Source organism: Muscardinus avellanarius (genome assembly GCF_963383645.1).
Source record: "Muscardinus avellanarius genome assembly, chromosome: 18".
Lineage (NCBI taxonomy): Eukaryota > Metazoa > Chordata > Mammalia > Rodentia > Gliridae > Muscardinus > Muscardinus avellanarius.
The window spans coordinates 6,243,593-6,314,465 of NC_137804.1; the positions used below are offsets into that span (position 1 = coordinate 6,243,593).

Genomic DNA, 70,873 nt, shown 5'->3' on the forward strand with positions numbered 1-70,873 from the left:
CAGCTCTGGAAGGATGGCTGCCACAGCATTCCATAGGATCGCGCGTGACCCAGGCCACCAGGAAGTTGCCGAGAGCGATGTAGTGGTTCTTACACGTGCCAGGCGTGTGCACACTCGGGGCTCCATGGGTCTGAGCCACACAGGAGCAGCAGGTGCCAGGTCTTGCTCATCTATCTGTATGTCTACTGTGGTGCTGCTGCAGTCCACACGCCCAGGGACAGGGAGCCGGGAGCCGGGAGCCGGGAGCAGAACCTTCTCTTCCATACTCCTGGAGGTCGCGTCAGCAGCTCAGCCTGCCCTCCGCGGTCTCTGGCACGACACGTCAGGAGGTTCTCTGGGGGTGGCCACACATGATTACTCTGACCTCTTTCTTTCTTTCTTTTTTCTTTTTTCTTTTTTTGCAGTACTGGGGATAGAACCCAGGAGCATTCTACCTCCGAGCTACACCCCCAGCCCTATTTTCTATTCTTTATTTTGGGCCTCACTGAGTTGCAAAGGGCCTCACTAAGTAGCGGAGGCTGTCTGTGAACCTCCGTCCTCTGGTCTCCGCCTCCCAAATGCTGGGATAGCAAGCGTGCCCCCACGCCCGGCTCGCTCTGAGCTCTTGCAGAAGCTTCTCTGCCAGGCATCGTCTCTGCCCTCAAGCTGACGCAGTGGTGCCCAGCGTCCCGCCTGGGTCTTCGTCTCAGGCTGAGGGACGGCCCCCTCTTGGCCCACTGTCTGGTCTCACTCAGCAGGACACCGTGCTTATCCCCTCTGCTGGCGGTTGTGTATGGAAGTGTGACAACATCGGGGCGTTCTAGGAAGGCTGTGACTACCGCAGTCCAAGAGAAGGCACGTTGTGCGAGGTGTGACTCATTGGTTATGTGATAACATTCCAAAACGGTAAATGCAACATAGCCAGAAAAAGAAGGCGCCGTTCACATTTCACTGCCTATTCTGGGTAAGACTTATACTTGTAGCTACTGTGACAGTCGTTGGGGAAGCCATGGGAAGCAAGGGCTCATGGGTGGCAAATGCTGCCGTCAGGAGTAAGGATGTAATCAGCACTAGATGAATGGAACCTGCGTTGCCTGAAGACAGCAGTGTGATTTCAAGACATACCGGGAGATGGCAGCATTGCACGGGTTTTCTGTGGCTGCACTTGCTTGAGGGAGAGCTCTGCAAGGCAGTAGCGCCTTGGGTGTCTTTTACATCCACAGGGCTTGGCTTATCTACCACAAGCAGATGTGAGGTGTACTTTCAGTTATGCACAGCAGCAGGCTTTAAATGGTGAAACATGTGGTTATTTAGGATACATGCATACATTGTGGTATTGAGGATGGAGCCCATTCTACCTCTGAGCTATGCCCCAGCCCTATTTTTATTTTATATATTTTTTGAAACAAGGTCTCACTAAGTTGCAGAGGGCATCACTAAGTGGCCGAGGCTGGCCTTAGGAGTGTTTGCAATGACGGAATGAGCGATGTCTAACAAGGCATCTGGAACTTAAAGTGTGGGATGCTCTGCCTCCCGGCCCCACGTGTACCCAGAGGCCTCCTCCCCTTCGGACTCCGTCTTCAGTGACAACTTCCACCCATCCTGGGCACGGCTGGGAAGGCGCCGATCTCGGTCATCCGCTGAAGATTCCTGTGGTTTCTTTCAGTCTTGGAGGGTAACTTTCAGCCTCGTCCCAGCATTCCCTCAGAGCACCCTCCTGCTGGCTCTGCCCTCCCTGCCCAGTGCCCACAGGCTCCCAAGTATCCTGAGGGATTCATGTTGGGCCGCCCAGCTTTGGACAGTCCCAGCTTAAGATTCCAGCTTAGTTCTCTCCCCAACAAGGGGCATGGAGACCCTCTGTCCTGCCCTGACTGTGGCCGAAGGTGGCCCAGGGCATGAAGGAATGTCCAAAGCAGAAAGGTCAGTACAGACCACTTCACTCCAGCAACTTTACAGGAGAAAATCTGTGCATTCTTTTTATTTTTATTTTCGGTTCTGGAGATCGAACTCAAGGGCATTCTACTTTTGAACCACAGTCCCAGCCTTTAAACTTTTTTTTTTTTTTTGAAACAGAATCTTGCTAAGCTGCTGAGGATTTTGCTAAGTGTATGTATATATGTATTTATTTTTGTGGTACTGGGAATGGAACCCAGGGGCATTCTACCCCTGAGGTACACCCCAGCCCCATTTTTTAATTCTTTATTTTGAAACAAGGTCTCACGAAGTTGCAAAGGAACTCATTAAGTAGCTGAGCCTGGCCTTGAACCTGTAATCCTCCTATCTCAGCCTCCCAAGTACTGCCCGCCTTGGGTTTTGCTAAGTTGTTGAGGCTGGCTTGGAACCTGCAATCCTCTTTCTCCACCTCTTAATATTAAGATTAGGGGCGTGCACTACCTCGAGGCTGGGCTGAAAATCTGAGCATTCTTAATGGCCTGATGTGGTTTAATGATTTTCCTTCCAAACTGGCCTTGAGAACTGAGTCCAACCCAGGTGAAGAGTTGCCAACTGGAGACTTGTCTTTGGATCTCTGCAGAGGAGGGAGATAGTGCTGAGGACCCTCAACCTGGCTGGGAGGTGCGCAGAGCTCACAGAGCATCCTCACGTCTTACAGGCAGGACTGCGGCAGAGCACCCAGGCGTCCTGGCGCCCCTGACCCCCAGTCTTGAGGCTTCACCCCACGGCAGCAGGACCGGCCCCTTTCTTTCCCACAACCTGGTTCCCCCACCCAGCTCCCGGCAGCTGCTGCCGGCCCAGCCGGGCAGGGCTCTTATTGTGAAAGGAGCTCCCCCTCCCGCACTTTGTGGGGACCAGGAGGCTGGGCCAGGACCTGGCCGGGACTTTGCAAACTCGGCAGAGGGCCCCCCCCCCCGGCAGATGGTGGAGGGACCCGCAAGGAGCGTGCCTCGCAGACCATGCACACCCTGCGTTTAGATAGCGTGGGCTACACCCGCGAGCGTCCCCAAGGGCACCGCCCACCCGGGAGCTGGTGCAGGACCACTTGGCCATGGGAACGGTGTGGCCCTCCAGCCCGGAACCTGAGCCCAGCGCTCGGGATGAGCTCGAGAGGCTGAGTGCACCCAGGAGCCGGCTGGCTGCACGGGACATGGTAGGCGGTGGGTACCGGGGCAGGTGGATTCAGCCGGGCCCTGGGCACGATAAGTATGTGGCCTTCTTTGCTTTTCTTTAAGACCCGTACGCCCAGGAGGAACCATAATCCATGCACAGTGTTGCTTGCTGGGACTGCGCCCAGGCAGGGCAGGGAGGTGGAGGGCTCCGTTGGGTATCTGAGGCGCTGCTGCTGGGTAAGCAGACTTTGAAGGGCCTGGGGCAGTTTTCTCTCGAAAAATGCGTGTGGATGCTACAGTACCTTTTGTACCTTAGCTGCGCCTAATAGGCAAAACAGCAGGGCTTACATTGATCGCTTCTGAGTTAACACTTCTGTTAGGTCTCCTGCGGCCCAGGGCCCCACCTCCCTCTGCCTGCTGGGCAGGACCGCAGGGCAGACCGGGCACTCTGGTAGCTGCAGACCTGTGGATCTGGCTCTGTGATGAACCTCAGAGGCTCCAACAGGCGGTTCAGCTAAAGCACTGTAAACCCAGTAAAGGGGCTTCCCCAAAGACTGGTGAGGGCTCCCCTAATCTGCAGCCCTGCCCGCCTCCCTTGCCCCTTCCCTTCCTCCAAGCTCAGCGAGAAGGCAGACTGGAGACCCCAGATTAGCTTCAGGGAGTCCAGCTGTGGGCTTAGAATTTGGGGGCACTCAGCAAGATCTGCTCCCACATGCAAGAGGGTCGTGGCAAACGCAGACACACCTGGGGGGACCGGGCATGGGGGTCACCAGGATTGAGGGCTCAGGATGAGGGTGTCACCGTCTGCCTCAGAGTGGCTCCAGCTCCATCTTCAACGGTTTCTTTCTCGAAGCTTCTAAAGAGAAGGGAAGCCGGGCGTGGTGGCGCATGCTTGTAATCCCTGCGCTTGGGAGGCAGACAGGAGGATCCCGCAGGTTCAAGGCCAGCCACGCTGGCTTAAGAGACCCTGTTTTGAAATAAAATATAAAATAGGTCTGGGAGTGTAGCTCGGAGGTAGAAGGGTTTCCAGGAACCCCTGTACCACCAAAAATAAATAAAATAAAAAATAAAATAAATAAAGAGAAGGGAAGAGCAGGGTCTGAAGCTTGCAGAAGAGCGGCTGGAGGTACGGCTGCGAGGCTGGAGGTTCTTCAGCACACATTTTCTGTTCCGGGGTAAGAGTGTTGCCGGAGTCCAGGCCACAGCTGTGTCCTCCGAGAGGTCTGGCCTCTGCAGCCCCTGTGGACTGCTGGCCGAGGGGGCACGCACTGCCTGCCTCCTCTCTCCTGGTGCTGTGAGCCGCGACAGCCTCCTGCTTCTTGGATCCAGCACTGTGTTAGGAAGAGGACTCATAGCTAGGAAGAGACATCCACAGGCCACTGCCGGCCGAGGGGAGGATGCCAGGTGCTTTATCCCAGCAGCTGGGGGATCCTGGAGCAGGAGGGAGGGAGGCGGATTGTGGAGGATGGGGAGACAGTGGAGGTCGCAGGCTGCTCCCAGAACTTGGTTCTTCCGAGGAAACCAAAGGGAGAGTGAACGGCATTCCCAGACTCCAGAGGCAGACGTGAGCTGTCGGTGTGGGTGGAAAGGTGCTGGGGAGACCACCGGGGCCTCCGGAGGTGGGCTGGGCGGCCTGGCTCTGGAGTGAGGGTGGTCTCCCCACTCAGCTAGGGGTCTGTATTATTGTCCTGGGGGTCAGGGGCAATGGGAGAGGTTAGAACTTAGAGAGACGGGGCTGTATTTGCATTCATTTGAGAGAGTTGTTTTGCGACCAGGAGGAAGGAGACCAGAGAGCAGGGTCCAGGGCGGCCAGGTGCAGCTGTCCAGAGGGAGCAGGCGACAGGGATGCTTGGGCAGGAGCAGCCCTTGAGCACCTGGGCAGCCCCGGCTTGGGGCCCGGTCGCCAAGGCGACTGCAGCTCCTCACCAGGCATCTGGTATGCGGTCCTCCTCTGTCATTGCGGTTATCAGCACTCACTGCTGGTGTCTCATAACTAGTCAGAAGCGACTGCAATATAGAGGAAAGTTTTTTAAAAAAAATTGACACTCATGATTTGAACACTATAAAAGTGATTATTGTGTTCTCAAAAGCAAGGGAAAGCTGGGCGTAATGACGCACACTTTAATGCCAGCATTCGGGAGGCTGAGACCGGAGGATCGCGGTTCACGGACAGCCTCAGCTACTTAGTGAGGCCCTCTGCAACTCAGTGAGACCGTTTCAAAATAGAGAATAAAAAAATAGGGCTGGGGGTGGAGCTCAGAGGCAGAATGTCCCTGGGTTCCATCCCCAGTACTGAAAAAAAGAAAGAAAGAAAAAAGAACAAGGTAAAGGTAACAATTCTCCTGTATCCCTCTGCGCCGGGTTCCTGCACGTCACCTTTACAGTCCTAATGCAGGGCAGAGACCATCCCAGTAGTAAGCAGGGACCATGTTACTTTTACCACCTGCTGCCTGACCTCTGGTCCTCATACTTCCAACGGCCAGCGCAGCTACCTGCTTCCCTTGCTCCGGCCTCCGGCCCTTGGTGCCCAGCAGGAGGACAGCGGGGACTGCGCTGCCCCGGCCAGCCTCCTGCCTGCCCTGCGCGGGCCTGGGTTTCTGCTAAGTGGCTGCGGGAAAGGGCGGTGTCACATGCTGTTTACTTGTGGGCAGCATTTGTTTGGCTTCGGAGGGCTTTTGCTTGCAATGAGCAAACAACCTCTTCCAGAACCATCCGGAGAATTCAAATCTTCCCATCTTGGCTGGGCCAGCAGGTTCGTGGTTCAGCGTTTAGGAGCCAAGTTGGGTAGGGATTTTTCCAGAAATGCCATTAGCCAAGGACTGGTCAGATACAGCAGAAAGGCTCGGCCTAGGAGACAGAAAGGGGGAAATAAAGAGAGATGGGTCCAAGATGGTGGGTGTTTGGTAAAGAGCAGGAGGCACAGAGACCCACAGGCCGGCTCTGTGCGGGCCTCTCCCCGGTGGGTACCACGCTGAGCGGGCAGGCGCCCTTGCAGCTTGAGTGTGCCATGTGTCGGGGGCGGGGTAGGGCTGTGCTGGGCACGCTGTTCAGAGCTGGGTCTCATCGGCCTTTGGCAAAGCCATTTCCCATCGGCCTGCGCTGCTGCTCCGTCCTGCAGAGAAGGTTGCATGAGGCTTAGCCCCTCTCCCCAGGGAAGCGCCATGGCCGATGGTCCGGCTGACTCCTCCCAATGCCGCCCCAGGCTCTGCCGCGCTGGTTTGGCACCAGCGCCATGGGGTGGTTCAGAATGTACTGGATATTAGGGAATTCACAGGATATTCTGGCAAGGAGTTCAAAAGTTGTTTATAAATACTTGGTGATATTTCCCATTTTTCCTCCCAGTACTAGGGAGCGAAGCCAGGGCTTCATCCCCAGCCCTTTTTATTTTGAAATAAGGTCCTACTAAGTTGCTAAGGGTCTTGCTAAGTTGCTGAGGCTGGCCTTGAATCTGGGATCCTCCTGTGTCAGCCTCTCAAATACTGGGATTACAGGTATGCACCACCACACTCAGCTGCTTGCCCTTTTTTTGTGTGTGTGTGTGGTACTGGGGATGGAACCCAGGGGCATTCTTCCTCTGAGCTATACCCCCAGCAAAACGTTTTATTCTTTATTTTGAAACAAGGTCTCACTGAGTTGCAAAGTAACTCAGTAGCTGAGGCTGCCCATGAACAGTGATCTCCTGTCTCAGTCTCCCAAATGCTGGGATTAAGAGTGTTCACCACCACACCCACCCCTCCCCCCTTTTATTTTAAACTACAAGAACAACCTCTGCCCGTTGCTACTGCGTCTCTCTGCAGGAGTGTCTGAGAGCATTCTCAGGACAGAGCCACACCACAGCCCGCCGTGCTGGCTGGGGTGTGCAGGTCAGAGCCGGTGCCTGCGCCCTGGAGGTGAATGCCCACCAACTTCTCAGAGTTCTGCTCTTCGCTGCTCCTGGCACAGCAGTGGAGGTGGTCTGTGGTGAAGAGCAGGGACAAAGAGAATCCACACTGACCACGTTTAGTGCTGCGATGGGCGTGTCTAGCATGTGCCCAGTCCTGCGCCCGTTGGCGAGGTCCCCCGGGAGCTCCCAGTGTGGGGAGGTGGCGCAGTGTCTATTCAGCGCCTTGCCTGGGTCCCAGGACTGTTGTTCCGTGTGTTGGGAAGGCCCGTCTGTGGGCCTGTGAATGGCCATTGGATGTGTGTCCCCAGGCCCAGAGGGGCATGAGCAGGACCCACGCCTCTTCTTGCTCCTCCTCCTCCGGGATGGACTGGCTCTGTCGTCTGCCCATTGAGCCTCAGTGTGTGGCTGGACCCTGCTTAGAGACTGGCCGCCAGAGCGCCTGCCTGCTGGATGGCAGGGTGCTCCCTCCGGTCCCCACGCTGGCTGCCGACTGCTGGGCTGGGCCCCAGCTGGACCCCAGCTTCAGGCACCCCGTTCAAACTCTGCCACCCCCGCTTCTCCTGGTGCCCGGGATCCCGTTACAGCCACAAGGCGCCATTGTGCCTCTTTCCTGCCGAGCACTCTGCCCTGAAACTCTAGCCGAGCCCCTCCTTGGGGAGGAGTGCCGAGTCGGGGTGCAGGCCGCCCTGTCTGGTCACCTCCCCGGGTCGGGAGGGGCTCGGGCCCTCCGTTGCTAGGTTAGACTGTGACTGGCATGGTACAGTCCCTGGTGGGGTTTTAAGGCACAGAGGGCTCAGACGGTGACTTATGATTGGAACTGAATCCAAACTCCGCTCACTGCCTGGGACAGGTCAGGGAGGCGTTGACCACTCAGCCTCAGTTTCCCCTGCAGGAGCAGTGCCCCATCCTTGTGGGGTTGCACGATTACTGTCACGTGAGCACGGAGCGCCCCGCACAATAGGCAGCGCACAGTAATTTCCCTGTTAACGGGAGCAGTGAAGACATCGACTACACAGCGCAGGGCTGGAGACCAGCAGGCCCGGCTCCGGGCTCCGGGACTGCCTGTGGGTCCTTCAGAGCCTCGGGGAAGAAGCGGGGAGGCCGGGACGCCTGCGAGTGCGTGCTGCAGGCTGACTGCCTCTACCGCAGCTCTGCAGGGCCTGGCCTACCGAGAGAACTGGAGGAGGGCAGATCAGAGCGCAGGGAGAGCTCCGGAACGAGGGCTCTGCACCTGGGCCCGGGTGGAATTCAGGGAGCCCTACGCTTGGATGAAGAAAGCTACGTCTTTATTCTCACTAATCTCTAACTGAAATCACATTTCTTCAATAATGGAGGCAGCGGTGACCGTGCCATGGAGCAAGCCGACCTTGAGCTGCCCTTACTCCACTACTTTGAGAGTACATTTGTATTAGATCAGCCTTGTTATTTACTGTGCAACTAGAGGAACACACGATGTTTATATCACAAATATATTTTTATAATACTTTAATTACTATATTTTTTTCTTTCTTTCTTTCTTTCTTTCTTTCTTTCTTTCTTTCTTTCTTTCTTTCTTTTTTTTGCGTGGTACTAGGGGTGGAACCCAGAGGCTTTCCACCTCCGAGCTATACTCCCAGACCTATTATACAGGGTCTCACTAAGTTGCCGAGAGCCTCACTCAGTAGCTGAGGCTGGCTTGGAACCTGTGCGATCCTCCTGTCTCAGCCTCCCAAGCGCTGGGATTACAGACCTGCACCACCACACCCAGCTTAATTACCATATTTCAGTGTCACCAATTACCTCTGTAATCCCATGTCTTTTATTTTATACACTTAAAATAGTATCCTGAGAAGGACCCAGGGTTTCACCATGTGGTCAGAAGCTTCTTGGTATTAGGAAGCTCGAAAGCCCCGGCCTCTGTGAGGAGCATCGGTGTGATCTGGTCGTGGTGAGTGCCGATAGCTCACTGGGCCTAAAAGTGTCTGCTTCAGGCAACGTTCTCAGCGCCGTGACCCCAAATACCTGACAGCCACAATTTAGAGGAAGCAAGATTTATTTGCTCACAGTTCTGGGGCTTTCAGTCCACGTTAGGCTGAGTTACTCCCGCAGAGCTCAGGGAAGAGCCAGGAGAGACCATATATATTGTCCTTAAGGCCACACCCCCCAATGGCCCACCTCCAGCCACCTTACCACCCCCAAAATCCACTAGTCCATCAATGGATTTATCCACCAGTGAAATCGGAACACTCATGGTTCTAATGGGCTACCGCAGGGCCCCTCCCGTGGCCTCCTGTCTGCGGCTGGGCGTTCTCCTGCGTTAGAGAATTGCTGGACTATGGCAGGCCTGGCGCATATCCCCCCTCTCCTCTCCACAGCATTCTGCACGGTGCGGGTGCCAGGGTGCATAACGGCTCGTTTGTTGATTACTTGGCAGCTTTCCACATCTTACATTAAAGTCTCTCCAGGGCTATGTGATGGAACTTTCTGGGATGATGGATTGTTCCATCCTCAATAACCAGTGGTCACAGGTGGCCACTGAGCTCCTGAAATGTGGCCAGTGTGTTCAGGAGCAGAAACGCTCAGGCATAATGGTAACTAATTCAGATGTAAATAGTGACACCTGGCTGCTGGCCTGAGCTGGACAAAGCAGAACACAAATCCATGTGTGTTCTGTTTTCTCAAGTTCAGCTGAACTTGACCATGAGACCCAGGGGCATCTTGGTGTTGGGAGACAACAGGGGTGGCGGCCTTGGTGAACTGCAGGGCAGTGCCCTTGAGAGGGAGCCGCACTGTGCCCAGTCTTCTGGGAACCTGGACTCAAAGTGTGGTGAAGACTTTCTCTTCCCCAAGGAAGCTGGAGACCTGAATTTTTATGTGAAATAGCCCAGATTTTAAACATCGGCTTGAATTTATTTAAAACACTTCAGGTCAAATAGAACACAGCTGCGGGCCTGTTGACAAACTCCGCTAGGTGTAATCCTGGAGCGGTCCATATAACCTGCTGGAGGCTGGGATGGCCTTAAGACAGGCAGAGGGACGGACTGTGTGCTGAGGTCTCCCGCACTGTCCCAGCCTCCTCTGCTCTCAGGAGTTTGGTCAGAAGAGGGGAAAAAAGGGTGGACGCAAGACACAGGCCCGCCCCACCCCCACCCCATGTCTTGGCCACCCAGGAGCCAGAGCAGACATCTCTGGAAGGTTGGAAAGGAGCCGCCCAGTGAGAAACTTGCTTTAGTTTTTCAACAGCAGCAGCAGCAGCAGCAGCAGCCCTCCTCCCCTCCCCAGCCTATTCCAGGCCCCAGAGCAAAATGTGTGCCTGTTAATATGAAGACAGCTAGAGAAAATTTCCAACAGATGACGGGGTTCGGGAATTCCATCTGGCCTGCGGGTTCCCACACTGGTGCTCTTGTGAGCTGAACAAAATGCTAATTCAGTGATGCAGTGGAAGCAGAGAGGCCTCCCGGGGCCGCGGGGCCACGGAGCCCCAGCCTACGATCGGCCCGGAGACGGAGCGCACAGGCAGGGGAGACGAGGACACGCCTCTGGTCCCGACTGGGAGCAGGCAGAGGGCCAACTCCTACCTGTGCGGGTTTCCGCTCAGTGCAGGTCTTGAGACCCCCACTGTGGACACTGCTGGAAAATCCCAGCCAGCCCGGCGTGGTGGCGCTCACTTGTCATCCCGGCATTCGGGAGGCTGAGACAGGAGGGTCGCGGTTCAAGGCCAGCCTCAGCTACATAACGAGGCCCTTTGCAACTCAGTGAGACCCTGTTTCAAAGTAAAGAATAAAAAATAGGGCTGGGGGGTGGAGCCCGGAGGGAGAATGACCCTGGGTTCCATCCCGAGCACTACAAAAAACAAAAAAAAAAAAAAAAGAAAAAGAAAGAAAGATCCCAGCCGTGAGCTGGACTGTGGCAGGCTCTGTCTTGAATGCTCTGCCTACAACGGGTCACAGAACTCCCGTGGTACTCCATCCAGTGACTCTTTCCTATTTATTTATTTATTATTTATTTATTTATTTATTTATTTATTTATTTATTTATTGTACTAGAGGTTGATCCCAAAGACAGTCTATTCTCCAAGCTACACTCCCAGCCCTTGAAACGGGATCTACCCAGTTGCTGAGGCTGGCCTCCAACCTGCAACCCTCCTAGCTCAGCTTCCTAAGTACTGCACTCACAGGCGCGCACCCCACTCCAGGCTAGTGACTTGATTTTTTTTTTTTTTTTTTTTTTTTTTGGTGGTACTGGGGTTCCTGGAAACCCTTCTACCTCCGGGCTACACTCCCAGACCTATTTTTTTTTTATACCTTTTTAAATTTGGAAACAGCGTCTCTTAAGCCAGCGCGGCTGGCTTCAAACCTGCACGATCCTCCTGTCTCTGCCTCCCAAGCACGGCGATTACAAGCGTGCACTACCACACCCGGCTAGTGACTTGATTTTTATGAGTGACAAGTCACTTCTTTCCCCACCAGAATTTCACTCCCTAAGGGGGGTGCCCCCCCGTTGATTTTGATCCATCTCTTCCATCTTGGGGACAGAATTTGTCTGGGGAAGTGAAAGGACCACGTCTGACGGTGGTGCTACTGTGACCCTTGTATACAGATGACGGCAGAGACCCAAAGCCGCACAGCAAGAATGCTGTGGAGTGTGGGCACCAGGCCGCCTGGCTCCCCCAGGCCGGTGATGTCAGGGGGCCACTGTGAGCTGCCCTCCATCCTCCTGGGCCCAGAGATGAGGAGACCTTCTGTCAAACTGCCTGGGGACTGGAGCAAGGTCACGGTGAGGCTGTGCACACACTCCGAGAGGCTGTTTGTCTTTCTGACAAGTAGGTCCCTCTGTCCCTGCAGCAGAGGGCTAGCGAGGGGCAGCACAGCCGCTCTCTCTTCACGGCTGAGCCAGAGCTGAGCTTGGGGCTGGGGCTGGAACAATTTCCCCTCTGTGTGGGGCCGAGGGTCCTGTGAGGGACACCCCACAGCTGGGAGTCCCCGGGTGGGAAGAAGATGCCGCCCGTCCCTGCAACCCACGCCTCGGGCGGCTTCTGCAAGTCCCCTCAGAAGGCCCAGGGCAGGAGTTCAGCGTGCCAGGCGTCTGGGGATTAGCCACGAGGCCTGGGGTCGGGTGTGGGAGTGACAAGATCTTCTGGTCCCTCCTCTGGCCCCGCTGCCCACTCTGTGGGCTCCCTTCCTGCCTGACTTTTCTGTTATATGATGAGAGCCATAGTGTGCACAAGCTTCTCTGGAAGGACAGAGATGAGAGACTGTTCAGACTAGAAAAGCACACCTGCTTTCCCCAGAGTGAACCTCCCCAGGGCTCGCAGCAGGAGCTGCTCTGCCTCGCTGGGTGCAGACTCCCCCACCCCCTTCTCCTGGCTGCCATTCACTGGGCATCTTCTAGGTGTCTGGAAGGACTGTGAGCACTGGCAGCTATCTTCCTTGCTTAGCAGAGCTGTCCTATGTGGCTGTGTCTCAGGTTGGGAGCCCTAGAGACAGGATTCCAGCCAAAACGAGACTGTGGGAGGCGGCAGGAGGGAGGAAGGAAGGCAGGAGGCAGTGAGGCCGGGTGCCGGAGCCAGCAGGAGGCCTCTGTGGACACCAGGGCCGGGTCCTACGGGCCACTCCCGGAAGGCTGTGTAGGGCAGCTCAGGTAGGAGTGGTCCTGCCCAGGGCCGAAGGGGACGGTCTCGTCACCTACCAATTCCTGCCAGAGTAGCGGGCCAGGGATTACCGTCTCCTCTCCGGCTGGCCCAGGTCTGAGATCTAAGCCAGGGGAGGGCTGTGTGCTTCTGGGGCTTGGGGAAGCCAAGTTCTAGTGAACTTTCTGTTGCTTCCTCACACCTACCCAAACCAGGTAGTTAGCAGAGATTTAACACACAGCTACTGTGCTCTACTGCTCCAGAGGAAGATTTTCAAGCATCGGTCAAGTTCCTCTTTGAGCCTGTGGAGACAGGCATCTTATGAGTGGAAGGAAGAGAACATAGAAGAAGGGAGTCTTAAACTGATGGCCCTGGGGCAAAACCCCTCAGACTCCCCTAGGATTGGCTCCGGATGACGGAGACAGAGCACCTGGGGAATCTCGGGCCGCAGCGCGCAGCAGAGCCAGGCATCCCCACGCGCTCCGTTTCGCACGTCAGGTGGCCGTGCCCTTACTTAGACTCTGTCCTTGCCACATTCCCCATAACACTCCTGGGCAGACGTGTATGGTTCCCAGGACGAAAGCCAGGAGAAGCACATTCACTCTCAAAACACCTTTCTTTTGGTGGGGATCTGGCATGCTGCCCCTGTGGAAATAACCGCATCAGCCTTCCACAAGGGGCCGAGGTGGTTTTAGCTCGTGTTCAGGGGTGCCACTGGTTTTAGCTGTGTTTGGGGGGCAGGATGGCATGAAAGCAGATGAGTATTTCCCACGTCTCAGCCTGCCTTTCAAAGCCTTATCCTGGCCCTCTTCCTCAGCTAAGCTGTGCGTTTTCTTGGAGGCAGCAAGAGTTGACTCTTGAGGGATACCCAGGGATTACGATGAGCCGGCGGAGGTGCCGGGCGCCTGTCTAGGAGGGAACAGGAGTTAAGTTCCCACTGTACTGTCCTCTCCTTGGCTTCCCCTCCCCTCTTCTACCTCTGGCTCGCTCCTGTCCATCAGAAACGCCACTCCAGACATCCCAGGATCCTGGCCGGGAACACCTAGGACACAGCTCTGCCTGGTGGGCTCTGCGACTGACCAGGGGTCTGGACTGTGAGGCCAGTCACAACCAGAAAGAGAGCCGTACGCAGCTCTGTTTCCTAACGTGGAGGAGGAGTGACACCCTGCCTGCTTTCCTTGGTGGAACGTGGTGATACACAGCCCAGGAAGGAGATCATTCCTTCTATCACTGGAGTCAACTTAATCCAAACATCATGTGCTCAGGACTGGGCCTGGCCAGGGTGGAGGAAGAGGAGCCAGATGCTAAGAAATGCCGGTCTGCATTCAGCGGGCTGCAAAGCCTTTAGCAAGTGCTACAGACATGGTGTTTTCTCGTTTGTGTTCGAATGCACGGCTGGAGTCAGAGAACTGAGGGCAGGCGGCCGCTGGTTTTCCCCCTTTCAAAAGAGGAGCACTGAAATTCAGGGTGAAGGGCAGTGGCTGCTGGCTCCCGGGAACACTCATTTTTCTGGGGGCCTTAGTGAGAAATTAGCAGAGAGGAAGGAGGAAAAGTGAAGGCGGGGGCCGGGGTCTGGGGCTGCAGTAGAGTGCTGGTGGGGCCTCTGGAGACGGCAGCGGCCTCTCCTGTTCTTAGAAGTGGGTCAACTCACTTAGAGAAGGAATTCTGAGGGCGGGACAGGGAGGCCTCCTGTCCCCTGGGCCCTGGCTCGCCTCTCCTTATCTTGCATGCTCCAGGGGCCTGGCCTGCATCTCTCTCTGCTCACACACCCTCTCCCACCAGCATCTGACTCCTCGCGGCTTTCTGAGCACAGGACGCATGCCCCAGGCTCCCTCTCCCCCAGGTTCCACGGCCACAGCCGCTCTCTTTTTGGGTGCTCTTTATTTTTTTTTAAATTTTTTTAAATTGGTGCATTGTAGTCATACATCTTAGTGGGGTACCAGATGGTGGAGCACACATGCACACATCACCCAGTCAGCCCTTCCCCAGCCCCGCCCCCTCCCCTCCCCGCCTCCGTCTGATGCTTGGCTCAGTGATTGACTTCGATGTGCTTGTGAATGGACACCATTGGATGTTCTTTAGTACTAAAAATGGCACAGCATGGGAAGCTTGCTGCTTGGAAATTTGGTTAAAAGTGAATGGAACTGGGTAGGTGTTCATTCAAATGTCCTTCCTAGAATCCCTCAGGTGGACATTGTTTCTCAGGAGTGAGGCCACTGCAAGCATTTCCCAGCTCTGGTTCATTGTGTTGAGACTCAGTGTCTGCTCTCAGGCTGGAGGGAAAATGGACGGGCACATCGATCTCTTTCTTAAGAGAGTTTTAAGGGTAATTTGAATCTGGACCTGAGTTTTGCTTAATTTGAGATTTTTGAGGTTTGACTTCTTAAAAGTTCCATCTTTCTCGAAAGTTAGGACTCAGCTGTACTGCAATTTGATGCCCGATTTGTATTTGGGTTTCTGGTTGCACAGCTCAGTGGCCTGGTGCCATTTTTTTTTTTTTGATACAGGACTCCCCCACATATATTCTGTAGGCTCCTGGGCTCCAAGAACCTCTGCCTCCACTTGGAGATGTGCCATTCAATATGGTAGCCACTGGCTCCATACTGATATGCAGCTGGTCTGAGCCGAGAGATATACTGTATGTATGAGACACACATTGGACTTCAGAGACTTACTACAGTGTAAAATATGTATTAACAGACCTTATGTCAGAATGGTAATATTCTGGATATATCAGATTCAATGAAACATATTGTTAGTTCACCTGTTTCTTTTTCCAATTTTACAACATGGCTACCAGAAAAATTTAAATTTCAGATAATGGTTTGCATTATTCAGATATGGTTTGCGCTATTTTACATTTCAGACATGGTTTTCATTCTGTTGAATGACTCTGAGGTAGAGAAATACTGGCTCACAGGAAAGTCCCATTTCCAGAGTCTTTTTTTCTCTTATTTTTTGAAAGTCAAGCTGAGTATTTTCCACATTTCTTGTTTCCTGACTCTTGTTCTCTGATTTTTCATCCTTGAATGTTCAAGGATGGCAGGTGTTCAGATTTTCTCATTCAAATGTACCTGTGCTCTATTTGATTAATTTCCTTCAAGGCTGTGGATCTCAATTTTTTTTTTTATGGTACTGGATATTGAAACCAGAGGCATTCTGCCTCTGAGCTATATCCCTAGTTCTCCTTTTTATTTTAATTTTTGTTTTGAAATAGATCTCACTAGGTTCTGATAATCTCAGTAAGTTGCTGAGTCTGTCCTTCAACCTGAGATCCTTCTGTCTCGGTCTCCCAAATACCAAGATTATAGATGCGAATACCGGGATTACAGGCACACCCAGCTCTACTGATCTCAACCTGGTGACTCTCCTGATTTACACAAGGAAACACCTACTTATTTGGTCTCAAAACCTCTTCAGATGATTTCTAGTGCTCCATGGGTATGTATGTACTTTTAACAAATAAGAGATAGAGAATGTCTTTTCCTGCCAGAGTCCTCCTGTGTGCAAAGGAGGCAGACCTTCTCTAAACCAGAGGTCTCCAAAGTGGGGCTCATTGTCTTCAGTGGGTACAGACGATCCACTGCAGAATCCCATTTTATATTTATCATTACAATTTTAAATTTCTTTCTCACATTATATAACAAACATATTCATGTGGCACTACATGTTTGTAGTATGTGAATTTCGGGAAACACAACTAGCAAATATCGGAAGGGTTGTGCTCAAGATTTTTACCAGTACGTGATAAAAAAAAAGTTCTGGGACTACTGGTCCAACGAAGTCAGTTTTATATTCTAGCATGAACTGAACTCCACTGCTGTATCAGATGCTCTTCAGGACGTGGGCACTTCATTCATTCATTCATTCATTCATTCATTCATTCCTCCCTGAGGATCTAGTGGGCAGTAGTTAGTTGCTCTGGGACCCTGGATTCTGAATCTATTGTTCGCCTGTCTGCCTCATGGCGGGTTCAAGTTTCAGCATGCTTCAAGTGTTTGGGAGTGGGAGAACGATCAAGGAGACCTCTTTTCTTGAGCTAGCCAACGTGGCGAAGGTGAGGTCCTAAGCATGGAGCCTGGCTCAGGTGTTACCCAGCCAGCGCCTTCTCCTGCCAGGAAATGCCCCGAGGAGAACCCTGATGTTGTCAGGGGCCACTTCCTGGGGCTTTCTCAAATCCCAAAGAGTGAGCAACCCCATCACACAAATACCATTAGAGCATGCAACAGAGTGGGCCGAGAGAATTAAATTTCAATTTCTGTTGCTGCACTTAAAAACAATTTTTTTTTTCTTTTGGCTACAGCCCTTTATGAAACAGTTTTTAAAATTCCTTTTCTTATTTCATAAGGGCATGGAGAATTCATTTGGACCACAGATTTCTACCATCTCTAAAATTGACATTCCTTTCTTTATTGCTTTTAAAGCTAGTATTTTCTGGGGTGTGTCTCCCTGTTTCTCCCATCCCCCTTGACAGGGTCTTCCTCTCCACCCCCCGGCACTAGCTACTGCCATGAATTCCCCAGAAAAGTTTTAGCACCTCGTTGTTTACTGTGTCTCTGACTTCACACAAGAAGCTAGGCAGCAGAACCTGGGCCACAGTTTGGGCTCATGACTGGCTCTTCCCACCATATTTGCTTGGAGAAAATGAGATTCAAATCTGAGCTTTAAGGGAATTTCAAATGATACCTTCCATGGGCCCTTCATCCCTATCCCACCCCCAATGAATCCCCTGGATTCGAATATTCACGGTGCCTTTACCTGTTCAAAATACTTCACTTCAAACGTGCCAAGGAGGGCGTTTGCTCGGTCAGAGTAAGGAACGGTGAAGAGATCTAAGCGATTTTCATTTTCAACAACCTTTTTTCTGTCCTTAAGCATCTCTACGATGTTGCATGCCATTTATGAAGCTAGGCTGGCTTCTTAGACTTGGCGTCCGGTGAATTACTCCAAGCCAAGGCCGTCTGATGGATCGGGAGAGGGGCAGCCTCAGGACTGGGCTGTGCAGACTCACCTGAAAAGGCCGCAAAGTCCCTGTGGACCAGGAAGTGGCTGTAGGAGTTCAAAGGAAGTGGCGCAGCCAGGCATGGTGGCGCCCGCCAGTAATCCCAGCTACTTGTGAGGCTGAGACAGGAGGGTCGCGGGTTCGCCGGCCAGCCTCAGCAACTTAGGCTCTCTGCAACTTAGCAAGACCCTGTTTCCAGACTAGAATACGGCTGGGGGTGTAGTCTAGAGGTAGAACGCCCCTGAGTTCTATCCTAGTACTGCACACACACACACACACACACACACACACACACACACACATACACACACACACCCCACACAAATACACACGCCACACACACACTGGCTCTGTGAAGTCTCTGGAAACAGCTGTGCAAGACACCGGAAGTGACTGCTGAGGTTAAAGGCAGTGGCTTATGAAGACACAGGAAGCAGCTATGCAAAGACTTCAGAAGGGGCTCTGTGACGACACCCGAAGTGGCTTGGGACGTCAGCAGAAGGGCCTTGTGGTGTCACCGGAAGAGGATGTGCAAAGCCACCAGAAGTGGCTTGTGATGTCTCTGGAAGAGGTGTGTGAAGTCACGTGGGGGAATGTATGACGCCACTAGAAGCGGTCATGGAAGGTCACCGGAAGTGGCCAGGGAGTCACCGGAAGTGGTTGTGAGAAGACGCAGCACTTTCCTTTCCTGTGTGGGTCCCTTCCCTAAACTCAGCCTGCATCCGGAGCTCCAGCGACTCCCAGGTCGTCCTCGGTGGGGTGAAAAGTACATGAGCTTCGGGGAAAACTCAAGTCCTGCCTGCCACTAATAGTTGTGTGACCCCGAACAAGGATATTTCTCTAAATAAATAGCTATATTAGAGCACGATTGTAGGGTCTTGAGCGAGCCGGAACATGGCATGTGTTCAGATGTGGTTATTGTTTTTTGGAGCTGCTATATTAACCTCAGAAGTCAGATGTTTTTGATTTCTAGCCTATAGTCTTGAGAATGCTTGGGCTGAAAGGAACTGGGCCGCCATCTGGTTCTGGAACAAGCAGCAGGCATAGAGCCCACCTCGTTCTGAGATCAAGCCTCAGCTCCAACTTGAGGATAACAGGCTATTAGGCCACTCTTAATGCCGCCTCTTAAATACACCCAGATTTGAGTGGGTCAGATGGTAGGTAGCATTTTCCCCTTGGTATTCTTCTACTTAGAGAAATAAGAAATAAAGTTGAGAGACGTCGTTATTTCAGCTCTGAATAAAAACATGTAACCTGCAAACATTTTTATTTCCCCTCACTTTGCCCTGATACAAAAGGGCTGACACCTGCCTTTGTTCTTTTTCAAGTCTCACTTTATAGACAAACTGATTACTCCCCGAGAAGCATCCTTTGAGAGAGGCCCCTATAACGGTTTGCGTTTAGAATGTCCTCGCAGAAACCAGGCAGCCATGTAGAGGGGGGGCCTGGCTGCCTAGGAGGGCTCTGGGGCCTGGCCTTCGGGCTTCTCTGTGGTCCCTCCTCTCACACTTTCTCCTTGCTTTTGCCTCCCTGGTGTGAGAGCAGAGCCCTTCTCTCTCCATTATCATCCCTTGAGCTCCGCAGACATCTACTGAACCTCTGAAATCTCCAGAACTGTGAACAAGCCTTCCTTCCTGTAAGTTGTGTGTGGTCAGGCTGGTTGAGTCACAGTGGTGAGAATCGGTCTGATTTCAGGTCCATTTCTAAAACCAGCACAGTTGTCTAGAGTTAGGGCTGGAGTCGTGGTTAAAACGGCAGCCCCTTCCCTGCCCCTGGACCGAAGCTGACGGGGCTCATACCTCGCTGCTGCCCTTGTTAGCTGTAAAGCATTGTTTTTCTTACTTGTAAAATGGGGATAATTACACTAGTTCCTGCCCCATAACTCCAGCATGAGGACCTAATGAGGCCAGTTCTTCAAATAGTTCCAGGCACATAGCAAACAATAAATAAATGCTAGTTGTAATTCCTTTGGTTATCTTTACTTTATCTTAAAATTGGTTGGGCTAGAAATTACAGGGACAAAAGTCCTTTCTTGTCTTGAAGTTGCTGATGTGGACGGAAAATCCTAAGCCACTAGTGGAGCTGAGCAAGGAGCCTGGCTGAGAGGTGGCTTTGGAGATAGACAGCCTGTCTGTGTGACTCTGTCCGCAGTGAAAGGGCCAATTCCAGCTCCCTGATACTCAGCCAATTTGACCAGGGGGCTTTCAGGGCCAGGCCTTTCCCCTGCCCCCAGAGGCCTGTGCCAGCCTAGCTTTCACGGCCTGAGGCCTGGGGCAGCGGAGCGGTGCCAGGTCTCGCCTGCAGGCCTACTCACAGGACTAGGACATGTGGTTTCAATCCAGCCTCTGAAATCTGCGCGTGTATTCCCTCTCACCCCTGCATACTTGTGTTATGACAGTTATTCAGCTAAACTTTAAAAAGATGGCACAGAAACTCTAGTTTCCAAAATCTCTGCCAGTCTCGGTCAGAGCCTGTGAAGCATGTGTGTGAGCGCCGTTTAGAAAACAGCAAAGCTTGGGGCGGGATGCATGGGGTTGCCACTCCTCTGGTGAGGACCTCAGAAACCACCAGACCCACTCTTATTAAACACACACACATGCACACACACAACATCCTCCTCCTCGTCGTCATTAACGTCATCATCGTGAGCCCATGGCCCCCTGTCTCACTCAGAAATCTCTTAAGGAATACTTCGCAAGTGTCGTCATGCTGTCTGTTGGGTGGGACGGGGCACGTGAGCTCTCCATCTGCCCTCCGTCTTCTCTGAACATCCTGTGACCGCCATCCTCCACAGCAGCTGGCTTGAGGACCAGATTTTCGGCATCTCTGTTGGATGTCTAGGAGTTGAGAATAAATGGCTTTGCTTCTCCTCTGCCAGCTGGCTGGAATCGTGCTTGTTAAGCACAGGGGCGTGCCTTAGTCAGCATTATCAAGGCTGCATACAAAACAACTGACCCTGCAACTTGGGGGAAGGGAGAGTTGCTCATGGTTTCCTTGGGGATTGGGGGTTCAGTCCACGTGAGGCCTGGGACTGTGGACCTCAGGGCGCGGGGGGGAGTGAGAGTGGAGAGAGGGAAAGCCCAAGGCTTCGGTCTCACAGCACAGAGGCCAGAAGCCAAAGACAGCGGGAGGAGGAGGAGTCACGTATAAGAGCCACGGCTGCAACACCAGGAGCCCGTCCTCTCCAGCTGCACCCTACCAGCCCAGGCCACCTCCCAGATAAACTTCTTCAGTGGATTTATCCACTGCTGAGAGTACAACCAAGCCCCACCTCCAACATTGCTATCCTGTTTCCATGAGGGCTGGGGGGACATTCAATTTCCTCCTCCTCCTCCTCCTCCTCCTCCTCCTCCTCCTCCTCCTCGCCCTCCTCCTCCTCCTCACCCTCCTCCTCCTAGCCTTCCTCCTCCTCGCCCTTCTCCTCCTCACCCTCCTCCTCCTCCTCCTCCTCCTCCTCCTCGCCCTCCTCCTCCTAGCCTTCCTCCTCCTCGCCCTTCTCCTCCTCACCCTCCTCCTCGCCCTCCTCCTCCTCCTCGCCCTCCTCCTCTTCCTCGCCCTCCTCCTCCTCTTCCTCCTTTTCCTCTGCAGCTGTGGGTAGATGTGAACACTGGACCAGTGACATCTTCTCTGAGGAGTCAAGGGAAGTCCTGGTGAATGGGTAGAAAGTAGGTTTAAGTGGGAAGGAGAAGCAGAGAAGCTATAGAACCAGACAGTAAAGAAGACGCCATTTCTCTCCCTCTCCGATAGACCATGGGAGTGCTTGGATGGTGAGAACTGGGGCCGGTGGTCATCTGGCCAGCGTGCAGCAGCGGGTCAGCGCGGGTCCCACCAGCAAGCTTTCTAGTGTCTTTGTATCACCCCCTCTGTTTTCTCGAATGCACTCTTTATTATTCAGCTGAGTATTTCTCTCCAGAGGATGTTTTTCCAGTTTGATCAAAGCTGCTTTTCTTTTCCCAAAGCTTTACTTGGGTGGCCCTACCGGGGACATCTGCTCATGGCCGTTCCAACCTCTCTCCACACGCTGCCAACTTTCCCAGGTCTGCAGAGGCCAAGTGGGGCCGGGAGTGGATCAAAACAGCCTGTCCCTGTGGAACATCTTCAGAAGATGATTTATTTCTCCAAGTTGTATCTGGTCCTTTAAGACTGCAGAGCTTGACTCCAACTTGAAAACTCATTTCTCATATTAGAAGAAGAAACCCAAACAAACATGTCTATGGCTGTTTCCCCTTGCAGTGTTGATTTCAAATGCTCACATTCCCTCCAGCTCTATGGCCCCTGGGCAGACATTAGGCCTTTGTGCCTTTCTGTTTTCTCAGCTGTGAATTAGGGATTATATAATTCCAATTTCCATAGGTTGCCATGAGGATTAAAGGAAATAGAAATGGAACCCAACAACTTCCTGCCTTGCTCTCTCGTCTGCAGAAATCCTTAGAATTTCTCCCAGAGATGTGTGTGCTGGATGTTCATTGTGGCACTCTTTGTTTTGAAAAATTAGAAACTGTCGATATCTTGATTTTGATGCATTGAAACTGATGTGAAATTTCCGGCCTCCAGAACTTTAAGAGTGTACACCTCTCCAGCCTGGAGCCATCACACCTGTGGTAATTTGTCATGGCAGCTACAGGAAACTAATACCCAGTGACATGTATTTAGGTCATAATGCAAAAAAGAAACTGGCCTGGGAGATAGGCACCCTGATGGTTCCTACGGCTCCCTCTGGAGAGGGGAAGGACACAGTCCTTGGGTTTCCGTAGTACGATTTGGAGCCAGCACTGTGTGGTCTATGCATGCTTTTTACTTGTGTACTTTAAGTGGCCGTAAAGATGAAATTAAACATGTATCTGATCAGGGCAAGAATATAGGATCTGATCCCAACAGGGTCATCAAATAAAGGCAGCCTAGAGTGACAAGTCATGTCCGCCCAGGCTGAGGACCCCAGTGCACCAGGTAGCAAGCCTCCCAGGGCCGCCCCTCTGGAGGTTGGGGCCGGGCACCCATCTACTGTCTTCATCTCCTCGTAGTTGAAGGTTGTCATCAAAGGTGTTAATTCTCCTGCAAGAGGGCAGAGGGATTCAGGTGCTTGGCGGGGGGCTAGTAAGGGGAAGGGTCCCCGCTGTGAGAGCAGCTGGCAGCAGAGGGACCTGGGACATGACACGGGTATATTACATTATTTCCCCATTTTCTGAGTTCTTGATGCTCTGGTCCGTGAGGCCTCGTGGCATCAGCCGACTCTTAGAGGTAGGAGCAGGTGGATTGCCCCTGAGCAGTGCTTCAGGCTCTCTCAGAAGCAAGTAAATTTCCTTGGGGAGAGTTTTGGGGGCATGGGCTGCCCTCTGCTTGCTGAGTCTTGCTGTGTTTCAGTGCGCTGTTGCCAGGTGTGTCTTTATTTTTTTAATATTTATTTATTTATTTTTGTGGTACTGGGGATGGAACCCAGGGACATTCTACCTCTGAGCTACACCTCCAACCCTAGCTTTTGTTCTTTATTTGGAGACAGGGTCTCACTGAGTTGTGGAGGGCCTCATTAGGTAGCTGAGGCTGGCTGTGAACCACCATCCTCCGGTCTCAGCTCCTGAGTGCTGGGATTCCAAGTGTGTGCCCCACGCCCGGCTCAGGTGTGTCTTCAGAAGAAAGGTTCCCAGGTGCAGAGCCTGCAGGGCTCCTGCTGCCTCACCAACCATGGCCTCGCGGGCACCCAGGCCCACTCTGCCGGCTCCAGGGTGTTTCCTGCAGTGGCCTCAGTTGCCTGGGGAACCCATGCACACCCAGGGTGCTGGCCTTCTTCTAGCTAGGTGCTTCTAGGATATGGGTTTCTGGCCAGTTTCCAGGAGATACTGAGGCGGCTGGTGTAGGGACCATGAGCTGAAAATCCTTGTCCCTGGAGGGGTGTCCTGGCTGAGCTGCCACTTTCAGGTGCCAAGTTCTAAAAGGCAGCACAGAAAGACCAAGTCCATAGCCTGGCGAGGGGCGCACGCTCGTCATCCAGCATTTGGGAGGCTGAGACAGGAGGATTGCGGTTCATGGACAGCCTCAGCTTCTTAGTGAGGTCCTTTGCAACTCAGTGAGAGCCTATTTCAAAATAAAGAATAAAAAATAGGGCTGGGGGTGTAGCCCTGGGTTCCATCCCCAGTACCCCCGCCACACACAGTCCTACTTCCCCGGAAGCAGGAGGGGCAGGCAGGGTGCTGGATCCTCAGGCTCAGGGTAGGGACTCTGTCCCATGGCCATGTCCAGGGGAAAGGAGGCGGGGCAGAAGTCGTGCCTAGCAGAGCAGCCGTGCGTCTTGGGAAAGGGGGTGAGTGCATTTGTGGCAATGACTGGAGGTTTCCAGAGGGGCCCTGGCACCTGCAGGGAGGTAGAAGCAGAGGGGCCAGTGCTCAGAGGTGGGGACAGATGAGGGAAGAGCCCCTGAGGGGCAGAGTTGTGTGGGGAGAAGCCCAGCCTGTGTACCCGCAGCAGCGTCCAGGCAAAGCAAGCCGGGGCTGGAGTACCGGGAGCCGGCCGGGCTGCTGCGTCCACTCTGAGCACGGTTGTCTCCACCTGGCCACACTGTTTCCCCTCCTGCACCCCTAGGAAGCCCCTTGGCACACCGACCCCATTGCTTTGTGGGCGGGGGCTGACGCCTTTCCGGATCTCATGGTCTCTCTCTTTCTGCCCTCCCCAGGCATCTTGGCTCTGGAGAAGGCTGCGAGGCAAGAGGCGGGCAGTGATGGCATTCTGCCTCCTGATAACCCTGTCTGCCATGGCCATCACTCACTTTCCCCTTGACTGTCCGGCTGCTGGCCCAGACCCTGGTCCCATGGAGCCCCAGGGGGAGCCTGGCACCCCTTCGCACCATATCCGGCAGGCTCTGAGTGCCAGCCGGAGACAGCGGCCAAGAAACATGGTGCTCCGGAGAGGCCGGCCTGGGCCCAGAAACTCCACCATGGTCTGTGATGAGAAGCAGGGCCATGGAGGGGAAGTGGACAGAAGCAGACCGTCCTCCAGAGGTGATCACAGGCGCCGAGGGCGGGACAGGAGGGACGTAACTTTAACAGGAGCTCTGAGACTCGGTACCCAGCATCCCGTGCTTTCAAGGAAGGGTGAGACCAAAGCCCTGGTCCATCGCTGGCCTGGGGGTGCCATCCAGGAGACAAACAGAGAGATGGGCATCCTGGCCAGCACGTTCACAGAGAGCGACCGGACAGCTGGACAGACGTGGAGAGCTACCGTTGGTGTGGCGCTCCAGCCCCAGCCAGCAGCAGGCAGGGATCTGCAGCTGGGAGCTGGAGACAGAGTACTGCCTGGCGGGGAGCACACGGGAGCTGACACTCCTGCCTCTGGGGCTCCTTGGTGGCCCGGCTCTGCTGGGGAGCTACAGGGGTCCCCATGGTGTAATGCTGAGATCCCCGGGCTTTGGACCAGCCCAAGGACTAGTGCGCAGGCTCCACCCTGGCTCTCAGAACATGATGTGCAGACCCTCCGGCTGCTGGCACAGGAAGAGGTGGTGGGCAAAGCCAGGGTCCCTGCCCATGGGCAGGTGCTGCAGGTTGGCTTCTCTGCCCAGGGCGACCTTCAGGACGTGTCTCCTCTTGGGCTCAGCCAGCTCTGTTCCCAGGGACTCTGCGGCCTGATCAAGAGGCCTGGGGACCTGCCCGAGGTCCTGGCCTTCCACCTGGACCGCGTGCTGGGCCTGCGCCGGAGCCTGCCCGCCTTGGCCCGGCGCTTCCACAGCCCCCTGCTGCCCTACCGCTACACGGACGGGAGAGTGCGGCCCGTCATCTGGTGGGCACCAGATGTGCAGCACCTGGCGGACCCAGACGAGGACCAGAACTCCCTGGCCTTGGGTTGGCTGCAGTACCAGGCCCTGCTGGCACACGGCTGCGGCCGGCCAGGCCGGGCCTCCTGCTCGGGCATCCACCGCGCCGAGTGGGCGCGCCTGGCCCTCTTCGACTTCCTCTTGCAGGTAGGTGGCGGAGGCAGTGGAGAGCTGCACAGGGTGCTGACTCTCCCGTCCTGGCCTTTGGACTCCACGCACCTGCTTTTGCAGTTTTCTGTCTCTATTTACGCACTGGTGTGGTGGAGCCAGGTCACCTCAATTCACAAGAGCCGACGGCCAAAATCTTGAGGAATTTTATTTATGGCTGGTTATGAGACATAAGCAATATTAAAAATTAAATTGACAGAGCCAGGTGTGGTGGTGCTTGTGTGTAATCCCAGGACTTGGGGTGCTGAGAAAGGGCTCCCACAGACCTCACAGCAATTTAGTGAAACCTCGTTTTAATAATAAAGGTGCCGGGCATGGTGGCGCACGCTTGTAATCCCAGTACTTGGGAGGCTGAGACAGGAGGATCTCAGGTTTGCAGCCAGCCTCAGCTACTTAGTGAGGCCCTGTTCCAAAAAAAACAAAAACAAAACTTCTGCTAATAAATTATTAGCAACCAAGTAATAAATACAAAGCAATACATCCCATTGCTTTGTGGTGGTGCCACAGTTTCCCCCGCTCTGTGCTCTCGCAGCGATGTCTACTGTGTCTGTATAGTGAGCACCGTGGGAGCTTGAGACACGCCCATCTCTTGCCAACTCCCCACTCAGTATTGGGAGTTGAAGTTTCTCAGGGCAAAAATATCTACACCACGGAAATTAGCAAACACTGCAAATCAACTCCCCTCTACTCCCGGAGAACCAGTTGTTAAGCATTTACCGGCATGCCACTGTATATGGCTATGTCTTCGAATCAAGATGGGTTTTTGTGTGTGTGTGTGTGTGTGTGTGTGTGTGTGTGTGTGTGTGTGGGTACTGGGGATGGAACCCATGGGCTTTCTACCTCTGGGGTACACTCCCAGACCTATTTTTTTAATATATATTTTATTTGGAAACAGGGTTTCACTAAGTTGCTGAGATCCTCACTACGTAAGTAGCTGAGCTGGCTTCGAACTTGCGCCATCCGCCTGTCTCAGCCTCCCGAGTACTGGGATTACAAGCGTGCACCTCCACACCTGGCTCAAGATGGTTTTATATAGTTTAAGATAGAAAGTGAGAGGGAGAATCAGAGAGAGTGTTAAAGGAAGGAGAGCGATAAAGGGCCAACACTGGCCCAGCTTGAGCGCGGGTTTCCTGAGCTCAGGTGATCCTGCCATGTTGGGAATGAACCTTGGAGATGCTGCATCGGGGGGATGAGCGAGGATACGAGGGAAGGGGGTGCCACCGGGGCCCGGGATCTGACTGGGCTGCCGGCATTGGCTGTTTATTAACTGGCTGGTCAATATTATGGCTGTGCTCCTCATGGTCAGCTGGATGTGGAAACACTGTTGGAAAGAAATAAGGATGTCCTTCAACGGCTCAGCGGATGAGTGGATTTCAAAACTATGGGATATGTACACAATGGAATTTTGCCCAGCCATAGGGAGAACAAAACACGGCATTTATAGTGAAATGTCACAAAAATAAATCAGATGCTTTTCTTAATGTGCAAATTATATTTGGGAGAAGCCAGGCGTGGTGGCGCATGCTTATAATCCCTGTGCTTGGGAGGTTGAGACAGGAGGATCGTGCGGGTTTGAAGCCAACTATGCTGGCTTAAGAGACCTGTTTCCAAATAAAATATAAAATAGGTCTGGGAGTGTAGCCCAGAGGTAGAAGGCCCCTGGGTTCCATCCCCAGTACCACAATATATATATATATATATATATATATATATATATATATATATATATATATTTGGTAGAAATGGGTAATGGGAGGAACTCTAGATGAAGAAGGGACCCTCTAGAGGAGCAATGAAGGTGACATATCTGAGGGGCTAAGAGGGAGGAGAAGGGAAACTCTTTAAAGCACATGATGAACTTAAACACATCAAAGTCAGTCAGGAAGCCAAGCATGGGTAGGAGGGAGGGGGAGGGAAGGGGTTAGAGATTGGGTAGGGGCTGATGGGGTGATGTGTGCATGTATATCTCCACAAGTTTTTATCCCATTGAGATGTATGACTACAACGCACCAATAAAAATTTATAAAAATAAAAAATTATAAAATATTTTCTAAATTTAATATAAAATAAATCCAATAGATTTAATATAAAATTTAATATAAAATAAAAATTATAAAATAATTTATAAATTTAATATAAAATAAATTCAATAGATTTAATGTAAAATAAGATATAAAATAATTTAATATAAAATTTAATATAAAATAAAAAATTATAAAATATAAAAAAAAGAAATAGGGAAACAAACTGAGCAAGCTCAGCAGAGGTGGATGTGCGCACTAGACGCTCGCCAGGCCAGGCCGTTTCTGGAGGGAAGCCCTAGGCCTCAGCTTCACCTGGGGTGAGTGGACAGGCTATGGGGCGAGATTCAGGCCATAACCAGGCAGCCAGCGCCCAATATGCGGTGTTTGCTTGACCCAGGGTGGGCCCCCAATGTAGTGCAGAATTCTTAGACAATACATAGTACTCTGGAGATGTTCCATAAAAACCCAGCTTCTTTTGAAAGCTCTGATTTCTTGGTAGCAGTGGGCCTCCATTCCCACAGGGCAGGACCCCCCTGAGCTAGGTGGCTCTGTCCCCTCTTTATATCCTTTGGACCACAAGCCCCACACCCACCCACCGCCCTCCTCTGTGGCTGCCCGTGTCCCTGTCTGCCTGCTGATATGATGAGGCCTGTACCTTTGCTCCCGGCCACAGGACGAGCTGGTCTCCTGCAGTCCCTCCAGCCCCACCAGTCTCTGGCCCATGGCTGCAGGGTGGAGGGGCAGTCAGAGGCTTGAGCCTCCATCAGACAGACCTGGGTTCGGCCTCCCATCCCCAGGAACTCCCCACCGAGCAGGCTGCCTCTCCTCTCTCCACCTATCTCCACCTCCCCAGGGATGGGTGTCCCCAGGGCATTCCTGCAGCCCTGATCTAGTGCTTGGCTCCTACTTACCAGCAGGGGCGTCCTGGGGCTTGCCCAGGGCCTCAGCCTGCTCTGCCTGGTGTGGGACACCCTGGAGGTGCTGGGAATTCACACCCTGCAGGCTGGAGAGGAGGAGGCTCCAGATCTTAGGATCTCCAGAGCTGGAATTGGGACAGTCCTGGGTGGACAGGAAAGGCTATGCTAGCTCAGGATCAGCCCTCCACTGTGGCTGATGGAGGTCGGTGTGCAAATGTCCCTGCTCAGGTCTGCGTCTCGTCTCCCAGAGCCCCCGCCAGGACTGCAGCCCAGTTATCCACTAGCAATCCTGGTTTCCCTCCCACCTCCTGGCTCCCTCCGTATGTGTCTTGAAATTAGCTCCCAAATACACTGCATCCTTGTCTCTGGGGGAGCCCTGCCTATGTCAGACGCTGCCACACACCCTAGATGGTTTCTGCACATGACATTGGTCAGGTAATCTGCCTTGTGCGGTACCTGGTGGTGGCACATGTTCCACTGTAAGCAGGCACTGTCCCCGCCCAACGAACTCATCCCATCCTCATGGCAACCCAACGGCGAGATGCTGCATTTATCTCTGTTTTCAAGTTGAGGCCCAGAGCAGTTATCACCCGCCAGAGCTCAGCACTGGCTCCAGCCTCACTCTCGCCATCCGAGTCACTGTTCAGTAGCTGTGAATCAGGGCGGGAAGGGGCGCCTGTGGGATGCCCGGGTTTTGAGGTCTGAGGTCCAGCTCCTCCCAGAGGCTGGCGCACTCCAGGCCACCTTCTCTCTGCACAGAGCTCCTCTGTTCATCTCTGGGGCTGCAGTGTGGGGCTTGTCCTTGGCTGCCGAGCGCTGCTGCTGTGGGGACAGAGGTCTCTGCAGCCAAGGCACACACAGGTTGGTTGTGTGGTCAGGCGCAACTCGGATGGGCCCGTGCCACCTCTTCCTAGTTTGCTGGACACTAGTCAAGTCAAACAGTCCCGTCTGGCTGATACCTCCTTCCTAGAAACCACTGGCCGGCTGCAGGCTGTGGGTTTCTCTGCCGGGAACCTGCTGACTAGGCTGGGTACAAAGCCCACAGCCAGCGCGCTCTGACATTAGTATGTGCGCTCCGTGCTTGGGTTTATCCTCTAAAAGCCCTTGTGTATCACAGCACAGCACAGGCCCAGACACAGAACATGCAGGCGTCACCCACACATCTCCACCCACCCCACCATCCACATCACACTTCAAAGCCCGCGTGGCAGTCTATCAGCTAGCGATTACCGAAACAATGGTGTCACAAGGCTCCCCAAAGTCAGTGGCTCAAACGCCAGCTCTTTATTTCCTGCTCGGTTGCCTATGGGTAATGGGGCTCAACCGAGCTTGGCTCCAAAGCTTGTGGGTTGGATTTGGGGCTGCTTTTCATTTTTTTATCCTATGGCCTAGGTAGAAGGTGTGGTACTACCCAGGCAAATTCTATTCCTGGGGATAGGAGCAGTCCAAGAGCCCCATCAAACTGCAGAAGCACCCCGAGTCCTCTTCCAATGGCACACCTGCTGACATAACATTGGCTAATGCAAGCCAGTGACCATGTCCAATGCCAGGGAAGGAAGGACTTTCTGCCAGGGTGGATAGGTACCCAACAGTCATCCAGTCAGTCAGACACACGCCTCTGCAGACACACACTGTACAATGATGCACACGCCTTATTTGCAGGACCCTGACATCCCAGAGCAGCTCAGTTGTACAATTGCGAGGACTGGGTCCCCTGCCAACCACAGTGTGCCTAGGAGAGGACCCTGAGCTGGTGAGCTGTGGTCCTGGCTGACGTCACGGTTTCAGCCTGGGAGACCTGAGCAGAAAACCAGCCCAAATGAGAGAGACACCGGGCGTGGTGGCTCACGCTTGTCATCCCCGCGCTCGGGAGGCGGAGACAGGAGGATCGCGCAGGTTCGAAGCCAGCCTCAGCTACTTAGTGAGGCTCTCAGCAACTCAGTGAGACCCTGTTTCCAAATAAAATATGAAATAGGTCTGGGAGTATAGCCTGGAGGTAGAAAGCCTCTGGGTTCCACCCCCAGTACCACCAAAAAATAAAATAAAATAAAATAAAGAGAGAGAGAGAGAGAGAGAGAGAGAGAGAGAGAGAGAGAGAGAGAGAGAGTCTCCTGAAACCAAGGAATGGCGTTTCATCCTCTTAAGCTACTGTGCTTGTGGTAGTTTGCTCCTGGATACAATAGGAAATAAGTCCATGAGGCAAGGGAGGTGCCTGTGGGGAAGACTTTAAAGCGACCCCTCTCCACTGCCTTCGCTCAACCTCCGAGGTTGGTGTCTCCTGTATTTTCTTAATCCTCATTCTAGTACTGCCTCTACTTAAAAGCCTGTTCCAACAAGCAATCCATTTGTTACAGTTAGATATAAAAGTCCCCTAAAGAGCCCCCTTATTAATGTGTGGAGCTGATGTAACTGAGTCCTGAGGGCTGTAATCCCAGCAGTGGGTAAATCCATTGCAGTGACTGATCTGGGGTGTGGGGGGAGGGCGTGGGTCCCTGGGGGTGCAGCCTTGGGGATTACATGAGGTTCCTCCTATCCCTGCTGCCCTGCTCTTGCCTCCGGCCTCCATGATGTGAGGAGCGCAGCCCTTCGCTCTCCCTCCCTTCCCCTCCCGCCGCCATGTTCTGAGATCCGCGTCTGCTGGACTGAGCTGGAAACTAAAAGAAAACCTTCTTTCCTCTAAGTTATGTGGTTGGGTCTTCAGACTATGGTTGTGAGAATGTGGACCAGAACACTGTTCATATTTTTTGCCCCATTTTCTGTGGGATTGTTGGTCTTTTTCTTAATTATTGCAAAGCTTCTTATAGGTTATTTTATAGATTGTTTTGTTCTCACTGAAGTGTAATAGTTTACTTAGGTTCAATTGTCACCAAGCTTCGTGTATAGTCCTGTGGATGTGCAGAAAGTTTAAAAGTATTTTTAATTTTTGAAACAAGGTCTTGCTAAGTTGCTGAGGCTGTCCTAGAACCTGCAATCCTCCTGTCTTAGCCTCCCAAGTGCTGGAATTACAGGCGTGCGCCACTGTGCCCAATGAAAGTTTAAATTTTTTACATTAAAAGATTGACCAAGCCAGGCGTGGTGGCACTCGCTTGTCAGCCCAGCACCTGGGAGGCTGAGAGGAGGATCACAGGTTCGCAGCCAGCCTCAGCAACTTGTGAGGCCCTCCATAACTTAGTGAGACACTGTTTCATAGTAAAAAATAAAATAGGACTGGGTGTATCTCGGAGGCAGAATGCCCCTGGGTTCCATCCCCAGCACCACACACACACACACACACACACACACACACACACATCGATCAAGCTTTTCTGGTTTCTAGGTTTGTGTGTTGTGTTTTAAAAGGCCGTTCTAACTTCAGTTATTTAAAAAATGTTCTCCTGTTTTTCATATATCTTGGATCCATCTGGAAGTTATTTTGGAACAAGGGATAAGGTATGAAACAGTTCTTTTTTTCAGATGGTAACCCAAATATCCAAGCACCATTTGGTGAAGAATCAGCTTCTCCTCCAGTTTGAAACGCTACCTTTACAGATAGTCAATTTCTTTGTGTATACAGGTTTATTTCTGGACTCTTCTGTTCCAGGAAAGGATCTATTTATATGCCTGAATCACACTGTTTTAATTACCAAGCTTTAGATTTTATGCTAATAACCAGTAGGGCTTGGTTTTTCCCGTTGCTCTTTTTTAGAATTTTCTTGATATTTATGCCTGCTTTTTAAAATCATGAAACTTATAGTCAGCTGTTACTTTCATCCCCTCCTCAAATCCTTTTGAGTTTTTATTGGAACGAGGCTAAGTTTTTGTGGACTAATAAAAATTTACATCCTAAACAACAGTGCTCTTAGCCGAGAACAGGGAGGGTATCTGACATTTGTACACGTTCCTCAGAAGCGTCGCAACGTCTTCCTGACTGCATCTCCTGCATGTGGACTGATTCCTGGCTATTTTGTCTTATTGGGCCAGTGCAGACAGGATCTTTTCTTCCAGAATATGTCTAGCTGGCTGCTCTTTGTATGAGTCCTATTATTATTATTATTATTATTATTATTATTATTATTATTTGTGGTATTGGGGATTGAACGCAGGGACATTCTACCTCTGAGTATACTCCCAACTCTTTTCATAGTCTTGCTAAGTTGCCGAGGCTGGCCTTGAACCTTCTCTCCTCCTGTCTCAGCCTTCCAAGTACTGGGATTACAGGTGTGTGCCACCACGCCCAGCTCTCTGTGTTAATTCTGTTGCCGGCCACCTATGAGTTCGCTCGTCTTAACCGTTGCTCAGTTTACCCTCTCAGGTTTTCCACGCTCACCACCATCTCATTAGCAACGGATGGTGCTCTGTCTCCTCATTTCCTCTTCCATCGCGCTGGCTTCTGCCTGAAGAAGAAAGAACAGGAGAAAGAACTAGCTAGTATTCCCGCTTCATCAGGGGCTGTCCTTGTCAGGATGCGTAGCTTTACCAGTTGCCCCACCTACTCCTGGAGGCCGGGGCCACTCCTCCCCTCCCTGTGCTGGCATTGGCCTGGTTCTATTGGTGGGAACCACTTCCCCTGTGTAGTTCATCTTTTCATGGCTGCTGGGTTTTTTGTTGATGTTTAAATCTTACAGGGATGAACAGATGGCCTTTTGGATATGCTGTAGTTCTTTTCGATCCAGCCCCTCCAAGCCCATTCACCTGCTTCCAAAGCAGGTGCTGTGACATCTGGCCTGGGCTTGGGGCCGACGAGGCTGTCTACAGGCTCCTTCCCCAGAGCCTCCAGGGAAGACACTCTTCATTGGGTCAGGAAGGGAGCACTGCAGGTGAATCCTTTGAGGAGTATGGGAGTCAGTTTTGATCAAGTTCCTCCTCCCCACACCCCACCTTCCCAGAGCTGCAGTGACAGCCAGCCAGGCGCTGAGGACCAGCCCCCACCCCAAGAGAGGCATCTGGAGGGAGCTTGGCTCTCCTGCCTCCAGCCACACTGCAACTCTCTGACCCCAGGCAGCGAGCCCCTTCCCCCCTGGAGGCCGGGGCCTGGACTTTCAGGACAGCAGGGTCCCTTCTGGAACTCACCAGACCAGACCAAGCACTAGCTGAGGAACTCAGATGTAGTCTGGGAGCTTGGTGGGTCCATTGAGAGGACTAGGGCCACCCCAATCTCTGTGATGGGCTCCCCAAACCTTCTCACTCCTGGGCCTGATGCCCCCCAGGCAGGTGGCTGTGTCCCGTCCCACCCAGATACCCTACAAGGCAGATGAACCCCCTGGAGCCTGGGCGGGGAGGTGGGGCATGGAAGGTGGGCTCTGAGCCACCCCAGTCCTCCTGGGAAGACCCCAATGTCCTTTATGCTGCATCCACACATGCCCGTCATTCCTTCTTACATCCCGAACAACTTCAACCAAGCCTCCAGTGATGCTGACACAGGCTGGGTGCTGGGATACAACTGACCTAAGTTTTTTTTGTGTGTATTGGTATTGGGGATTGAACCCAGGGCCATTCTACTTCTTAGATACACCTTCAGCCCTATTTTTCATTCTTTATTTTGAAATAGAGTCTCACTAAATTGCAGAAGGTCTCACCAAGTAGCTGAGGCTGGCCTCACAAAAGTGTGTGCCACCACACCTGGCTTGAACCAAGTCTTACTTTTGCTGTCCAGGAGTTTGTGACCCCTGATGCCACAGAACACATGCCTGCCGCACTGACTTAGTGGTCAGAGCCAGTCTGCCTGGGTTCGAACCCAGGCACCACTACTTCCTAGCTCTGTGACCTTCGGCACAAATGTCAACTTCTGTGACTCAGTTTTCTCCTCTTTGAAATGGGGAAGGTAACAGTGCCTGTGTCTCTGCTGCTGGGAGGCCAATGAGTGTGCTGGGCAAAGGGCTCCGAACGGCACCTGGCACAGAGTGAGGGCTTTTACTAAAATTAACCACGAACCTCAATCCACATCATGACTCTGCAACACTGCTGGGCCGGCTCAGCAAACGAAAAATGGCAAAGGATTTTCATTTCTTTGGGTAACTCCTCATTTTTCCAAGAAAAGGGGCAAAGGAGCAAATCCCAAAGGGATGTGGGAATGAAACTCGAGCTGGGTCGTATGTGTCCAAACGTAACTTCTCTTCCATGGAAAGAAGTAACCAGACGGCATGGCAAAATAATCAAACCGGCGAATCTGCCGGCCAAGCTCTCCCTGTCAAACACTGGAGTGGGCGTGGATTTGGGGAAGCCAGTGCCACACGTATCATGGGGGCCAACATTCCTTGCAGCTTCTTCTGGAAATAAACGCTGCTGTCGGTAGAAATGTCCTGCATGGACTGCCTGGAGCCGGCATAGGGAGGGCTGGCTGCCTGGCTGCAGACGTTCTGCATTCTGACCTGCTGACTATAAACTGAGGGCTCACGTGGCCTTGTGAACTCATATTTACAAAGATGAGTCACGGAATTCAGGAAAACAGAGTTGTTGCAATGGGCACAAGGGGATAGCTAGGTGAAGAGGCTTGTGCGGAGGTCTAGAAGGACCCTGTAGAGTTAGTGAGTGTCACCCTTGGTACAGGGGTGGGCTTGCCAGTCTGGAATCCTGGTGCATTTTGTTCAAGCATTTTTATAGGCCAAGCGTGGTGGTGCACACCTGTAATCCCAGTACTTGGGAAGCTGATACGGGAGGATCACAGCTTCGAGGCCAGTCTCAACAACATAGTGAGACCCTGTTTCAAAATAAGAAAATAAAGCGCCAGGCGTGGTGGCGCACGCTTGTAATCCCTGCACTTGGGAGGCAGAGACAGGAGGATCACGCAGGTTCAAAGCCAGCCTCGCTGGCTTAAGAGACCCTGTTTCCAAATAAAAATATAAAATAGGTCTGGGAGTATAGCCCGGAGGTAGAAGGGTTTCCAGGAACCCCAGTACCACCAAAATAAATAAATAAATAAATAAATAAAAATAAAATAAAATAAAAAGGGCTAGGGGCATATCTTGGAGGTAGAATGCCCGGGTGCAAATCCCAGTAACAACAACAACAACAATAACAATAACACTGGAGTTTTGTAGTCCAATTTGCAGCCTCCTACCTCTCTCTGGGGGTTGGCTGGCGTTGTGGGGGCCCGAATGTCCCCAGCCTCTATTCCTGTGTCTTTCTGGTGGAAAGCCCCCTTCCTGAAGCTATCTGGGGACTACACCATAAATACAGGTATGATCCAGGGGCTTAATAATGGGTAATAAAAGATAATCACTCAGAAAACCCCAAGGATGTTGGAAGCTCTGTGCCAGGAGCCAGGAACAAAGACCAAGTACATTTTTTTTATGATACTTTATCTCCCTCGTCATCACCTACATCGTCATCACCCTCCACTGTCCCTTTAAAGGGCTGAAAATGGCTGACGCTGCTGTGCAGGGCGAGCCTGGGACTGTTCTGCATCATCACCTCCAGGGGAGGGCTGGGATCAGAGCCCCAAGGGAAGCGGGAGGCACCACCTCCTGAGGGCTGAGAGGGAGCAGGTGCACCCTGGCCCTTCCACGGAGCTCCTCCTGGCATGGGGCCGTTGGCGTCCTGTCCCTCTTGGCCGTCAGTCTTTTACCACCTCCCTGATGCTATCTGCCCTTACTGGGTGGCCCAGCCAGGGCGCATTGACCAGGGCTGGTTTGTAGGTTGCTCACCGGTGGCCACCCAGTGGTCCTTCACCCAGGAGGTCCAGGTGAGGCCTTCCGGTGCACAGGCACCTGTGACAGGTGTGCCCTCCTCCTCTGCTGTGGGGGCAGCCGGAGCCGGGTGGGCCACTGGGAAAGGACTTGTGCCTTGGAAGAGGAAAGGACCCCTGGTCTAGCGTTTGCTGCTCATGGAAAAACAGAGACCCATGCAGGTCTCTCTGGGTAGACGGGCTGATGTAGACAGCTGGGCCCGGCGGCACCAGGCTGGAGTTCAGGGACTGGTCAAGCAGTAGCATGGAGTAAAATCATCGACACTGAGCTGAGCCGGCTGCCCCTGCGGAGCCTGTTCCTGGCCGGCACAGAGGGCCACTGGGGATCGCCCCTGCAGTGGCCAGGGCCGCACAGGGCACAGCAGGCCAGGCAGCACAGTACTAGGTGTGCTGGAGGTGGGCCCTGTGCCCCCCTCAGAGGCTGGCCGTTCCCCCACAGGTCCATGACCGCCTGGATCGCTGCTGCTGCGGCTTCCAGCCAGAGCCTTCAGACCCTTGTGTGGAAGAGAGGCTCCGTGAGAAATGCCAGAACCCCGCCGAGCTGCGGCTGGTCCACATCCTGGTACGTCTCCTCTGCACTGCCGTCCCTGGTCAGACGCTGAGACTCTAGGCACAAGCTCCCTGCAGCTGTACCTACCTGTGTCCCTCCTCTTCTCCTGTGGTGCGGAGCAGCGATCTGCCTCACCTGGTCAGACCTGGCTCTTCCTGTCCTTTGCACAAGATGCTGTTGGCTAGCTTCAGAGATAATCTGACACAGGGTTTGATGGTTCTATTCTTAACAGCAGAACCGTTTGTCTGAAAACTATTTCTAGAAATCCACTATCTATAAAATAGATAAAATGGTGCTTTGAGGGTGTGGCCGAGGTGGGTATGGGCTGGGGCCCCGTTTGACCATATCCACTGCCCCCAGAGACTCCAGGAGCGCCGAGGGCCCCTGGAAGCAAGGCTGGACAACTGGGTCTCTGAATGGAAGGGAGAAGAGGCAGAAAGAGGGAAGCTGGGGCCCTGGAGACAGAGGTTCCACACCTAAGGCTGGCTGCTGGAGAGGACTGTGGGAATGAGCATGGGGTTTCGCAGAGGTTCTCCTGTGCCCAGCCATGCCCCATTTTCTATGGCACTAAAGGACCCCCTGCTGCTGGGTTTAGTTTAGAAAAGTCGAGGAGTGGCAAAGCTCTCCCCTGTGGCCAGTGCCTTCTGAGGATGAAGGGTGTCAGTCTGTCCTCAGCGGTGCTCGGTGGAAGCCAGGCGTTCGGGCACAAGGGTAAAGCAGGTGTCCATGCGTGTGAAGCCCGTGGTCCTGGACAGCGGGCTGCTCCTGCTGACTCCCATACATGCTTGCAACAGGACCCCGTCCCTCTGCCATACAGACCAGCAAGCGGGCAGTGGCTTAGCTCCATGGGTCCAGGTGCAACCAAGCCGGTGCACTTACCAGCTCCGTGATCTTGTGTTAACTGCCTCACTTTTTAAAGCCTTTGCTTCTGAAAAAGAAAGCAGATGCTGGCATCTTCCTCCTAAGGTTGCTGGGACGGTTAATTAGATGATGCTTGGGAAGCACTTAGCACAGTACTCACAGTACTCATGTAGAGTAAGCACTCAGCCATGGGGGCCATTTGGACCATGGGTTGCTGTGGGGCGGGCAGCTCGGGGCCCTAGACCCTTAACACCAACAGAGCCCAGAGGCGCTAGCTCCCTTGTGCGCCTGTACCTACCTGTCTCTGTCCCTCCTCTTCCTCTGAGGTCCGGAGCAGCGATCCGTCTCACCTGGTGTATATTGATAATGCCGGCAACCTGCAGCACCCAGAGGACAAGCTGAACTTCCGGCTGCTGGAGGGCATAGACGGGTAAGGAGCCGAGGGGCTGGGCAGGCGTTTGTGGGACAAGGCTCTCTGACCCTGCTCTGGACAGTGGGGCCTTGAACCATGACTCCCAAGAAGGCCACCCACCACCGTCCATCAGGCAGAAGCTTTGGATTTGAGCTTCTGAAGGGCATATGGCTAGCTGGGCCTGCCCTGATAAGCAGAGGATGTCCAGTCCCTGGGGAACACCAGCGGCCCTGCAGGGCCTCTGAAGGCTAGTCCTGCTCTGGGTGGGGGGCTAGCTGGGGCCCGCCCTTCCCTCTCACACCAGCTTTCTGGAGCTGTTCTGGGCTGGACTTGCCATGTGGGGCCCAGGGAGGCAGGGCTGACTCGTGGGGCTCCTTTGCTTTCACAGTAGAGAAGGTAGAGAAGCCCCCTGGGGACAAGACAACAGGTGCAGGCTGACCTTGCCGGTTGCCTGGTTATGCCGGTCTGGGCTGTGGCTTTGCCTGTCCTGAGCACCCTCTGACACGCCTTTCCTCTTCCCTTCTGCTGTGGACTCGGGAACGGTGCTCCAGGTTTCCTGAGTCTGCTGTGCGGATTCTTGCTTCGGGGTGTCTACAGAGCCTGCTGCTCAAGTCCTTGCAGACGGACCCGGTGTTCTGGGAGAGCCAAGGGGGAGCCCAGGGGCTCAAGCAGGCCCTGCAGACCCTGGAGCAGAGAGGGCAGGTCCTGCTGGGACACATCCGGAAGCACAAGCTCGCGCTGTTCAGAGATGAGGCCTCGTGAGCCTGCTGCGGCCCCGGCAGGACCAACCTCGCTGGGGCTCCCCAGGACATGACCTGTGTCGACCAGCGTCCACCCTGAAGGCCACGTTTCCTTGGCGCACCCATCCTGAGATGGGACATAGGGGAAAGGCCAGAGCCCAGAGGCCCGTGGACACCCTGGGATGCTTCTCCTGCTTGGGAGGGTGGGGGCGCTGGTTTTCAGTCTCACCACAGTCCTCTCTCCCTTCGCAGACCTGGCCTTTACTCTCTTGCACCAATAAAGATGTTCAAGGTTGTCCTGTGACTGTTCCACCTACTGTACAGTGGGGCTCTGTGCATGTGTGTGCAGAGCCGGACAACTGTGTGTGTGTGCAGGGGTGTTCAGGGAGTAAGGGACCTGTGCACACCCACACACAATAGACGAGACAAGCAGAATGAAGGTCCTCGTAGGATTCTACTTATGTCCCAGAACAGCTCCGCCTGAAAGTTGACTCAGGGCTGAGAAATTAAACATGAAGGCTTTGTCTTTATTGGTTTTAAATGTTCATGTTTTCTTGGTTTAAAAATTATAGGAGCAAAACACGCTCGCTAGAAAATTCATAGTAAATGAGACAAAAAGTGAGAGTCCTGGGATACCAGGCGTGGGTTTAGGCAAAACAGCTGGTAGGAAAGACAAGGTCTGAATGGTAAGAGAATCCCATGCCGGCCACGGTCTGCGCATGTCCAGCTGAACACAGAACAAGCCCCTGTGGGGCCGCCTGCCTCCCCGAGCCCTCTCGCCACGTCCAGACCTTCCTTATTTTATCTTACGTAGAGGGACGTGGAAGCAATCCAGCCAGCCAAATGAACTGCGACCAGACCGCTCACGCTCCCCACGCCACGTCTCCCTGGCTGACAGTCGGGGTCAAAGGGCCTCCAGGAACTGACCACCGACCCCCTTCCTCCTGCCCAATGAAAAGACGTGAGCAAGATGTTTATAACCGTTTAATGGCTGTTCCAAACATGCCCAGCGCTGGGCGGTGGGTCAATTTCATGGCGATGAAGCTGAGGAGCCACCCGACCTACCAACCTCCCCATCACTGGCTTCTAGAAGCCAGACGCCCACCCACGGGCTGCGCAGGAAACTGCAGCTCCTTAGCCTGGGCGGGCCCTGGGATTCCCACTGTCCTTCCTCCTCCTGCCCACTGAGGAACTTCTCCAGCGTGCGGATGGTCAGGCCGAGAGAAGCAGGTGGGAGCGCGTCTCTCCAGCACGAAGAGAAAGGAGGGCTACAAGCCCCACACTTCAGAAGTGGTACGAAGACGCGGGGCACAGGCCTGGCACCGGCCCGCTCCATAAATAAACAATAAACCCTAGACGCTGCCAAAGCAGGATTGGTGGGCCCAGGGACGCGGGCCCCGCGGCGGCCCCCGGCTACGTGCTGCACACCAGCACGTCTGCGAAAGGTCCCAGGAGGATCTTGTTGAAGATGCAGCGCACCCACACCAGGTAGGTGGTGAAGGGCTTGATGTTCTCCGTGAAGGTGTGGTTCTGCAGGGCCAGGATGTAGGGCACGTAGGTGCTCTCTCCCTGCTCCTGCAGCCACACCTCGTACCTCACCTCCCGCACCTTCAGGTACCTGAGGTTCCAGGGGATCTGCCAGGACACCGTGAGGCGTGCCTCGGAGGCGCCCTGCACCGACGTCTGGCACCGCGCCTCCCGCACCTTGCCTGGGTACAGGCTGACCGTCCACTTCTGCTTCCGCGGCCCCGGCCGGCCCTTCACCACACGCCGGATGGCCTGCAGGAGGGACGGGACGTCCACCCTGGTGTCCTGGTAGATTCGGAAGAGCCACTCGGGGTTCCGGCAGCAGAGGTGCCGAGGGACCTCGCGACTTTGCTGGATGCGGGCCTGCTCGGCCCGGTCCAGGTGGGAGATGCCCCCCTGATCCCAGGGTCGCTCGGGGTGCGTGACTGTGTTCTCAGGCATCATGTTCCTCCAGGCCACGTACTGGAGGTCCATGCCGGGCAGCATGGCCAGCGTCTTGTAGGGGGTGTAGTGGTCGGGATTGACGGCATACGGGAAGAGCTCCACCACGGTCGCCCCCCGGGGCAGGAAGAGGGCGGTGACCAGCTGGGCCCCGTGCATGCTGACCAGCATGGAGGCGTTGCTGACCAGCCGCACAACGTCCGCGAAGGTGTGGTCCTCCAGCGACACGGTCACCGTCTTCATCTGGAACTCCTGGGCCAGCTCCAGCAGCAGCTCAGCCTCGTTCAGGATGAGTCTGTTCTGGGTGCGGCTGAAGACCAGAATGTACTCCTCGCCCAGCGGGGCGCCCGCATGGCTCACGTTCAGCTTTTCCGTCAGAAACTGTGCAAACTGCCGGATCTCGTTGCCGGAGACGAGGATGTTGGCCTTCGGGCCCTGGGGCTGGACAAAGCCGTACTGGTACCAGGTGGTGACCTTGGAGAGGCCCACGAAGGCATGGGAGAAGCACAGCAGGCGGCCCAGGGTCTTGAGCTGGGTGCGCAGGAGCGGCTGCTTGGGGCTCAGGAGCTTGTACAGGTCGAAGTGCGCGCCCTCGTCCCAGCCCTCCATGAAGAAGAGCCGGGCCTCCTGGGCCAGGCCGGGGAACTGCCGCAGCGTGTAGAAGAGCGGCAGCAGGTCGTCGTGGAAGACGTGCATGAGGTTGTCGGGGTTGAAGCGGTTGGCGATGAGGGCCACGTCGGGCACGAACACCGGCTTGGGCATGAAGCGCAGGGCGGCGGCGGGCAGCTCCACGAAGTTGAAGTACTGGGTGTTGTGGTCCTCCACGGTGGACAGGTCGAGCAGGGCGGGCTGGAAGCGCCGCGTGCCCAGGTTGGGCAGCATGACCGAGGCGTTGCCGTGGAAGAAGATGAACTCCTCGGCCTCGTTGGAGTAGCACAGCCACTTGAAGCGGCAGATGCGGTCGGTGTGTGTGCGGCCCGTGCACACCATGTGCGTGCCGCCCTCCGTCAGGATCTGCAGCGCCTTCGGGTACTCGATCCTCAGCGTCAGGCCTGGCTCCGTGGCCTGCTGACTGAGGGCCAGCTCCTCCTCCAGACTGGCCGCATGCTCACGCAGCCGCACGTGCTTCCACAGGACCGCCGCCAGCACGGACACCAGGAGGGCGTTGAACACTGCGGAGAGGTGCATGCTACTGCCACCGCGGGGGCCCTAGCGAGATGACGGCCACTGGGAGGCGTCACAGGCCCGGTGGGCTGCTCCCATCCCTGTGGGTGCCCCAGGACCAGCGAAAGCCTGCAGAGGGAGGGAGAGAAGGAACAGGAGCCGAGACGGTCAGTCCAGAGTCATGTCGAGCCCCCAAGAGCCAGGCACGGTGCTTGTGTGCCTGAGGCAGCACTGGGTACACAGGTAACTATGGTATATCAGACTGTTGTTCAGAATACTTGCTCTGTCCTGCTGGAGGCTTCCATGCACCCGGGTTTGGCTTCATCGCTTGCTTTGGCTAATGAGACATCAGCAGAAGACAGAAAAAAAGATAACCTAAGGCGTGGAATGTGCTTGGAATGGCCCCGCCCTCTTTACACATATGTCAATACTGTGAGAAGCATGTGTTCAGGCTAACTTGCTGGCCGCCAAAGGAGTGAGACCCATGTGTAGCGGGTGACTCCAGCCATGATGACCCAGATGTCCGAGTAAGCCCAGCCAAGATCGGCAGAGCCATCCACTGAAGCCAGCCAAGATCAGCCAACACACAGACATCCGCACTGAGTAGAGCTTATTAACACGTCCCTGAAATTTGGGGCTGCCGCAGCAAAAGTCCCACAGTATAGACAGTGACGTGCAACACAGGCCCCAGGCGTAACTCCCACACCCGGCCCCGCTGGAGCACAGCTGGGTGCTGCGTGGGGGCACGGAGCTCAGAGGCCTGTTGGAGGTGTGTGAGTGAGGGCTCAGCTCCAGTGGTTCCCTGTTTGGCAGTGGTTCAACAAAATAAGATCCACTCATGAGGGCCCTACGTGGGCCAGGGAGCAGAAGGGCTGGCACGGGGTCCTCCGAGGCAGGACTGGCAGTATCCTCACTGTCTGTGAGATCAGAGATACTGACTCTTGGGCCCCGTTTCAAACATACCATCTGAGAGTAGAGCCCAGGAACCTGTGTCTTAGCAAATCTTCCAAGCGATGTGCGTGCATGCGTGTGTGTAAGTTACTGGGGATTGAACCCAGGGGCATTCTAACTCTAAGATATACCCTCAGCCCTTTTTATTTTTTATTTTGAAACAGAGTCTTGCTAGTTGCTGAGGCTGGCCTCAAACCTCTAATCTTCCTGTCTCAGCCTCCCAAGTACTGGAATTATAGGTGTGTGCCACTGTGCCCGGCCCAGGTAATCCTTACATGTGCTTAATTATGAGAGTTTTAAAAACTGTTCTAATGCTGTGCATTTCTGCGAGGCTCAGCAAGATCCTTCTGTCCAGCCTGGGGTAAAAGACTGATTCAACCGAGGACAACCCTCCCCATCAAACAAAGCGGAATCAATTCTGACCCCAGCCTTTGCTAAAGACAACTGTACAGCCTATATTCTGGGGCAACAGAAGCCTGCTATACTCTAAGACTTAGAAAAATCTGCCCAGCCCTCTCCTTCTTGTACAGATAGCATAGCTAGTGGTACGGAAGTGTCCAGACTGAATCCCGCTCTCTGGATTATCTAAGTGGATATGGCAGGATCTGGGGCTGAGTTGCCAGGGGCACACAGGGAGATGCCCGCCCTGCTGGCCAATAGCGAGGAGGCAGGTCCCCTGATAAAGGAGCCCCCAAAGAGAGCACGCTGGCCTGCTCCCCAGCTACTTACAGGGTCACAGAGCCACCTTCTCAGAAGCTCTGGGTCCCAACACAACCGTGCCAAGTCCTGACACTACGGGATGCGCAATTCTGGCCAAAGGGCTCCTGAGAGGTCTACCATTGGACATGTGTGTCTAAAACAACCTGGCACAAGGGCTGTATGGTATCAGGTACAGTGAGAATACAGCAGGCAAGGTCCCGTTCCCACCATGTACCAAGGAAGGGGCCCTCGGCTGTGTTCTACAAAAGGGATAAAAAGACAAACTCAATGTAAGATGTGCCAACAGTAATCACCAATGGCAGCGAGAAGGGTCCGTCTTCTTATAGGTGCTGGGTAGGTACCAGTGAGGAAAAAGTGGAAAGACTGATCCCTGTCCAGGCTAGCTAGGGAAAAGAGGACCTTGGCTTCTGGGGTGAAGGTCAGTGCTGCCATCTTACGCTACTGAGCACCTGCTATGTGCCGGGCACTGCCAAGCCCTTTCCGGCCTCATTTCATTTAAGCCCCCAGAAGTACTCTAGCTGGGTGTGGAGGCACACACCTGCAATCCCAGTACTTGGGAGAGGCTGAGACAAGAGGATTGCAGGTTTGATGACGGCCTCAGCAACTTAGCCAGACTCTCAGCAACCTAGCAAGACCCTGTTTCAAAATAATAAAATAGGTCTGGGGGTATAACTTGGTGGCAGAATGCTCCCTCCCCCTGCCCAAAAAAGCTCTCTGATGCAAGTACCAGTATTTCCCTCATTTTCTTCTCTGTCACTCTCTTTGAGGTGCTAGGGATGGAACCCAGGGCCCTGCACATGCTAGGTAAGGTCTCCACCACTGAGCCGCCTCTACAGCCCTCGCTTTCAACATGAGAAAAACAAGACTCCGTAGTGCTAAGTACGTGGCTTAAGGTCTCACAGTTCAAGCGGCGGCACCAGCATTTGAACCTGCCTCTGTTCGCAGGGGTCTGGCTCGTAGGCGCCCTGCTCATCTGTCCCCAGACTAGCAGGAACAATCAGCGGCAGAGACGCAGGGCAGACTCGGAGCACTGATGTCACTCCAGGGCAGAGCAGGTGTGGCTGGCTCTGGAAGCAGACCCACAGGCCCTGGCGGTAACTTAGCAACCCAAGGCTTCTGGCTGCAATTACCCCGGGCCCAGCCAGGCAGCTGTGGAGGTGGCCTGGGTAGCTGTGGCCATTCTCCTGCCCCCAGGAGAGTCTGGGCAGCACGCTGGGGTGATAACCGGACCCTGAGAAGGGACACCATCAACACACAATCACAAAATCACCACTTCCAGAGCCCCAAGAGCCCTCAGGAACGATCCTCTCAACTCTATTCCATAAAGGCGGTCTTGAACGGCAGGGTGAGGTCTCACAGGCAGCCAGTGGCTGGCTGGGTCCTCCTCCTCACACCCCAGGTTCCAGAGCTGCCCTGCTCTCAAAGCCCAGGAAAGAAGCTCATAGTCCCTCTCCTGCTCCCCCCTCCACGAGACAAGGGTATTCTCACACTGAGCCTTCCAGGTCAGGCAGGACTGTGTCCTCACCCTAGTGACGAGAGCCTATGGAGGCCTCGGGGCTTGGGGGGGGGGGTGCGTCCTCTGGCACCTCACCCCCATCTCACCTGGGGACACCCTCCTCTGCTTCCCCACCCATCCAGCAGCAGGCAGAGGGGACAGGTGCCACCAGGCTGTAGGCTGTGCCTCCTGCCCCTGCAGTGCCACGGGAGGCTGCCCCAGGCCATGTCCAGTTCAACTACAGGAAGACCACAGGCAGAGCCGGGCGTGGTGGTGCACGCTTGTAATCTCAGCATTCGGGAGGCTGAGACAGGAGGATCGTGGTTCGCGGCCAGCCTCAGCTACTTAGGCTCTCTGCAACTTAGTGAAACCCTGTTTCAAAAAAACAGGGCAGGGGGTACAGCTCAGAGGTAGAATGCCTCTGGGTTCCATCCTCAGATCCACAAAAAAAAAAAAACAAAAAACAAAAAACACAGGCAGCAGAGTCAGAGGAGTGAACAGCCCCAGTTCTGGAGCTGCACACGCCAGGTTATGGCTTCCAGTCCCATCGCTTGGTACCTACAGGAGAGTGGGCCAATTCTTAGCTCCTCCAGGCCTTCTTAACCTTCAGGTCTGAAAAACAGACCCATTATACCTACTTCACAGGGAGGCTCTGGTTGTGTGAGTTCAGTCAACACAAGCAAAGCACTGTGTCTGACTGTTACTTTAGCAGTAGTAGTAGTGGTGATAATAATGGTGATGATAATAAAAACAGCCAGGCGCGGTGGTGCACGCTCGTAATCCCAGTACTTAGGAGGCTGAGACAGGAGGATTGCAGGTTTGAGGACAGCCACAGGAAGTAGTGAGACTCTCACCAACTTAGTGAGACCCTGTTTTAAAATAAAAATAAAATAAAATAGGGCTGGGGGCATAGCGTGGAGGTAAAATACCCCTGGGTTCAATCCCAGCACCACACACACACAATCTCAACTTCAACTTAACTGGCTTCCATGTTATGCCAGGCACTAAGCTATGACATTCTCACGCATGATCTCATTTATTCCTGACTTCAGACCTAAACCAGGTGTTATTAATTCATTTCACACATAAGGAAGGCTGCTCATATTAGTTAAACCAACGGTTAAGCAACAGATAGCTAGGAAGTGGTGGGGCTGGGTTTTGAACCCAGTTCTGACTCATAGTGCCCAGGATCATATCTCTGGATTCTGTCTTTCCCATGCCATTTGGGAAACTCTGGGAATCGTACCATCGGCAGGTCCTGTGGGAGAGCATCCCTCTGCCAGGTTGACGAGGCCTCCTGGGGAACGGGGCATTCAGTAATTTAATTTTCTGGTTAGCCTGATATTCACTAGAAGCTTGCGTTTATTATTGCAATTTCCTAAAGCAAGGCTCAATGCAAGAACCTGCCAACCAGAAGGCTGGTCAGAAACACAACGGGGCTGCTCTGATTCCCCCACACAGGAGGCTCACCCGGCCAGTGGCCAGCACTCTCTGCTCAGGGTCTCCTCTGTCCTCTCCCCAGACTCAGGAGCTGAGTGCTGGCCATCCCTGAGGACTAGGGGACCTATGTTCTCTACTGGCTCTAACACCACCTACAGATTCCTCATCTGTACTGAGAAAGGCTGAGAAGCTGGAAGCCCCCAAGAGCCACGGGAGCCAGAGTGGACGGCTGGTTCCAGTAAAGATGGACCAGTGTCCCAACTCGCCTCCTAAGCTTTGCTGTGCGTTCACAGTGGGCCAGACTCTGGACCCCAGACTTGCTGTGCACGACTTCTTTGAATTCCCACAGCAACCTTGTGATATCAGAGGCACGCTCACCCCCACCTTACAGATGGAGAAAAAAGGGTCAGAGAGGAGGAGTGAATTTCCCAAGGGCACACATTTAGTAAAAGAGAGCCAGGCTGTGAGTGTCCAGCCCAGTAAACACTGGGTGATAAACCCAGATCCGTGTGTGCTATTCGCAGACACAAAGTCCTACCGCTGGCCTCCTGATATAGTCACAGCTCCCCTTGCAGGCCCTGTTTCTCCCAAGAGTGGGCTCTGAGGGCTGGCTGGCGGGAAGTAAGTGGAAACCGGCGCTCACCACCTGCTGCAGGACTCCGGCGGTGACCAGGAGATGGGTTTCTGCTCACAAGCCCTCTGGGTCCACCCCTTCAGGGGCTGAGCCGGGCAGCCCACAGCATCTCTTACTTCTGATCTCCGGGGTGGTGCCCTGCTGAGCGCAAGAGGCCTGGGGGTCAGCTGCAGGCCTTAAAGAGAAGGCAGCGGGGGCGGCCCAGGGCCCCTCCGCGCACCTGGCCTGGCTCCGGGCCACCCGCGCCAAATGCGCACCACTCTCCCGGAGCGCAGGAGGCGAGACCGACGCCAGCGCCCGCCACGGGCTCGGGCCTGGCCGGGAAGGTCGGACGCCTCCGGGTCCCGGCCCCGGTCCCCAGGGCCCTCCCACCCGCCGGCCCCACGTCTCCCCTGCGCTCGCACACTCGCCGGCCCGAAGGCATCTCAAGCCTCCCCTTCACCCCGCGGCCGGGACCCCGCCGACCCTCCCAAGGCAGCGAGGGGCAGGACCCCGCTCCAAAGCGCCAAGGGTCGTGCAGTCCGCGCCCCCAGCCCACCATGCGCTCACCCGAAGCTCCCCACGCCCCGGCGCCCTCCGACCCCGAGGCCCAGGCGGCACACTCCGCCGCACGTCCCGCCAGCTGTCAGCGCCGCGGGGCTCGCAGGTGCCCGCGTGCGCCTGCCCGGCTGGCCCCCCGCGCGGAGGCCGGACTGCGCAGGCGCGGGCCCGCCCCGCCGCCCGCCCCGGCGCGCGGACTCCTGGGAGTTGTAGTCTTCGTCCAGGACCGTCCGCCTGCCCGCCAGTGGGCGCAACCAAGGGCATCCTGATGGTAAGCTCAAACGCAAGTTACACCAATAGTCAAGTGTCATTTAAAAAGGGAAGACGATTAACACCTTGACTTGCTTTTAAAAAACATACTGCTACAGGGAACTTAATTGCAAAAGTGCCGTTCCTCCCGTCCCTATACAGCTCCACCTTGGCCCTCCAGCTAGCTCCTGGGGGTAGATACTCTCAAGTCTCAGCGCTGTTGCAACTGGCATTAACTGCTCACTCTCAGAATATCTCCTCCTCTTCCTCCTGCTCCTCCTCTTCCTCCTCCCCCTGTAACCCCTCCTCTTTCTCCTTCTCAGATTGAATCTGGAGCATTTTACCTCTGAGCCACACCCCTAGCCTTATTTTATTTTTATTTTGAAACAAGGTCTCACTAAATTGTTAAGACTGGTCTCCAACAGGCCATCCTCCCTGAAAAATGGGATAGGTGTGCCTCATAACCCCAGGCTCCTATTTCTTGATTTATGAATTGTAGACCTCTTGGGTTTTTGCTGGGATAAACGACATTGTTATTTTGTTCATTTATTTGTTTTTTGGTGGTACTGAGGATTGAACTCAAGGGAGATCTACCTCTGAGTTACACTCCCAGTCATTATATATATGTATGTATGTATGTGTGTGTATATATATATATATATATATATATATATATATATATATATATATAATTTTTGTTTTGGTGGTACTGGGGGTGGAACTCAGAGGCTTTCTACCTCCGGGCTATACTCCCAGACCTATTTTATATTTTATTTGGAAACAGGGTCTCACTAAGTTGCTGAGAGCCTCACTAAGTAGCTGAGGCTGGCTTTGAACCTGTGTGATCCTCCTGTCTCAGCCTCCCAAGTGCAGGGATTACAAGTGTTTGCCACCACGCCCAGCTTTATATTTATTTTGAAACAGGTTCTCACTATGTTGTGGAGGGCTTCCCTTAAGAAGCTGAGACTGGTCTGGAATCTGTGATTCTCCTTTACTAGGATTACACTACCAGGTCTGGATAACAATTTAAGTCATTCAGTGGTGCACCCACTCCCACAGAGTTTGAGATAATATTTTTGCCTATCAAGTTAGGAAAATCCTGTCAATGATTTGTAATATTTTAATATAATAATTCCCAAGTATCGAGGAAGGAAATGTATGCAGGTCAATTTGTCAATAGTCAAAAGTCTTTAAAAAGATGCAATCAAAAGCTGCTAAGAAATCCTAATCATTGTGGGTGAGTGCGAGACTGAACTGTGTTGTTTATAATGATGATTGATGAAAAGGCTGATCGCTGACAAGGTGAATTCAAGAGGAAGGAAAATTACCAGGGATCTTTAAAAAAAAAGTGCAGTAAGGACAAAAAGATCAACTTACCAAGAAGACAGTATAATCCTATATGTGAGCAAACCTAACAACACTCCCTCAAAATAGGTCAATCAAATGAAGACAGAGCTGAAATTAGAAGCAGATACATTTGCAATTACAGCGGAGACTTCGGCCTCTCTCACTGAAGAGCTGGTAGAACAACTGGACGGAAGGACCACGCCAGCACCAGGCTGACCGCACTGGTGTTTACAGAACACTCCACCCAGCAACGAACTATGTTCTTCTGGAGCGTCCACCGAATACATATTAAGATAAACTGTATCCTGGGCCACAAGACGAGCAAAAGACATGAATGGATATTTTATCAAAGTGGGTAAACCAATGGCAAATAAACTCAGGTAAAGATATTTAATACGGCTAGCTATGAAAGACATGCAGATTAAGAGTGTGATGGATAACCATCATGTATCTATTAAAATAGCTAATATTTAAAATATAGTGAAGTCAGTACCAAATGCTGGTAAGTATAAGGAAAATTGGATATCTCATACATTGCTGGTGAGATTAATTTTTTTTTTTTTTTGGTACTAGGTATAGAACCCAGGGGCATTCAACCTCCGAGCTACACCCCAGCCCTATTTTTTATTCTTTATTTTGAAACAAGTCCTCGCTAAGTCGCAGAGGGCCTCACTAAGTAGCTGAGGCTGTTCGCGAACCCACAATCAGTGCTCCTGTCTCAGACTCCCAAGTACTGGGATTACAAGCGTGTACCTGGCTGGTGAGAATAATTTGATAATTTCTTAAAGAAGCTAAACATATGATTTATCACTCACACTCCTGGGCTTTTATTTCAGATAAATGGGAACTCATGCCCGCACAAAAATAGACATATAGTTGTTCATAGTATCTTTATTTGTAATTATCCACCCCCAAAAATTGAAATGCCAGGCTTGGTGGTGCAAGCCTATAATCCCAGTGCTTGGGAAACTGAGACAGGAGAATCAAAATTTCAAAGTCAGCCTCAGCAACTTAGCAAGACCCTGTTTCAAACTAAAAAAATTAAAATAGGGCTGGGGATATAGCTCAGAGGTAAAATACCCCTGGATCCAATCTCCCCACACACACACACACAGAGGAAATAATGAAAATGTCCCTGTACTGTGATTGTCACAACAAACTCTGATACACGCACATCATAGAATACCACCCAGCAATCAAGAAACAAATGATTGATATGTACAGCCATTAAGCACTGTGGAAGGTGAGAAAATCAGTCTTAAAAGGTTCAATTGACATAGCATTCTTGAAATAAAAATAATCCATAGGGAGGAGAAGATAGTACAGTGGGTGTCAGGGATGGGGGTAGGCAGCAATGTGACGAGAGTGGAGTGGCAGAAGGGTTAGCAGGTGGTGACGGCACTCTCCTGTGTCTTCATGGTGGTGCTGGGTGCACACATCTACATGTGTAACGGCATGACTAGACACAAACTTTACACACCTGTCAAATTCCTGATTGTGTGTGTGCGCGCACGCGCGTGCGCGCCAGGGATTGAACCCAGAGGCATTCTAACTCTGCGGTGTACCTCCAGCCCTTTTTTTATTTTAACTTGAGACAAATTCCCATCAGGTTGTTGGGGGTCTTGTCACTGAGGATGGTCTTAACCCTCCCATTTGGGAGGCTTGTCTCAGCCTCCCCAATACTGGGCTTACAGGCAGGTACGCCCAGCCAAATTCCTGATTTTGATCATGTAAAAAACTTACATAAGATGTAACCACTGAGGGAAACTTGACAAAGGGCTGTGAATTCTCTCCTTACCGTCTTTATAACTTCTTATGAATTTATAATGACTTCAAAATAAGAACTAAAAAGAAACTTGGAAACAAAGTTAATTCTTCAGTCCTGCGGAATTGGTCATACAAAATCATGGACCATCTACGAAACCACAGAAACCACTGAAAGGAGGTTGCAGAACGAGTGTGTGCTTAATGTCATGGAAGAGGTTTCGAACTTCAACATATTTTTTTTATTTTTATTTTTATTTATTTATTTATTTATTTATTGGTGGTACTGGGGTTCCTAGAAGCCCTTCTACCTCCGGGCTACACTCCCAGACCTATTTTATATTTCTGAAACAGGGTCTCTTACGCCAGCACGGCTGGCTTCGAACCTGTGCAATCCTCCTGTCTCCGCCTCCCAAGTGCAGGGATTACAAGCGTGCGCCACCACGCCCGGCCAAACTTCATCATATTTAATGAAACAGGCACAAAGCATCTGGTCTGCCTTTTTAAAAAAGAAATGTGATCGTGCACAGAAACGAGCTGAGCAGGTGTCAGCAAAATGCAGAGATCGGCTGACTGTGGTGAGCTCACGGGTGTTACGCGCCCAGCTTGCCGGTGACCTGTCTGTATTTCTGCAGTAAACATACTTTATTCTGTGACTTTCATTATACGTTGTTCTTAGTTTTAAAAAGCCCCTGTGTTGAGTTTATGGTTCTTTACAAGAAAACCTGCTGATATATAGTCAAAGGCCTGGAGGTGGCAGGGACTAGGGTTGGTCAAAGCCCTGTCTCTTGGTTTGGACCCTAAGGACATGGCCTGCGGTTTCCTAGGATGCAGCTGGTATACAGGGTGATGCTTTATCTTACACATCTATCATGTTCTTTTTGCTTTTGTCTTTTTGGTGGTGCTGGGGGGTTGAACTCAGGGCCTTATGCATGCTAAACAAAGGCTCTACCAGCTCCAAGCCTGTCATGTTTTAAAAATTATTCTGGAGCCGGGCGTGGTGGCGCACACTTGTAATCCCCACGCTTGGGAGGCTGAGACAGGAGGATAGCACGGGTTCGAAGCCAGCCTCAGCTACTTAGTGAGGCTCTCAGCAACTTAGTGAGACCCTGTTTCCAAATAAAATATAAAAAAGGTCTGGGAGTATAGCCCGGAGGTAGAAAGCCTCTGGGTTCCACCCCCAGTACCACCAAAAAAAAAAAAAAAAAAAAAAATTTTATTCTGGCTATGGAACATCAGATAGGACTTTGTTTGCTGGCAGGATGATTTAAAAGACTGGATGAAATAAGTGCTTTCCTTTTTACTATCGAAGGAGAGCTGGGGAGCTGGCTTTTTGAGGTCTTACCCAATGCTCTCAGGAAATTGGAATTTATTTATTTATTTATTTATTTATTTATTGGGGATGGAACCCAGAGGCGTTCTACCTTTGAGCTACACCCAGAGCCCTATTTTTTATTCTTTATTTTTTTGAAACAGGGTCTCACTGAGTTGCAAAGGGCCTAAGTAGCTGAGGCTAGCCACAAACCTGGGTCCTCCTGTCTCAGCCTCCCGAATGCTGGGATTACGAGTGTGAGCCACCACTGCCAGGCTGGAAATCAGCATTTATGCCACTCCAAGCTGGGAGTGGCATTCCTTCTGCAAGGTCGAGCCCTCTCCCTTTCTCTGGGGCCACATTCCTTTCTTTTTCTCGGTGTGGTGACTCCTAAATTCATACCTCCAGCCCTGAATTCCAGATCTACATTCCCATCCCGGTGACTCAGGGGCACGGATCTCCACCTGGCTGGCCGGTGGCATCTCAAAACCCACAGGATGCACATGCTGGTGAGGGCGAAGACCGGGGCGGTCTTTAAACTGTCTGCAAGTCATTTGCTATCCTTCTGTCAAAAGATGAAGTCTAGTTCCCTTTCCTTGAATATGGGTGTGACTCAGCTACTCGGTTCTAATGAACAGAACACATCTGTATTAGTTAGCTTCTGCATCACCGCGACCAAAATGCCTGACAAGAGCAGCTTAGAGAAGGAAAGGTTTGTTTGGGCTCATGGTTTCAGAGGTTCAGTCTACGGTTGGCCAGCTGCAAGGCAGAATCATCAGGTGGAAGGGTGTTGTAGAGGAGTAGAGGAGAGCTGGAGAGAGGGTGGGGGAGGGAGGGAGAGGGAGGGAGAGAGGGAGAGGGAGGGAGAGGGAGAGAGGGAGAGGGAGAAGAGAGGGGGGAGAGGGGAGAGGGGAAAGGAAGGAGAGGAAGAAGGAGGAGAAGGAGGAGGAGAAGGAGGAGGAAGAGGAGGAGGAGGAGGAAGAGGAGAAGAAGAAGAAGAAGAAGAAGAAGAAGAAGAAGAAGAAGAAGAAGAAGAAGAAGAAGAAGAAGAGAAAGAAAGAAAGGAAGGAAGGAAGGAAGGAAGGAAGGAAGGAAGGAAGGAAAGAAAAGGACCGGAAAAATCCAAGGGAAGAAACTCCCTTCCAGGGCATGCCCCTAGTGACTGACTTCTTCTCACTAGGTCCCCGCTTCCCAGCAGTTCACTCACCCATCAGTGGGTTAATCCACAGATGAAGCCAGAGCCCTAAGAGCCAATCACTCCCCAAAGCCCCGTCTCTAGACACCGCTGCATCAGGGACACATGAAGCTTTGGGGGTGCAGCAGCTCCAGACCCGAGCAACATCAGAAGGGATGATGTATTGACTTCTGGACCTAGGCTGTAAGAATGATCTCTCCCTCTGCCTTTGGAACCTATTTTGTAAAGAAGCATGGGCCACATGGGAAGGGCACGCTTGAGTGTGCTAGAATTGACATAACATACCTCTGAATGGGCAGCTTAGACAGCAGCAACTGATTTTCTCAGTTCTAGGGGCTGGAAGTCCAAGTTCGGGTGTTCTCAGGGCTGGTTCTTCATGGCTTGGTGGCCGTCTTTTCACTCTGTTCCCACAGAGTCTCTTCTCTGTGCACATCCTTGGTGTCTCTTGGGTGTCCTGATGTTTTTATAAGGGCACCAGTCAGGTGGGATTAGAACTGAACCCTAAAATGAGCTCAACCACATTATTTTTTATTATTATTATTATTATTATTATTATTATTATTATTATTATTTTGGTGGTACTGGGGTTTCTGGAAACCCTTATACCTCCGGGCTACACTCCCAGACCTATTTTTATATTTTTATTTGGAAACAGGGTCTCTTAAGCCAGCGCAGCTGGCTTCAAACCTGAGCAATCCTCCTGTCTCCGCCTCCCAAGCGCGGGGATTACAAGTGTGTGCCACCACGCCCGGCCCAACCACATAATTTTAACTTAACTTTTGTTGAAAGACCTCATTTTAATGTACAGTCACATTCTAAACGACTGGGGTTGGGGATTCCACATATGCACCTGGGAGTGCCACTCGGATAACAACAGGTATGCCTGCCAGTAGCCTCCAATGGCTACTTGCCACCAATGTCAGCTGCCAGGCATCCAAGCAAATGACCCCTCCAAAGGTTCCAGACCCAGCCTTTGAGCGCCAGCTGATCTCCCAGATGTCAGATGGCAAAGCCTAGCTCTTCCTGGTGGGCCTGGTGTAATTTCCTGACTCACAGAAACTGCAACAGATAGATGATTTCTGTTATTTCTGAGTCACTGAGTTTTAGAATATGCTTATGTAGCATTAGATAATTAACATCCTCCTGTATTGGTTATCTGCTGCCGTATAACAAATCGCCCCAAACTTAGTTGCATAAACAGCCATGACTTTATCATATCTGACAGTTTCTTTGGGGCAGGCGTCTGATTGGTTCTGGCCCAGAGTCCCTTCTGAAGCTGCAGTCAGACGTCAGCTGAGGCTAAAGTCATCCAAAAGTGATCTCCTCCCTCATCTTTGGGAATAATCCTTCTTTCCAGCACTGGCGGAATTCACTGCACAGTGAGATCATTTGTTCTCTAGGTCACATTGGCAAATCAGCCTTATTACTATTTTCTGCTTTTACAAAATGTCTCTTTCACAATCCAGGATGGGGCACTTGACAGAAGAACATAATATAGGGCAGAGAAAATTAAAGAGCCTCCATTTAAAAAGCCTCCAAGTTAAAGAACCTCCGTCCCCCGAAGTCAGGTCAAGGGCTGGCAATTTCTCCTATGAACTAAGCAGGGGGCTGTGACGGCAATCTGGTTAGAGTAGGGCAAACAGAGGGATCGTTTTCTGGCAATTTCTCCTATGAACTAAGCAGGGGGCTGTGATGGCAATCTGGTTAGAGTAGGGCGAACAGAGGGATCGTTTTCTTTTCTTTTTAAATTCTAGAATCATTTAGAATGCCTAAAATCAGATAACTGCCCCATTCAGCTTGGCTGTGAACCAAGTAGCTTCAATTGGACGAGAAGAGTACCACCCCACAAGTAAACCTAACTTGAAAGAATGACTCAGCCAACAGAGGGCATAGAGAGCGCCCCCTACAGGCTAAGAGGATTTGGACAGGTCTATGCTGGGCCCCAAAATCTGAGATTGGGAGCAAGACACGGAGGCAGCTCCCGTGCAGAGTTTCAAAGGAGCAGTGCGGGTGGGACTCCCTCTGAGGATTCAGGCATTGGGTAGGCGGTGACAGAACAGGACCCCCAGGAGATCAAGGTTAAGAAAAAGTCCAGACCCACTCCCCTAAGAAGGAAAGTGGTTCCATGTTGTTCATCTGACCTGAACACAAACAATTAAATGTGGAGGAGGGGAGCCCAGAGGTCAGGAACCAAAAACCTATGTGCACCGACCTTAGACTCACGGGCTGGATAGACCAGGAAACAAACAGGAAGCCCACACAGTCTCATGACTGCGGGGGATTAACAGCCATGGATGACAAGTAGACTACGCCAAGAAAAATAGGGACTTTGTTCACTGGTTAATGTCTATACAAAAGGGCTTCACGCATATATAAAGCCCTATGCCCAGCACAATATAGGCTACCCTCTCGGGTGCCCTTTCCTACATGGGAGCTTGAAGCCTGCTACTCTCTTTGGTGAACGGAGTGGACCTTGGGGAAAGGTGGGCCACAATTGACCATGTGTGGCCCGGGCTGCACTCGGGCAGTGCCAGGAGGCCCCGCTGGACCCTAAAGGTAATCTGTCTCCCTGTTCACTCCTTTAGAATAAACTTCCTACTTCCACTTTTCTGGTGCCTGCGGATTGCATTCTTCAACTCCATAAGACAAGGGCCCGGTAAGAAACTCGGTATTACTTCCCTGCTAGAGGCTCAGATCTCCACGCAGGTCTTTCTGAGGCTGCCCTTCTCTGTATGGTTTTCTTTCTTGTAGCAAGAAGCTAGAGGAGAAATCAGGAAACAGATGGATGGTGGAGGGGCTTAGGGGAGGGAGGGAGAGGAGGAAAGGAGACTGGAAGAAACAGGTCACATAATGCCATGTGCACATAGGAAGATATCACTATCAATCTCAGGAGCATTAGTGCTGTGTTCACAAAGCACACGCTCCTCAATACCAACCTCTGGAGGGAGGATCTGGAGGGAGACACACCAAGGGCTGTATGTGTGCACGTTTCAGCTACTCTGAATCTCATTTTTAAAAAAATTTTTATTGGTGCACTGTATTCATACATCATAGTGGGATACAAAATACTTTTGTAGACATACATGCACACATCGCCCAGTCAGCCCCCACCCGATCCCCACCCCATTCCCTCCCCATCCCTCCTTCCCATGCTTGGCTTAGTGGTTGACATCTAGTATTATAGCAATTTATCCAAAATTAAAAATGATAATCTCACATAACAGTTTCATTTGTCTGATACCAAGCTTTTGATAACTTAAAGATAACATTTCAATATTTCCTTTTGCTTTCTTTCTTACCAGAGAATTTTTTTTTCTTTTTTTTAAGGTGAAACTATCATATATTTATATATTTATTTTTCAGAAAAAATCTATCCTAATATGGAATATGGACTCTAGATACCCAAAACGATCTCGGAAAAAGAACAAAGCTAGAAGATATATATTTTCTAATTTCAAACCATATAAAGCTACAATAATTGAAACAGTGTAGTACTGTTCTAAAGGCAGATATATAAACCATTGGAGTTAAATAAAAGCCTAGAGATACATTCTTCCATATATTGTCAAGTTATTTTTGACAAGGTTTCCACGAACATTTGGTGGAGGAAATAATAATCTTTTAACTAAATCTCATGATAGACAACTGCAGTGCATCAGTACACGTGCCCTGCATTAAAAGAGAGAGAGAGAGCTTCTAAACCTCATGCTCGTATTTGCTCCTTGTCTGGGGTCAACCTCAAATAATTTGGGGAGGGGGTAAGGGTTTTTTAAGAACTTTCATTCTGTGCTTCATCGAGGAGCCCCTCGTCTCCTGTGCTGGTTTGAGAAGCAGTGTTCAGAATTGCTCAAATGCCTCTTACTAGCAAGGAGCGCTGTGACTCAGAAAGGCTACCGTCTTTGCCTAGCTCACACCGGCTCTGTGTTTACAAATACTACCAGGCTACTTCATGAAGTCCTGTTTTTTGAAAGATGAAAAATTAGACAAGCACTTTAAAAGAATCAACAAGACTCAGGAGTTTGCAGGGACACGGAAGCCGGGCGTGGAGTGGGTTGTGGGTGCCAGGAGAAGACAGCTGAGTAGCAGCCAACGGCCTCGGGTGCTGCTGCCCCGGGAAGCTGCCAGCATTTGGAGGCTGCCACACAAGCTCCATGTCCAACATTCTCGCTCATGCCCCAGAGAGGAGCAATTAGAGGAAGGCTCACTCAAGCGGAGCTGACTCACAGGCAACTGATGACTTTGAGCCTAGGATCAGCTTTATTTTGAAGTACTGGGAATGGAACCCAGGACATTTTACCTCTGAGTTACACCCCCAGCCCTATTTTTTATTCTTTATTTTGAAACAGGGTCTCACTGAGTTGCAAAGGGCCTCACTAAGTAGCTGAGGCTGGCTGCAAACCCAGATCCTCCTGTCTCAGTCTCCCGAATGCTGGGATGACAAGTGTGCGCCACCACGCCCAGCTTCAAGAATCAGCTTTTTAACATGCATGGAGAAATGGGCATGCAGGGGCCTGGACACTTGTCTCCTTCAGACCGATGTCATCTCCCCACAGGACCAGCGTCAGGATGGACTGGACCAAGGTGAGCTCGTTTCGTGACCAGAGCGCCTAAGAGCTCTGTGTCCTAATGGTCTGAGGTACCACTGGCAGGCTGGGAGGCCCCTGCCATTGACATATGCTCATGATACAGTCTAGAGATCCTGGACAGCACTTCCGATGCCTGTGGCTCGGGCCTGAGGCTGGCCGGCCAGGCGCAGCAGGGCCCCAAGTGTAAGAAGAGCCCAGACGCTGGCTGAGGACCACCATTTTTAGTGGCAGACTGTCAGATTCATGCTGTCCAACAGTTGCCAGCCTCCTGTGGCACTGGGCCCTTGAAGCACAGCTAGGGAGATAGGAGAACTAGATTTAAAATGTGATCTCATCCCAACTCATTGAAATGTAAGATTTAGTCTACTTATGAGCCGGGCGCGGTGGCACACGCTTGTCATCCCAGCATTTGGGAGGCTGAGACAGGAGGACTGTGGTTCGCGGACAGCCTCGGCTACTTAGTGAGGCCCTCTGCAACTCAATGAGACCCGGTTTCAAAATAAAAAAATAAATTAGGGCTGGGGGTCTAGCTCAGAGGTAGAATACCCCTGGGTTCCATCACAAGTACTGCAAAATAAAATAAAACTACTTATGTTGTTTTGAGTATGTTTGGATTAACTTGGGTATGTGAATCAACTTCTTAAACTAAATCTTACAAAATCTTAATATAGACCAAGAATTTCCAGGAGAATTTAGAATGAATTGAGAAGTGATTTAAGGGTAACGTATACACCAGATTAAGGGTAACGTATACACCAGTATGGCACTGGGGGTGGAACCCAGCGGCATTGTACCTCCGAGCTGCACTCCCAGGCCTATTTTTTAGTCCTTATTTTGAAACAGGGTCTCACTAAGTTTTGGAGGGCCTACGTAGCTGAGGCTGTCTGTGAACTGTGATCCTCCTATCTCAGCCTCCCAAGTACTGGGATTATAAGTGTGCGCCACCAGGCCTGGCTCTTGGGTAGCTTTTGGGAAACCAAAAGGGGCATTCAGGGACATGGTATTTTAATACCCTTCTTTTCTTTAGTACGATGCAGGCTCACATTCTATTGACTCGCACTGCCATGGATGAGAAAGAGGTAATATTTCTCATTTGTCATCTAAAGAGAATTCCCGGGCCAGAGAGTTGCTCCCACCTGGCGATTCTCCCTTGCTTCCCAAGCAGGGGTGGATTGAAGGCATGGGGAAATTGAGTGACCTGTCCCAACACTGCCCTGGAGAACATTTATTTGAAGAAGCCCAGGGTTCCGTTTTCCCTGACCTGAATCTGTCTACAGGCAGCACCTTTCTGAGGAATGCTATTAATTCTCATTATTTTCTAGCCAGGACAAAAAGACAGATAGATGTATCTGAAAGCCATGCAGCTCAGAGCTCAGAGCCCCGCCAGTTGCAGCTCACTTTCCAGTTCACCTGTAACCATGACAACTTCATTGACGCAAGTTGCCATGAAACACAATTTAACCTGGACCAGATTTTTTTTTTTTTTTAAGAATGGAAAAACACAACTTTGTCTTCTCAGAAGACTATCAGAGATGGGCTCTCTGGTGCTATGCTCTTAACTAGCCTCATTTAATTGCTTTTGCTTGCGATTTCCCTGGGGAGGTGTTTCTGCCAGGAGTGATCTCCTGGGAAGACTGGGGGTGCTTGTGTGGAAATGGTTGGCGTCATGAGATCCAGTGGTTCATGCGACCTTGGGCTGGTCTGTGATGGGACAATTTTCACCATATCTCTCAAGCCCAAAGTTATCAAGGGGGGTGACCAGACGCTCAGGTAGGAAGGAGCTCAGGTAGGTGAGTGGGTAGAGGAATCGGGGATGGAGTTGAACCACTGTACCTTAGGTCTTGGGTCATGTACCAAATTCAGGAAGTCAGAACAGGCTGGGAGAGATTAAGAAGAAAAGAATACAGAAAAAAGAAACTATGAAGCCCGGGGTGGTTGGCGCACGCTTGTAATCCCAGTACTTGAGACTGAAACAGGAGAATCACAGGCTTGAGCCCAATCTCAGCGATTTAGTGAGGCCCTCTGCACCTCAGTGAGACTCTGTTTCAAAATAAAACATAAAGTGTGATGGCACACGCTTGTAATCCCCGCGCTTGGGAGGCGGAGACAGGAGGATCGCGCAGGTTCGAAGCCAGCCACGCTGGCCTAAGAGACCCTGTTTCCAAATAAAAAGTATAAAATAGGTCTGGGAGTGTAGCCCAGAGGTAGAAGGGCTTCCAGGAACCCCAGCAACACCAAAAACAAACAAACGAACAAACAAACAAACAAACAAACAAAGAACAAACAAATAAAAAAACAACCTACATAAAATAGGGCTGAAGGTTGGTAGCTCAGAGGTAGACTGTTCTTGGATTTAATCCCCAGTTCAAACCAGTGAACACACACACACACACACACACACACACACACACACACTTACTTATGGGAAACTCTCTTAATCTTAACTTTTAATAAAAAGTATCAGTACCTCATTATTTATTTCATTTCTCTTTTTTGTGTGTGTGGGTCTGGGGATGGAACCCAGGGGCATTTGACCTCCGAGCTACACCCACTGACCAATTTTTTATTCTTTATTTTGAAACCGAGTCTTACTGAGTTGTGGAGGTCTTCACTAAGTAGCTGAGGCTGTCCATGAACTGTGATCCTCCAGTCTCAGCTTCCCGAATGTTGCGATTACAAGCGTGTGCCACCATGCCTGACTATTTCTTTCATTTCTAAAAATAAATATGTGTTTTCTAAATCTTTTTCAGAATGACTAGTAGCAGTGAGATGCCTGCAGACCTCAATTATAGTCTCCATATTTCACTTCCCACTAAAGGGAATCGGGTCACCTGGAAGATTGGCTGATTCTGCACCTATGGCAAGAAATATACAAGGATGTCCTGAGACACCTGGCTGTGCTAGCAAGGAAGACATCAAACCTAAGGGGGTCACATCAGAGGCACTCAGGGGGCCAACCTGAATGGTCTCCCCTGGGCTAAATATGGAACAATTTGAACATAATTAATGCAACGACTGAATCAAGATCCATAAGTTTCTATTCATACAGGAAGAAAGTACGTCACATTTGGGGACTGGTCTAGAAAGTCCCACCACATCTCCAGAAACAAGACCCCCGAGGAGAGTGCTGTCCCACTCTCCTGGGAAGCTCTGGCTGCCATTGTCCCTCTGGGGTATGCTGTCATCCACGTCTCTGTGCCACTGGAGTGGAGGTGAGGGGAGAGGTTAGGGACCATGAACTCCAGGTAGCAGACAAGTGTGGGCAGAGGACTGCTGAGTACCAGAGGGCCAGGGCCGGGGCTGCTCGGCACACATTATCAGAGGAACCTTGTGGCTGCAGCCCAACCTCTCAGCACCCTGGAAACCCTAGTGGCATCTGGTGCTGCTCCTTGGATTCCCGCATCACCTGTTTCTTAATGCCTGCTGCCCTCTGCTGGCAACTCCAGGAACTGCACCGCCGCAACCTCAGGATGTTCTTCAAAGGTCCATGATCCCAGGCACCCGATGGGATCTGGCTGGAGCTAGAAGATAATTTTGTTCATCCTTTTACAGATGAAAGAACTGGGGCCCAGAAATGAAAATTACATGTTCTGGGTCCTGGGAAAATTTGGCAGACTTGAGCTTCCTGACTCAGAGTCACAGATGATCTCCATGGCCCTGGGAAACTGGAGCTGCCCCTGAGGACACACCCTGGTGTTTACAGAGACTGTCCACAACCAGCCCCGTGTCTCTGGCTATCACGGATGTAGGTCTTCATCATCCCCAAGATAATGTTGGATTCTCAATAATTTGGCCCCAGAAGGAAGAACTGATAGACAATAAAGAAGACCCGGTATGTCATCTCTCAAAGAGAACCTCCAAACACGGGTTCTTCTGGATTCAAGGTCTGAGGGATAGAAGTTCCCGAGGACTGTCATCGCTCAGTCCTAGGTCTAGCTGACCCAGCTAATGTCCTCAGGCTGACAGCTGAAGGTCTTTGCTTGGCCTGAGTAGCCATGGCTCGGTCCTGGACTTAGCCACGAGCTGTCCTTTTCCTTTGGAATCTAGGCACACAGGCAAGCCTTTGACTCACAGGTAGTGCCCGGCTCATTTTGTAGATACAGTGAAATGCTCATGATCTATGGTGTGCCAGTATGGGGAATGACCTAGGAAGATTTGGGAAAGCTCTGATTATTAATATATTTCAAAAGAAAATAATTGGTATATTTCAAAATAGTTGTGTCAAAATGGAGGCAGACATGGGTAAAGAAAGGACTTGGTTTCGGCCTAACAACAGGCAGCTATTCCAGTGTAAATCAACCTAGCTCAAAGTACTTAACAAGTCAATAGAGGAGAGCTGGGGCTTCCTCTTTCTAAAGACAGATCTACATGATCTAGGGGGGATGGGGCAGGGTTTGGCCTTGCCCTCCATGAAAGGAGACACCTCACCACACCTTGCAAGGGGAGGTACGTTACAGGGGACGTTCACTACGTCAAACAAGATGGAGGTCATGGGTATAAAAAGTCCGGTCCACATGTATGCCCTTTGGTATACTCATTCGAGTCATCCCCTCATGCCATCTTGGCATGGGGCTGTATTTCTATTTTCTGTATTTCTATCTTTCTAATAAACTTCTTTAAATCTTCAGCAGCTGTCCAAGCGATGAATACTTATTCTTAGCTTAGGACAAGAATCCACGTTTTTTCTGTTTGTCTGTGTGTCTGGTGTGGGGGGGATTACTTCACACACATACACCACGCACCCCCCCCCAACCTATTCCCGCAACATATGGGATGCTGAAGGTGAATGTTAAGTAAAATAAAAATGTGGGCCCAGCAGAGTGTGAAAAACAAGAGAGAGGTCCGGTAAACGTGGCATTCACTTTAATTGCACAGCTCTCCAGGGGATCGGGGCTGGGCAGTTCCATGGGGCCTGTGGCCCTTTGGAGGCCAGAAGAGGCGGGCTCTTCTTTTTAAGGTATGCATATCAGGGGGAGGGGTTTACTCTTGGGAGCACACGCTTCTCGCTTCTCGGGCTGCTTGCGAGGCAGAGTATGGAAGGGACCCCGACCAATCAGCGAGATCCTATTTCTGCCTCCCTTTTACTTCCAAATGGGGAGTAAATCAGATGGGGTAAAAATAAACCTACTTTCTGAAATGGTGACTATCAGTTTTGATCAACTGAAACTCCCCAAATTGGCAAGTGTGAAAAGGGAGGAAAATAGAGCATTCTGCATTTATACACGGACTTGGAGGCTTTGGGTATTACCTGCTAGGTTGTAAAAGTCTATACCTGCAGCTCTGACACTGGAAATACACATCATTCTTCCAGTTCGAGATAAGCAGGCATCTAGGGACTGGCTCATAAGCCATGGGTGGTGTGAAGGGCAGAGAAATGGTCTCCTCAATCCTCCAACGGTGGAACTGAAGCAGGAAAGGCACAGGCTAAACCCAAAAGCCACAGGGAGAGCAAAGCCCTGTCTCACAGATGGCGGCTGCAAGTAGCAAAGCCTTCATGTGCACCACCAGACCTCTGCATTCACTTCCTGGGTACCCAGCAAGACCACACTTCCCAGGCTCCCTTGCATATAGAGGTGGTCATGTGACTGGCTTCCAGCCAATGAAATAGGAAATAGGAGCAGCATTCCCAAGGAAAGCCTCCCACACAGCCCCCCCCCAGCTGAAGGTCAAGGCCCAGGGTGACCTTGGAAGCTCCAAGATTAAGATGGCAAGGTCTCTCTCAGCCTGGGTCCCTGTATGACTGCTGAGCTGAGATCCCGTCCACCTTGTCCCCTGCCACAGTCTAGAGACACCTATTTTGTGCTTTTATATGAGCAGGATAAAGACACTAAAATTTGGGGGTTTATTATACCATAGAGTAATATGCTAAAACAAAGAGCAGGCCTCAGAACCTCCTAGACTTTCTTTGAGTGCTGGTGGAGACAGACGGTGAGCCTACCACAAGCCAGATGTGCAACCCCTCTGGATGGTCAGAACATGCTTACCTCGCAGGGGTGCGAGGAGAGGAGGTGACTCTCTTGGCTCACAGGTGACTGTGTTGAGGCTCAGAGAGCTACAGTAACTGGCACAGGCTGGCACACCTGGCCAGGCCCCGGTCAGGACTCCAGTGCACATTTCTGGAAGGTCTGTAGAGTGTTGTGTGGGACAGACCCTGCCCTGTATCACATAAGAGATCAAGTCATAACTCAGCTCTGTGTACCACCCTCACTCACTCCCAGGAGGCAGTGTATGCCTCCTCCCATGAGGGCTGCCTGTCGGCTGTGGAGGGGCATCTTGCCTCTGCACCCGAGGAGCAGGGACAATGGTGCCCTCGACCGAGGACTGACAAGTGGGGTGTACATGCTTCTGTTCCTTGTTAGAAATAAACTTACTTTAAAAAAAAAAAAAAAGAAAAGAAGAAGCCGAATGTGGTGGCGCACACTTGTAATCCCAGCATTCGGGAGGCTGAGACCTGAGGATCGCTGTTGGAGGACTGCCTCAGCTACTTAGTGAGGCCCTCTGTAACTCAATGAGACCCTGTTTCAAAATAAAGAATAAAAAATAGGACTGGGGGTGTAGCTTGGAGGTTGAATGCTCCTGGGTTCCATCCCCAGTACTGCCAAGAAAGAAAGAAAGAAAGAAAGAAAGAAAGAAAGAAAGAAAGAAAGAAAGAAAGAAAGAAAGAAACTTCCATGGTATCATAAGACACAACTTCAAAGGTGAATTTTACTTTTTTGCAAAAAGGGATCCTGCCATCAATAAAGTCAGACATGCAAGAATGATGTGGTAAAATGGCTGGGTATTTATTTCTGGAGCAGGGCTCCTGTGCTGTGCTCCCATTGGTGGGAGCAGAGTCCCACAGTCTTTATGCCATTGGCTAAAGAGGATGCCAGGGGCAGGGTTGGCACTCACAATTTCCAGGGAAAGCTATCTTTCCAAAAGCATATAAGTGCACGCAAGGTTACACGATGGCCATTCTACAAGACAGTCCATGTCAAGCTATTCCTCTGATAGAAAAGATCTAATCTCACATCCTCATCCCGATCAAGATCCCCTGGGGTGTGACCGGCACTGTTCCTGGAGCCGAGTGGGGCTGTCCAGAAACGTTGCCTCTGCTGGACCTCTAGGTCCTCTTTCCTTGGGGTCCCCCTTCCTCACCCCCTTACTAGCTCACCTTCTGAATGAACCGCTCTCCTGATAATGCTTGTCTGAGGGTAGAAATCTACCTTAAGATATTTAGAGTCCATCTTGCCTCCTTATCTTAGATGAGAAACAGACGGGCAGAGAATGGAAGGTATTCGGTGGTGATCCCCCAGGGCTGCAGGGGACCAGAGCTCAGCCCTTGAGAGTCTTCCTCAGTCGCTCCGATTGCTGACCCAGGAGGAAATCTTTACTCTTAAAAGTCAAGCAATGAGAATCAGGACTCTGACTTGAGTCCAACCGATAGAATCACCCCAGATGGCCTTTACCTGGACTCCTGCTGGCCTAATGGACGTCCATCCCAGTGGAAGGACACGTTGACATTCAGCCGGCAGATGAATATCTTGGTGCCAGACAGTGCTCTGGGGCTGGGGAATCCAGGTAAGAGGATTCACCTTCCTGCCCTTTACGAGGCAGAGAGTTTGGAAGTAACATGGTGCAGTGGTCTCCTCTGCTTCTGGAGAGGTCCCTGGAGCCACCTTATGGTGACACCATTAGGCTTAGTTCTAACAGGAGCTGTGTAGTTGAAGGAAGCCTTCTCCGGTTGGGAAATTTGAGACCATCTCCGCTCGCAGACCGGGGGCACTTTGAGCTTCCACAAGCAGATAAAGACACTCGGCCAGCTCCATTATGGATTTTTCTATGAAAAGCTTTGGCAGTGTAGAAGGGCATCCGGGGGCACTTGATCAGTAGGATCACTTTGGGTTCAGCAGAGGCTATCGGTCTTGGATACACAAAAGAAATAAAGACCCTGGATTCCAAAGGCATAAAATATGCCTTCAAACAAAACAGTCCAAAAGAGAATGAATGGGATAGTGGCAACTGGGGTTTTAGAGGCATAACGTGCAGCAGACAAGCCAGGGGCTGTCCCCACACACTCAGGCCTCAGCATCTCCGGGCGGGACCTCAGTGGCCGTGGTCTGGTCTCTACCTAAGGCGTCCTCCAGCCATTGGACCCGCGAGGCCAGTAGCTTGGAAATACATAAGAACTGGTGTGGAGCAGTCTGTGACCAAGGGCTGATGGCGCCTGCGCACACACACCCGCGCCCCCTCCTCCAGGGCAAGATAACCCTGAGGTGCCTTGTTGACACCAGCCCCCAGGACCGCTCAGCGGGGTAAGCCTCCAGCTGTCCACAGTGGCTTTTGCGCTGTGTGTACACCCCTGAGTGCCTGCCCCCCCTTCCCTGGGGAACAAGAAAGCTTCTGCAGGATTTTCTTTCCTGGCAAGACCCTTCATAAGAAAGCCCTCCTTGCTGGGTCCTGGTGATTCTTTGAGCCAAGCTTTATACCTCTCTGGTGAGCTAAGAACATTACTATGTTTTGCTGACAGAGGGCAGCATTTGGTTTCCCATGGCTGCCCGGTTGCCTGGCTGCCCGCCCGCCAGGCTTATTCCGGGGGCTTGCAAATGACTCCCGCTCAAAATAAAAGAGAAATAAATTGAACTGAGGGTTTTAATCACCGCGAAGGGTGTGAAAGGCTGTGTCAGCGTTTCCATGGTAAGAGCCGTCTTTCAGGGATTTATCAGCCCAGCTGTAAAAAGATGCTTTATGCTGGGATTTGGTGACGCGAAGCGCTCAGTCACTTCAAACCGATACGGCATTACAGATTCCCCACTGCCGTGGCGTTGGAAACGTGATTCTGGGAAAATGGCCCAGAGTGCTCCTCCACCCTGCGTGGCTGCCCACCGTGCCTGCCGCGTCCCTGCCAAGCCAGCTCAGGACTGAGAGGTAGCCAAGGCGCAGCTGGACTGAGGAACAGGGACACCGGGAAGGGGAGCCTGCCCCTCTGTGGAGGCCCAGCCTGCGGCCGGGAGGTGGCTCTCTCTGAGCACAGCTGCGTCCCCAGGCCACAGAGGAGCTGGGGGTGTGTTGGCAGGTGCGCACGGCATGCTTGGCCCGGAAGATGCTCAGGCCTAGTTGACTTATCCTGACTTTTTCTTTGTGGTACTGAGGATGGAACCAACCCAGGGGCATCCTGCCTCCTAGCTACACCCCCAGCCCTATGCTTCATTCTTTATTTTGAAACAGGGTCTCACTGAGTTGCAAAGGGCCTCAGTAAGTAGTAGCTGAGGCTGTCTGTGAACCGGGATCCTCTGGTCTCAGCCTCCCGAATGCTGGGATTACAAGCATGCATCACCGCGCCCGGCTTCTGACTACCTTGCAACATGAGTTCTCAGGGCAGGAGGGGAGTAAAAGCAGTCTCATCACACCAGCGCCCCCCCACTCCCCCCATAAAAACAGCAGAACAGGACCAAATCTGAGTCAAATCACCGAACCAACCGAGATGTCTATCAACAGACGACTAGATTACAGAATCATGTTATATTATGTACAATGAAATTTTACTCGGTCATAAAGAAGAACAAAACGATGTCATTTGCAGGAAAATGGACGGATCTGGAGAATGTTATGTGAAGTGAGATTAGCCGGCCCCAGAAAGAGAGGTCACGTGTTTTCTCTCAATGCTGACACGGGGGAGTAAAGGGGGTGCAAGAGGGACTTTAGAGGACAGAGGAGAGACCCCAGCAGAGGAGCGGGGGGCCTGGTGGGGGGCAGAACCAATGGAGGACACACTTCCATTGGTGTTGTGTACATCTATGAACTTACCAATGCCCAGCAGGGCACGGTGGCGCACACTTGTCATCCCAGCGTTTGGGAGGCTGAGACGGGAGGATCGCAGGTTCACGGCCAGCCTCAGCTGCTTAGTGAGGCCCTCTGCAACTCAGTGAGACCCTGCTTCAAAATAAAGAATAAAAATATAGGGCTGGGGTTGTAGCTCAGAGGTAGAATGACCCCGGGTTCCATCCCCAGTACTGCAAAAAAAAAAAAAAAAGATCAATGCCCGTCTCCGTCATGTCTGGGGAAGAGGAGGGAGTGGAGGGGAAGGATGATCTCACCAAGGCTGTGTGCATGGGTGTCACTACCACCCGACTACACTACGGTGTGAGATTGCGATGCATCAATAAAAGTATATTTTAAAGACACAAAAAAAATCTCTATGAGACTAGTGAAAAAAAATCTCCCTCCGATCTTTCTTAGAGAACAGCTAGGTTCCTGAACATACTTTGGGAGAGGTCAACACAAAGGGCAGAGGCTCTGCCTAATGCCCATCCCTCTCTCTTTTTTTAAAATTAACTCTGAATTTTATTTGTATCAAGATACAAGAGTCCTCAGCCATTTTCCTAATGGCGGAACGACTTCCCGTTCTGTAGCTGTGCCACTCGCCAGCGTCCTTCTATTTCTGCATCCCCTAATTTGTTTTTGCACCTGGCAGGTAGATTGTTTGCCATTTTGTCGTCAGAAAGACATGCCACTATTTCCCTCAAAGAAGTCCAAAGCCCGGAGGCCCCAGGTCTCAAAAGAGTGAGCCCCCAAGATGATGGGCGGTCTGCACCCAGCGTGGACTGCAAGAGGAGACCCAGAAAGCCTGAATGTGAATAAATCACAGCAAGAGAGAAAGGGGCTTCCCTGTGGAGGGGAGCCTGAGGAGAAAGTTACAGCAGCACTTAAGGACCTTTCCTTCTCCTTTTTCTTTGCTATTATTCCCCCCAAATATGAGGAGCGTTTGCACCATGCTGGGGACGATGGAGCCAGAAATCATTTTCATCAGGCTGACCCCCCAAGCCAGCCCTACGCAGGACTTGCTGCTCTAGCCAAGCTGCGGAGATGCTCTGGCAGCCCTCCCGGAACCCTGTATTCTGCTGAGCTTCTTGGACCATTTTACCAACGTTACACAGAAACTTTAGAAACTACCTGGGGTTTGATGCCAACTTTGCCCTTCCCAGCCAGCTGTGTAACCTTGAGTGGGTTACTTAGTTCTTCTGTGCCTGTTTCCTATCTATCTCGCCAGCAAGAAGTCAAGGAAAGTTCAACCACTCTCATGGTCATTCCTGATATTGGAGGAAGGCTTCCCAGTGACAGCCCATGGATCTGGCGCTGTGGGGAGCAGAGGGAAGGGCCAGGTGTGTGCAGAGAAGGGCTTCTTCTCCTGTGGACGCACAGGGTCCCTGGGTCCTCCATGCCCACTATGTGCTCAGCCTCTGTAGGGCCCTCCCCACTGGCCTGTCTGCCTCCAGCCACCTCTCCCCAGCTCGGAGGCCACTGTTCCCCATGAGTTGGGCTGGAAGGAAGGGCAGAAGAGATTCCTGCCTGAGGGTCCTGCTGGGCCAAGGCCAGCTTCTGGTCATTTCACGCCCTGCACTTTGGTTTTAGTTTTTAACTAACATTATTATTATTATTATTATTATTATTATTATTATTATTACCGCTCCCTAAATCAAAACAAAAAGAGAATGCTTCAGGGCTGATGGATGTCCTGCGACTTTCTGTTATTTCTCCTTGTGAAATCTCCTCTTCCAGCTCTCCCTCCTGCTGCTCTCGGCCTCTGTCCACTGTGCCAGAACCTGGTCTCCGAGGTCATTCCCAGTCCTGGCCCCCAGCTGACCACAGTGCTGGGCCTGCCTCTGTTCTGGAAGCTTTCACATTCTGACGCTCTGTCATTGAGCTGGTTAAAAATAAAATTCTTATCTCTCATGGTTCCTGACACCCCCAGGCCATTGCACCCCTGGGCTGGTGGCTTTGGAGGTTTGGTGACAGCCACCGCATGCCCTTCCTCTGGGCTGGTCACAGAGGAAACACTGAATTTCCTGTATCCTGGGCATAGATGGCGTGTGGCTGGTCAGGGCTCCGCCTACCTCCTGGAGCAGGGTTGCTGGGAGTCTCTGATTAATAAGCTTTCAAACAGGATCAGGAAGTCATAAGAACCAGCATCCCAGTTGGGGAAGAAATATTTTAGAATTTGAGCCAGAATAAGAAGCTGACATTTCCTTCCCAGGAGTTAGCACGTAACCTCTGAAGGAGGAAAACATCGAGTCTGGCCCAGTGGTAGCGGGGCCTCAAGACCTGTCATTGAAACTAAAATAGCCCCCAGCTTGCACGGGGTTTTTATCCGAGCATCCCTAAGGGCTTGGAAACAGGGAGGCTTCATGGAGGCCTCCACTGAGAGGCAGATAGGAAGGGCTTCTCTCTGCATAGGGAAGTACCAAGCTGGGCAGTGATTTACTCAAAAGCATTCCAAGTACCTGGTGGAGTCCACAGTGCTTTGATGCCCACACACCACAGAGGACGCTGGCCAACAGCGTTTATAGGCTGGGCCCTGGGGGAGGATGCTCGCCACAAATGGTCCTCACTGTGCCCTTTCGTGCTGTTTCTACTGCGGTCTCCAACTTACTGACGTGGAAACTGCAGCTCAGAAAGGCCCCCTGGCCCAGCTTGCACAACCACGGAGATGATAACCCAGCATCCTCCCTGCCAAAGCCCCCTGCCAAAGCCCCCTGTCTCTGGTCTGCGCCTCGGTTGAGCAACCAGCTTGCAAGCATGGATCGACAACCTCAAAACTGTCTCTGCTCTCTGACACAATACCCACTCCTCTGGCAACGTGTTCTCATGAAATAACTCCAGTTGCAGAATAAGTGTCTTACAGTTCCATGTGGCTCAGGCCAGCTTGGCATTTACCCTTTCTCTTCCCCAAGCTCCACTGAAATGATGAAAGAGGCAGAGTGGTAGTGGACCGTCAGGAGGAGCAGTCACTAGGTAGGAGATGAAGGCGTTTCTGGGAATTAGAGCTCAGTCCCAAAAGAGATTGGAGACAGAAGAAAGC

The 70,873-nt window shown here is 52.0% G+C and overlaps 2 protein-coding genes across 2 annotated transcripts; one reads left to right on the top strand and one right to left on the bottom strand.

Moving 5' to 3' along the window:
* Nucleotides 1-24,201: 24,201 nt before the first annotated feature.
* On the top strand, nt 24,202-38,692 carry GASK1A (golgi associated kinase 1A; the record flags this gene model as incomplete). Its single annotated transcript, XM_080715011.1, has 4 exons — nt 24,202-25,482; nt 36,547-36,669; nt 37,845-37,948; nt 38,482-38,692. The coding sequence occupies exons 1-4, from the start codon at nt 24,247-24,249 to the stop codon at nt 38,690-38,692; spliced, it is 1,674 nt and encodes a 557-aa protein (XP_080571137.1). The 5' UTR covers nt 24,202-24,246.
* Nucleotides 38,693-40,083: 1,391 nt separating this feature from the next.
* On the bottom strand, nt 40,084-41,826 carry POMGNT2 (protein O-linked mannose N-acetylglucosaminyltransferase 2 (beta 1,4-); the record flags this gene model as incomplete). The annotated part of the gene is made up of 1 exon (XM_080715005.1): nt 40,084-41,826. The coding sequence occupies one exon, from the start codon at nt 41,824-41,826 to the stop codon at nt 40,084-40,086; it is 1,743 nt and encodes a 580-aa protein (XP_080571131.1).
* Nucleotides 41,827-70,873: the final 29,047 nt, after the last annotated feature.